This window comes from Bos indicus x Bos taurus, chromosome 26, assembly GCF_003369695.1.
Source record: "Bos indicus x Bos taurus breed Angus x Brahman F1 hybrid chromosome 26, Bos_hybrid_MaternalHap_v2.0, whole genome shotgun sequence".
Taxonomy (NCBI): domain Eukaryota; kingdom Metazoa; phylum Chordata; class Mammalia; order Artiodactyla; family Bovidae; genus Bos; species Bos indicus x Bos taurus.
The window spans coordinates 7,113,782-7,185,870 of NC_040101.1; the positions used below are offsets into that span (position 1 = coordinate 7,113,782).

At 44.2% G+C, this 72,089-nt stretch overlaps 1 long non-coding RNA gene across 1 annotated transcript; it reads left to right on the forward strand.

The window, feature by feature from the left end:
• The first annotated feature begins 2,911 nt into the window (after positions 1-2,911).
• Positions 2,912-24,937, forward strand: LOC113884460. The gene is made up of 3 exons (XR_003508875.1): positions 2,912-3,408; positions 21,635-21,753; positions 22,552-24,937. It is a non-coding gene; the product is annotated as an uncharacterized LOC113884460 (long non-coding RNA).
• Positions 24,938-72,089: the final 47,152 nt, after the last annotated feature.

Below are 72,089 nucleotides of genomic sequence, written 5' to 3' on the forward strand. Positions count from 1 at the left end.
TTATTACTCTAAAATGTTATAAAGCACCATTAACCTGGCATTGGGCAAGAAAATATACCTCCTAAAATTATATAGCAAGATACACTACAGAGATGGAAAAGGGGAGCAAACACCAGAAAAGGGGTGATTTCTATAATAAGCCCTCCAAGGGGAGCTGCCTTTGGGGCGTGGAAATTTGTATTCAATCCATACCTAGCAGGTCTGTTAGATTTAAGACACAGAATTTAATCAGATATGGTCTGTAGCTTCAGTTGTGTCTGACTTTTTGCAACCCCATGGGCTGTAGCCTACCAGGTTCCTCTGTTCATGGGATTCTCCAGGCTAGAATACTGGAGTGGGTTGCCATGCCCTCCTCCAGGGATCTTCCCCACGCAGGGATCGAACCCGTGTCTCTTATATCTCCTGGTTGGCAGGCGGGTTCTTTACCACTAGCGCCACCTGGGAAGCCCCAGTAAGGGCAACAGGTCATCAAATATTTACCATGGAGCCCAGTTTGAGCCCAAAGAGGCAAGCTGACACAGAAAAAAACCCAAGTTTTGGAACCAAAATATGGGCTTCAAGATGGCAGTGTCCTTCCTCCCTGGGAGGCCTCTGTTTTGTCTCCACAATAGGACTATACGGTCACAGGGTCTTATGCAGGTAGAAATGTTTGGGTAAACTATTTCAGCAGTACATCTGAATGCTGATAAAGTTTCAAAACATGATTCAACATCTCTTCCCTTCAGATGGTTGCTTTGAGAGGCTGGGTCCAAACGTTATCTTCTCTCCTGATGCCCAGATTGGCATCTGAGAGGCCCCCAATGGGTCAGAAGATCCAAAGTTATCTCCCCATTGGAACTCTGAGAAGAAAGAGCCTTAAAGAGAATCACAGGTGAATAATGACTACAGACACCATAGGCAGAGGGGACCAGCCTATGCTTCCTCAGGGCATCAGAGGAGACAGCAGGAGGCATCAGAGGGGCATCACTCGTGCCTGAGTGAGGGCAAAAGAAGGCCTGGGCCCAGCCAGGGGCTCCAGGGCGAGGCTGTGGGTGGGCCCCTTCCCATGAGCCCGGGCCGAGCACCTCAGGAGATCTGAGTCGGGGTGAGGCACCTCAGGAGACCACTGCTTCCCCACCCAGCCCAGCCTGAGAGGCTGGTTCCCCGGAGTCAGCCATGGAGGTGGGAGGGGACACATGAAAAGGCCGAGCGCCCTTTTATTGACAAGCTGCAATATTCTGTCCTCAGGTGAACCTAGGATATACAAGGTCATCACCTTTCCACAATCGAATTTGTGAATGAAAATATGCCTGCAATACATGAAAATACATGAAGACTACGGGGCTTTGCATTTGCAAATTGTCCGTGCCTCTTGATGAAGGTGAAAGAGGAGAGTGAAAAAGCTGGCTTAAACCTCAACGTTCAAAAAACTAAGATCATGGCATCCGGTCCCATCACTTCATGGCAAATACGGGGAAACAATGGAAACAGAGACAGACCTTGTTGTCTTGGACTCCAAAGTCACTGCAGACAGTGACTGCAGCCACGAAATTAAAAGACATTTGCTTCTTGAAAGAAAAGCGATGACAAACCTAGACAGTATATTAAAAAGCAGAGACATCATTTTGCCAACAAAGATTCATATAATCAAAGCTATGTTTTTTTTCAGTAGTCCTGTACAGATGTGAGAGTTGGATCATAAAGACTGAGCACCCAAGAACTGATGCTTTTGAACTCTGGTGCTGGAGAAGACCCTTGAGAGTCCCTTGGACAGCAGGGACATCAAATCAATCAATCCTAAAGGAAATCAGTCCTGAATATTCATCGGAAAGACTGATGCTGACACTGAAGCTCCAATACTTTGGCCACATGATAGAGCCGACTCACTGGAAAGGGCGCTGATGCTGGGAAAGATTGAGGGCAGGAGGAGAAGCGGGCAGCAGAGGGTGAGGTGGCTGGATGGTATCACCGACTCAATGGATATGAGTTTGAGCAGGCTCTGGGAGATACTGAGGGACAGGGAAGCCTGGCGTGCTGCAGTCCATGGGTTCACAAAGAGTCAGACACAACTGAGCAAATCAACGACAACAAATACAAATGCTTGATACTAGTTTGTTATTATTATTAATTGCTACAATCAAGCTATATTCATTTATTCAGTAAGTGAATAATTATTGTCTACCATGTGCTAGGCACCAATGAACATATGAAGATGCCAAAAGGAAGAAAGCAAACTCCTCACCCTCAAGGGGCTCCCCGTCTGGTCTGGGGAGACAAACACGAGCAAACCCGTGGAGGGGACGCTGAGCACATCATCTGGTGTAAGCGCAATGGAGGAAATAGGGCAGAGGTGCCAAGGGTGGTCAGGGAGGGCCTCCTGGAGAGGGTGACGCCTGAGCCAAGCCCAGGAGGGGAGGGAGCGTGCAGCTTTGAGAACCAGTAAGTGCTGAGATGAAGGTGAAGGTACAGGTGTCTACAAGGAGGGGCCCTGCAGGTGGGCTTGGGAAGCGCAAGGAGGTGGGTGTGGCTGGAGCCAGAGAGAGGAGGGGGTGGGACGTGGGGCCCAGAGGCCACAGCTGTGAGACAGGGAGAGAGGGCAGGCCCCTGTGAGCCCCAGGCCACTTCCATTTTGACTTTGTGTGAAGCAGGAGCCATTGGAGAGTTGGGGCAGGGGGTGGTGGGGACACCTCCCCAGAGGCTGGCCTTTCAGTAAAGGAAGCAGGTGACCAAAAGAGCACAGAAAGGAGCCCTTCTCTGGAGCACAGTGAATTTTCTTCTTGATTATCGTATTTGGTCTTTCCAACTTCTTATTTTAGGGAAAACAAAAGATCTGGCCATACATGGCTATGGGGAACAAAGGGGCCACCATCATTTGTCTCTTTTGTAGCTCAAGACACACAAAAGAGCCTGAAAGATTTGCCCACGGTCATAAACTGGAATAACGGGGGAGAGAGAGCCAGAGGTCAGGCCCCATCCTTCAAGCCCTGCGGCACTCACCTGACAGGTGCCACCTCCAAAGGTGGGAGGGCCCTTCCGAGGAAAGCCAGGCACCGCCCCCCCCCATCCCCCGCACCCTGCCCAGGAGGGCTTGCGGGGGCAGCAGCCTGAGACAGAGTCCTCTCCTCCCCTCAAGACAGCGAATGAGAACCGCGAACCTCAGGAGGGTGAGAAATAACTAACAAACCGCGGGGAAGTGCTTTTGGACGGCGGAAGGATGCTAAGTAATGGTAATGCAGCCGGGAAGGCGCGGCGTACACGGTGATGGAAAGAAACCTGTCACCATGACTCAGGCTTTACAAGGCCAGCGGGGAGCCCTCGCGGCGACTGCTCGCTCGCCCGCCCGCCGCCAGGTGATGGAGCGCATCGCTCCCCGCCCCACCGGTGCGGTGGGGTCCATCCGGACTCGGCCAGGACACCCCTCAGAACCAGGTATCAGCAACCGCTCAGAGCAGAAAAAAAAAAAAAAAAAAAAACAGGGCCCGGGACACCTCGAAAACGGTGGCTGCTAATGGCTCTCTCCTCCGTTCTAATGAAAACAATTACATGCGGGGAATAGGTGATGGGGTTGGGAGGGTCCTTCCCGCACGGTCTGCCTCCCCGAAGTCTAAGCACCGCTAACGAGCATCGGCTAGTTTATACATCACAGGGAAATGCACACTGCAGACGGAGCGGCTTTTCCTCCCCTTCTTATTTTGTTCCCTTTTGTAGATTGCTGTGTGCCCACGACCCCCACCACCCCCACCCCACCCCGCGCCTTGATTCTTCACCCACCACCCTGTTTTTGCACAGACCCCTCGCCTGACCTTTATTTTCTCTCTCTTCACGTCTCTGCCCTCAGCCAACTAATTTATTGATTGGCTTTTACCTAAGGCCAAATGAAGTTCTCCTTTATTGAGACAATTTCTCAAAGTCTGTAACTTGCAGACGACGACTTCACCTCACGTTCTCTTTAATTAAAGGAGAGCCGCTGATCAAGCTGGTCCACTGGCCACATGCATCTTAATTTCTTTTTACCCTGCCGGCTGCCTGGTGCAAGTGCTTCTAAGACACAAAGCCTCAGTTCACTCAGTTATTCACTCAGAAGGTACTTGCATGAAGAGGTAGCTCACCAGTTGCCCTAAAGAGTCTGTGGAGTTTAGACATGGATGGTCTGTGAGTTGAGTCATACTTCTCTGTTGAGTTGGACAAAATAAAATTTTAAAAATCATGTTACTTTGTTGAGAATTAGCTTTACCTAAAGGCTCCTTCTGTTTGAAAGATCCAGGCAATCTGATAAAATTGGCATGTACTGAATTTTTCACCAAACCCTGCAGCTCACCACTTCTTTGTCTCTGCTGTCGCAGCTACAAATGAGGAATCCAAAAAACCCTTTCTGTAGTTCTGTTTGCTCAGTTCTAGACTTCCAAACTTCTTTTTTAAGATGAGTCTCAAAAGTAGGTTGGACCACACGTTTAAATCCCTTTATTTCACTAAACACCATTGTAGGAAAACATGAGTCCTGGATTAGTATATGACTTCTACCTCATCTTTTATTAATGGAAAGATGCCAACCACAAAAGAACATAAATTCTATTTTCCTTTGCAAGATCACCAGCTTAAGAAAAGGCAAGGCATTCTACCTCAAACCATACCAGTGCAAGCTAACATGTGACACCTGATTTGTTTTAAATTATTTAAATAGCTAACACATTCACGAAGATCGAACACCTTTTAATGTGTAAAGGTAATTAGGGAAACTGCTCCTTGGAAGAAAAGCTATGGCAAACCTAGACAGCATATTAAAAAGCAGAGACATTACTTTGCCAACGAAGGTCCGTATAATCAGTTATGGTTTTTCCAGTAGTCATGTACGGATGTGAGAGTTGGACCATAAAGAAGGCTGAGCACCAAAGAATTGATGCTTTTGAATTGTGGTGCCAGAGAAGACTCTTGAAAATCCCTTGGACTGCAAGGAAATCAAACCAGTCAATCCTAAAGGAAATCAACCCTGAATATTCATTGGAGTGCCAATGCTGAAGCTGAAGCTTATACTTTGGCCACCTGATGCAAAGAACTGACTCATTGGAGAAGACCCTGATTCTGGGAAAGATTGAGGGCAGGAGGAGAAGGGGATGACAGAGGATGAGATGGTTGGATATCATCACCATCAACTTAATGGACATGAATTTGAGCAAACTCTGGGAGACAGTGGAGGTGAGAGGAGCCTGGCATGTTGCAGTCCATAGGGTCAAAAAGAGTCAAGACATGACTTAGGGATTGAACAGCAACAACAACAAAAATAAGTGAAAAATAGCATCTCCATTTTTATTTGCCCTTCTCTTATTTTGAGAGAAGATAAGCATCTTTTCATATGTTTAAGAAAAATTTGTATTTCTTTTTCTATTTGTTCATATCGCTTGCCTATTTTTCAACTGAGATTTTAGTTTGGGTTTTTTTTTCCTTATCAGTAGTTAGGAGCTCTTTGTCTTCTTCCTATGGCATGAATGACAGTTTATCTGTCCAGTTTTTATTTGTCTGTTGGCTTTACTTTATAAGTTTTTTGTTTGCTTTCTTTTTTATATATGGTATGGTTGTGGTTGTTTTGCCGTAGAAGACTTTCACTATTGTGCTGTCAAATTTATCCATGTTTTCTTGCTTTTGTCATGGTTAGAAAAGCCTTGTCCACTCCAAGATTAAAAAGGAATTCTCATTTCTCTTGCAGTAAACTTACAGTTTTCTATTTTGCGTATAAATCTTCAATTCATTTATAATTTATCCTGATGGACAGTGTGAAGTTTAGATTATTATTTATTTTCCCAGATGACTACTCTCCCATCTCATCTGGTGAAAGCATCTTTGCTGTGTCATCCAGAAAAGAAGACAACAGAAAATAAGTCATTACTGTCAGCAGTTTTGTTTTCATCCCTAGATTCACATAGAGACTTGGGGATATGTTCTTGATGGTTCCCTTAACTGCTTCCCTGCATCTCTGCTACACGTTCGAAGATCATAAATTCCTAATCACTGTGTTTGTCAAATCCATCCTTCCAATCACCCAACCAGTTTTGTCTTTTGTCTTTTAAGTTAGTTTTTTAAATTTTTATTTATTTGGTGTGTTGGGTCTTCATTGCTGGAGAGGGCTTTTCTCTACCTGTGGCCAGCAAGGACTGCTCTCTAGTTGCCATGGCTTCTCGTTGCAGAGCTGGCTCAAGAGCACAGCCTCAGAAGTGTGGTGCAAGGGCTTAGTTGCTCCGCAGCATGTAGGATCTTCCCTGATCAAGGATCAAACCCATGTCTCCTGCATTGGCAGGCAGGTTCTTAACCACTGAGCCACCAGGGAAGCCCTGTCTTTTGTCATTTTAATTAAGCTTCTTACTGAAGTGTGACATCATGCAGGAAAGCACACGGGTCATAAATAGCTTTATGAAGTTTGACAAGGTGGGCACACCCAGGTAAGCATCTGGTTCAAGATCTGGACCATCACAGCATCCCAGAGCCCCTTCACATCCCCCAGGTTCTGCCCCCCAAGGCTGACTGCTCATGATTTCTATCACTGCAGGATGGTTTGCTTGATCAAGTCTGTATCACCTGGATATGCTGCACATGCGCTTTCCCGTCTGACTTCTTTCCCTGACATTGTGCTGATGAGATTCAACCACGTTTTTCGTGTCGCAGCTCTTTATTCTCCTTGCTGGATAGTATTCTATTCTGTGACTGTAACAGTGCGTTTATCTATTCTAATACTGACATCTGGATTGTTTCCAGTTTGGGACGATGATGAATACAGATGCCGTCAGCATTCTTGTTGTGTCTTTTGATGCACCTGTGTGACCTTTTCTAGCAGGAAAATACCTAGGAGTGGGACTCCTGGGTCCTAGGTTATACATGTAGTTGGCTCCGGTCTCTACAGCTATACAGTTTTTAAGTGTTTTAAATTCAGTTTAACAAAAAGTGTAAGCAGTTCATTTCTTGGGTCTCTGCTGTGTTTGGATACTTTATGTAAATGATCTCTTGAAACTTCCCAAGACCCTCAGATGCCAGTTCTATTATTGCCCTATTTTGCAGCTGGGGAAACTGAGGATCACACATTGTCTCCATTAAGAAGTTTCACTGATGAATCTGTAAAATGCCAGAGCTATCATATTTAGTAAAACTACTTATCTTTCAACAATTTGAGTTTCATTCTTATTTTTAAGACAGTTTTTAGAACAAGGATGACCTTATGAATACAAAAGAGATTACTGAGCATTTAGGAGAGTGAGTGATGTAATTCAAGACAAAATATGCTTTTAAGTTATTTATATTTGGGGCTTCCCTCATAGCTCAGTTGGTAAATAATCCTCCTGCAATGCAGGAGACCCTGGTTCTATTCCTGGGTCGAGAAGGTCCGCTAGAGAAGGGATAGGCTACCCACTCCAGTATTCTTGGGCTTTCCTAGTGGCTCAGCTGGTGAAGAATCCCCCTGCAATGTGGGAGACCTGGGTTCAACCCCTGGGTTGGGAAGATCTCCTGGAGAAGGGAAAGGCTACCCACTCCAGTATTTATATTTATAGTCGCTCTTATGTCTACAAGTGGTTGAGTAAGAAGTATCAAAAAGATAAGATGTCACAAGTATCCATTGATTAATTCATATTTTTCAACAATGTCACTAAGCCTCTCCAGGTGTTAGAACTGGAACAAACCTATGGTAAAATGGTAAAGTAAAATGTGGTGAAAATTTTTAAATGTCCTGGACATTGGAAGCTAAGTTTCTATGGGTTCCACTGAAACCAAAGCAGTCTGACGTGTACTATCAAAGACCATGCACAAAGAGCTATTAGAATAAAGGAGAGATTGGGGAAAGACTTCCCTGGAATGGGATATTTGGGCTGGGCTTTAAAGGATAAATAGGAGTCTCTAGATGGATAATCAGAGGAAAGAGCTCATTTAAAAAGGTACATGTTGCATAATTAGGAAATATAATTCATGTGTGATTCAAGGGATATGAAGGGGAGAAGAATGAAGTGACAGGGAGTGACGCACAGATGTTGATCACATCAGAGATAACCCTTGAATGCCACACCAAGGATTTAGATTTCCTTCTGTATGTACTTGGGGGTACATCATACAGTGACGATTCTAATAGATTGCACAGAGTTGTGCATTTTATACATTGCTGTCAATTTAAAACATTTAATTGACATTTTTAATAACAAAATACTATCTAAGACATTGAGGAGTCCTCACTGGAATTTCTAGTTTCCAGCTTTATGCCAGGTAGGGAGCAGTGGGAAGTGCTTTATGGAAGCGCTCTCATTCAATCAGATAAGGGCAGGTCAGTTGATCAAAATAGTGCAAGCAGGGAACCAGAAAAAAATTTGTAAGTATCTTAAACTCTACATTTAAGTTAAAACAAATGTATACATATTTGACAATATTATACATACAACACCCCTTTAAGTGTAATGTCAGCTGTACTTTTTTTTAAATTTAAATTTATTTATTTTAATTGGAGGCTAATTACTTTACAATATTGTATTGGTTTTGCCATACATCAACATGAATCTGCCACGGGTGTACACGTGTTCCCCATCCTGAACCCCCCTCCCACCTCCCGATCACACAGTTAATACATTGTCATATGTTTTTATTTTGAAATACTTTATAATGGAGCAAGAACTAAAAGATATTCGCAAATAATCTTTTTGAACAATATTCTATTTTTCGTTTTCAATTATTGATTCTTTGATCCTTATCTTGAAAGTGAAAGTGTTAGTTGCCATGAGGTGTCCGACTCTTTGTCAGACATTACTCCATGGACTGTATGTAGCCCACGAGCTTCCTCAGTCTGTGGAATTCTCCAGGCAAGAACACTGGAGTGGGTAGCCATTCTCTTCTCCAGGGGATGTTCCTGACCCAGGGATCAAGTGCAGCTCTCTTGCACTGCAGGCAGATTCTTTACCATCTGAGCCACCAGGGATAAGACAGCCGTTGTCTTGACCACTCCTAATTCTATAGCAACTTTTCAGTGACTTCTCTATGTTGAATCTTTTCAATGGCATTCAACTCATAGTTTACAGACATGTATTTTTCTCTGCTCCTACATTTCATCAGTTCATTTGACATTCAATTAAATTACGTGGTTACAGTAACAAGTGTGCTGTTTTGTGCTCAGTCATATCAAACTCTTTGTGACCCCAAGGACTGTATGTAACCCATCAGGCTCCTCTGTCCATGGAATTCTCAGGCAAGAATATCGGAGTGGGCAGCCATTCCTCAATTTATTTAACTAGTCATCTACTGATAAGCATTTAGAGTGTTTCAAATTACAGTCTGGTGGAAATCATTTTTAAAAAGTCTCTGTACTCTTACACAAATATATTTATGGAAAATTTTTCAAAAGTAAAATTGCTGGAATTATTATACATTTAAAATCTAATTAGTGCTGCCAGATTTCCCACCAAAAAAGCTATGCCGTAGAACGTATACCCAAATTGATGCTGCGTGTTTCATTATATCCTTCTCATCACTTAGTATTATCAATCTTTAATCTTACAGGTAAAAATTGGTATCATGTGATTGTTTTATTATTACATGATTTTAGGAGCTTGTTTCAGCATGAAAAAAAAATGGAAGTTTGTACAACAGTCCATCCAATGAATGGAATTCATTTTATTTCACTTTTTGTACTTTTGTTTCCAGTCTTGTGCTATTACAAGTAATAGTATAGTGTTGCTATATACTGCTGTTCAGTCGCTAAGTATCCCACTCTGTGACCCCATGGACTGCAGCATGCCAGGCTTCCCTGTCCTCCACCTCACAGAGCTTGCCCAGATTCATGTCCACTGAATCAGTGATACCATAGTATAGTAAAAATTGTTATTTATAATTTTTGACTATATCTCTGCTTCTAGCATGGATTTTTAAATTGGCTTACTTGGTTAAAAATTATGAACATTTTAAAGGCTTTTGATGCATACTAACAAACTGCTTCCCAGAAATATTGAATTATTCCACACACCCAGCTTCAGTAGATGAGAATGACTGTCTTGCTTGTCTGGCCATAATCATCCTTGGACTCTTTGGAAGTGGAAGTGTTATTTCATTATTTTATTTGATTGTTAGTAGCACAAAACATTTTATATTTATTCTCCATTTGTATTTTTCTTTCATCAGGTTCTTGCCCTTCACCTGTTATTCTGCTTTGTTGAGTACTTTTCTTATTGGGTCATAAGGACTATTTCAATATTAATTGTTTTAACATTAGGTCTCTTTTTCTTTTATATCTTTAACAGGAAATCTGCCATAAATATACAAGATCTAAACATGAAAAACATTAAAAAGTCTTTTAATGAGAGACATTAAAGAATAACCAAATGAAGAGAGAGCATATGACCATAGATAAGACTTCTTTTTAAATTATCATTAAAATATGTATTTTTATTACACAAGTAGAAGCTTTTTGCTATGAAAATGTAAAAACATGTTTCTATTGGGTTTATTATCTTTTTTAAAGACATTGTAGGAGTTTTTCATATTTCTTGACACATATCATTATCTTTTTCACAGGTATTTTTCAGTTTGTTGGCTATTTCACTTTTTTAAGTGTTTTTTATTAAGAAAAAAAAAGAAAAAGAAGGCTTTCATTTTCATTTGGCCAAATTTATCCATCTTTTGTGTTGTGATTAGCTTGTTTGGGTTTTGTTTAAGAAGTCTGTTGTAGCTCAAGATCAGAGTGATATTCACCTGTATTTTAGAAGTTTCACTTATGACAGTTAAGACTTTAATTCTTTTGGCATTTATAGAGACCCAGTTGGTGTTTCACGTGGATAAACAGTTTCTTAGCTTCCTTTATTGAGCCGTCTCTTTTCCCCGTGAGTCCTCATGGCACCTCTGCTGTGTTTCAAAGCCCCACGTCTGTTCTTGGTCTCTCCATCCGCTTCCACTCACAGTTTGCCTTTCCCTGCGCCAATGCCACCATCTTAATTACCATGTGTGTAGAAGGAGACTTGAGATCTGTTAGGGTGAGTGTACCTTACTCTCTCTTCTCTTCTGAAAAATCCTATTAATACTCCTGGTGTTCTTGCTATTCCACATAAATAGAATACGTTTCTCAAGTTTCACAGAAAATACGGAAGAGTGTTGTGCTGATTGTGGGGGGGTGGGGATGAAAATTCTATTCCCAAATGTAAAATTTCTCTCAGTTTATTTAGATCTTCTAAATGTGTCTCATTGAAGAATTTCATAATTTTAAGATTTCATCTGGTGTCTTTTATGGGTTTAATCGTAGGTATTGTATAGCATTGTCTTGCTATTACAATGATGAGCTTCTTAATATTACATTTTCTAGTTTTATTGCTAGTATATAGAAATGCCACCGACGTTTGTGTTTTGATTTCATATTCAGTTGCCTTGCTAAAGTCACCTTTAATTCTAAAAACGTGTGGATTATTTTGGATGTTCTATGTACTCAGTAATGTTATCTACAAATAACGAAAGTCATATATTTCTTCCTTTCCAGCCCAAATGTCTTTATTTTTCATGTCTTTATTATTCTTTGACAGGGACCTCCAGGAAAGTATTGAATAGCAGTGGCATTAGCGGGCAGCCTTGTCTTATTCCTACAAATCAATATGACAAAAACAAACTAACTATTTGAAAAATGGAAAAGCCATAAGCCCATAAATTCGCAGAGGAGGGAAAAGATACAACCTAGAAATACACAACGAATTATGCAATTTTGTTAGTACTGAGGAAGTGCAAGCCAAGACAACAATAAAATGCTATTTTATTCCCATTCAATTGGCAAAAATTGAGAAGCCTGACATCCCACATGTTGGACACAATGTGGAACCAGTGGGATCCCTTAGGCCTTGCTGGTAGGACCCAGGAGATATTGGGGATAGGGGCCCAGCACACAGGAAATGTAAGCTTATGTTATTGTTTGACAGTTTGGATTAGATAGTGGGCACAGATGCTGATTGCAATCATCGAATAAGTAAACAAAAGAGCAAATAAGAGGGACTAATTTTGAGTGTGTACCTTAAACTAAGGCTTAAAATTAATCCTATTCTATGCATCAAAAGTCCAAAAAATAAAGAAAATGAAACAAAAAAGAAAGTAAAATTCCCTCATAATCCCATTACTGAGACTTAGTTACTATTACTGTTGACATTTTCCAAACATTCTTTCAGCCTACTTTTTTTAAATGTTTATTTTATTTATTCATCTTGCTGCCTAAGTCTCGGTTGGGCACCTGGGCTTAGTTGCTCCACGGTCTGTGGGATCTTAGTTCCCAGACCAGGAATCAAACCTGCATCACTTGTGTTACAAGGCAGATTCTTAACCACTGGACCAGCAGGGAGGTCCCTCTCAGTTCACTTTTATGCACATTTGTAGATGGGTTAGACTGGCAGAGGGGAGAGCTGTACTGCTAAAACGAAATGGGGGTCATGCTATATACACTGCTTTATGTTTATAGGCTTATTTAGTTATAGGTTTTAAAAATTGTTATTGTCTTTTGTGACTGTGTCTAATGCTTTCCTGCTGAGAAAAGTTTTGAAAGAAGAGCCCATTAAAAAATTGTATAAGTAAATGAAAAATCAATTAAAGAAAAAATATATATTTGACTCTAATATTTCCTTTGCAGATAATTGAGAAATGATGCTACCGACAGAGGGGGTGGGGGAAATAGAAAGTCCTACTAGGGAAGTTGGTTTGGGTGAGAGATAATATATATAACAATAGAGATTTTGAGTAGAAGGTAAACATCCAAGTTGGCTATTTAGTTGAAAATTCAAACTACAGGTCTGGATATGAAAATAACAGATGTCAATTTGGGGGCTTCAGAGTGAGGAAAGTGAAAGGGTCATGGACTGTAGCCCACCAGGCTCCTCTGTCCTCGGGACTCTCCAGGCAGGAACACTGGAGTGGGTTGCCATTTCCTACTCCAGAGGGTCTTCCCGACCCAAGGATCTTCCCGAGTCTCTTATGTCTCCTGCGTTGGCAGACAGGTTCTTTTACCACTAGGGCCACCTGGGAAGCCCCTCTTTGAAGAGATGGTTGATGCTGAAAGAGCACTATTATGAAGGGATACATAAGCAGAGACTTCATGAAAATCCACTATTTGAGAAAGAAAAGAAAGTGCAAGGGCCCCAGAAGAGAAGAGACCAGAGAAATAAGAGACCAGGACAGTGTTGACAGAAGGGAAAGCAAGCTTTTGAGGGTCAGTAGGGTCCAACGCAGCAGCAAAAATGGAGGAAGGTGAGAAAGCGTTGTTGGTAGAGTGTGTCGAGTAGAGGTCCCATTGAAGGGAGTCGGGAGGTAAAAGAAGCGGAAATAAGCCAGGAGTTTCCTCAGTGCTGCAGCTCTGTTCCTTGAGCCAGCTATGGGTAAACCACTTCATCTCCCAGCTCCTTGGGTGTGCGTTCCCATCCCTGCCAAAGAAGGACTTGCAGAGGTTAAGGCCACGCCCTCCGCAGTTAAGTACAGGATTCTGCGCAAGCCCTGTCCTCTCTGCCACGTTACCTTCCATCCTACCAGCCTCAAGAACCTCCAGCACAGACTTCTATTCCCCAGGGCTGAGTGCAGGCCTGGCACTAGTGGGTGCCTTTCACTGTGTACTGGGTTAAAGGAAGAATGAAGACGTTCTAAGAAAAGGTCTCAGAGGCTCCTGGTCGTACCCTGGGGAATGGTGTGTCTTTCTCTGGCACATATTAGTATACCATCGGAACTTAAACACCAGGATACTCTGGCTCTGCTTAGAAAGTAAATGAATGTATCTTGGCATTAAGGGAGCAAACCGCTCGTGGCTAAATATTTTTTAATTTTAAATAAGTACCACGGGACTTTAGGGCTGAAGGATGAAGCCTCTTTAATTTGAGTTAGCATCTTCCTATCTGTTCTTTTTCTCCTATATATGGTACAAAGATATTGGGTGCATATGTATTTACTAATGTTCCTGAAATTATTTGAGAATGGAAAGACTTAAGTAATCACATTTGCTTTTTTCCAAAAGAAATAGAAAAAAAATGTGATATCTATAGCCTAGATTACACAAGAGAGTTGTTTCTTTCTTTTTTTAATCTGTTTACTGACAGGAAGAAAAAAATAGCAATAAAGGTGGGGGAAGGAATTCTGCTTTCTGACTAACACTTGATTTGGCTGACAGCACATAGAATCAGATAATTCCACAGGAAACTGACAAGCTAGATAGTGGTTGGGATGAAGCCTTAGACTTCCCTAAATATCCACCGATATTACTGTCTGATGCTTCACGTTCACAAACCATTAGATTCAACATGTATATTTATGGTTTGATAATCAGCTGTCATTAACAGATGAATAAACAACATAATGTTCACTTTTTGAAGGAATACACAAACGGGAAACACAATTCCAACAACCCACAAGCATTTACCTTGTTCCCCTCTATGAAAAGGAAAAAGAAATTAATCTGTATCATTTTAATAGTTAAATCATATCTGATATTCTGTCTTATTTTAACTGGCAGAGCTTCAGACAGATTTCTTCTTTTCACATGAAATTTACTATGTCAACCTGTCTTATCAGTTAGGAAAAGTTGCATTAAATTTACTAGATTAGAGACAATCAGTCCATGGCTGTGTCTACATCGACAGAGGCTGTGCAGATACAACAACTCAACAAGGTCTTTCAGGCTGACAGAATTTTTCAGTAGTTTTATCTGTATTGCTCACCAGCTTAGGCAAGTCACTTAACCTCTCTGTAGCTCTAACTCTTCAACTATAATGCAGAAATAATGCTATCTGCATTAGCCACCCTGGGAGTTATGATGATGGACCTAGAAAAGATACATCAAGTAAACCTCCAGACACTAGTCTTACATAGATGACAATGTGATGATGGTGACAATTTCATCCAATTGCAGTAGGGGACTGGCACACCACTACATCTAATCTGCAGTTGACTGGCTGTGGACCTCCTGCATAGCAGCCCTTTTACAACTCAGAAGTATGTGTACACCCACGTTCAAAGCAGCATTCTTCGCAACAGCAAAAACGCAGAAGCAACCCAAGTGTTTATTGATGAATACATAAATAAGTAGAATGTGGTATGTACATGAAATGGAATATTATTCAGCCTTTAAAAGGAAGGAAATTCTGGCATGTGTTAAAATGTGTGAATCTTGAGAACATTAAGCCTGTTACAAAGAGACAAATATTGTATATTTCCACTTATATGAGATACCTAGAGTAGTCAAGTATATAGAGACAGGAAATAGAAGTGTGGTTTCCAGGAAGTGGTGAAGGGAATGGGGAGCTGTTCTTTAAGGAGAATGAAATTCCAGTTTTTTAAAGATGAAAACACGAGTTCTGGAGGTGGATGGTAATGATGTTTGCACAGCAATGTAAATGTACTTAACACTACTGAGCTGTACACTCAAATGGTTAAGATAGTAAATTTTATACGACATGTATTTTACAACAATTTAATTAAAAAAAAAAAAAAACAAAGTAGGCAATTAACCTATACCCACACACAAAAAAAAACACCTCCACAGTAGTTTTCCAGGTCAAGATTGAGACCCAAGCATTCTCCTTTCTCCTCAGACCCCAATAAAAGAATACTGAAAAAGTTTTAAAATGTAGGATCACACACCAGTAAAGAGAACTGAAAAGAGCCATCAGAAAATAAATGAATTTCTAGATGATGTAAAGGTAATGTTATTGAAACAGAGCAGAGTGAGGCAGAAGCTGAAGGGCAAGAGAGTTCCGTTGGAGTAGAAGTACCCAGAGTCCCCAAACCTGAAAACTGCGGACCTCCAGGGAGCAGCAGTGAGAAGCTGGGCTGAAAGTATACATTTGTGAACGGTGTTCTGTTTTTCTATTCTGAAGGTGGCTCAGTAGTAAAGAATCTGCCAGCCAATGCATGAGACACAAGAGACTGGTTTGATCCCTGGGTAGGGAAGATCCCCTAGAGAAGGAAATGGCAACCTGCTCCAATATCCTTGCCTGGAAAAGTGCATGGAGAGTCAGAAATGACTGAGCAACTGAGCAGCCACACACACGCACGCACACACACACACTCTGTTCTGAATGGTCAAGTCCCCACACACACTCACAGATATGTTTCTCTGTAGACCCATCAGGGGTTGGCCAGGCATTCCTATCTAAGTGGAAGAAAATGGAGAGATTTTCTCTATGTCAATTTATTTAATAAAAATCTAAAGTGACCTGTATGCTGGTCAAGAAGCAACAACTAGAACTGGACATGAAACAATGGACTGGTTCCAAATTGGGAAAGGAGTACATCAAGGCTGTATATTGTCACCCTGCTTATTTATTTTATATGCAGAGTACATCATGTGAAATGCCAGGATGGATGAAGCACAAGCTGGAATCAAGGTAGCCAAGAGAAATATCAATAACCTCAGATATGCAGATAACACCACTCTATGGCAGAAAGCAAAGAGGAACTAAAGAGCCTCTTGATGAATGTGAAAGAGGAGAGTGAAAATTCTAGCTTAAAACTCAAAATTCAAAAAACAAAGATCACGGCATCTGGTCCCATCACTTCATGGAAAATAGATGAGGATTCAACGGAAACAGTGACAGACTTTTTCCTGGGCTCCAAAATCACTGAAGATGATGACTGCAGTTGTGAAATTAAAAGATGCTTGCTCCTTGGAAGAAAAGCTGTGACCAACCTAGACAGCACATTAAAAACAGAGACACTACTTTGCTGACGAAGGTCTATATAGTCAAAGCTATGGTTTTTCCCAGTAGTCATGTATGGATGTGAGAGTTGGACCATAAAGAAGGTTGAGCACCGAAGAACTGACGCTTTTGAACTGTGGTGTTGGAGAAGACTCCTGAGAGTCCCTTGGACTGCAAGGAGATCCAACCAGTCCATCCTAAAGGAAATGAGTCCTGATTATTCATTGGAAGGACTGATGCTGAAGGTCTAATACTTTGGCCACCTGATGTGAAGAGCTGACTCACTGGAAAAGACCCCGATGCTGGGAAAGATTGAAGGCAGCAGGAGGAGAAGGGGACCACAGAGGATAAGATGGTTAGATGGCATCACCGACTCCATGGACAAGAGGTTGAGCAAGCTCCAGGAGATGGTGAAGGACAGGGAAGCCTGGCATGCCGCGGTCCATGGGGTCGGACACGACTGAGCAACTGAACAATGAAAGAGCGAACAAGGGCAGCTTGTGAGTCTGCTCTTAGCCCAGAACAAAGCGCTCAGTCTGGCAGGTGGGCAGTCCCATCATGGAAGCTGACTCTTAGGTCTCTGTACCCTAGAGAATGCTACACCTTCAGGGCAGCAAGCCCCAAGCACAGCCTCAGGCCCCCAAGCAGGCATTTTTATCCCCTCTGTTTCAAACGCACCAGACATTTGAGGAGTATCTGCAACACAAAAGAGAAAGATAAATAAGCGACCTTAGCAAAAATAACTCTGCAAGAAACAGAAAAGGGATTTTTTTTTAAACTTTCTAATATCCTCGAAGAGATTTAAGATTATACTGCATCACTAAAATAAGAACAAGATGCTGTAAAAAAGGAAAAGAGAACCAAAGCTGAAATATATATACACATGTGCCAAGTCACTTCAGTCGTGTCTGACTCTTTGCAACCTCATGGACTGTAGCCTGCCAGGCTCCTCTATCCATGGAATTCTCCAGGCAAGGTTACCATTTCCTTCTGCAGAGACCTTCCCAACTCAGGGATAGAACCTGAGTCTCCCACATTGCAGGCAGATTCTTTATCATCTGAGCCACCAGGGGACCTAACAGAAGCAGAAGATATTAAGAAGAGGTGGCAAGAATACACAGAAGAACTGTACAAAAAAGAGCTTCATGACCAAGATAAGCATGATGGTGTGATCACTCACCTAGAGCCAGACATCCTGGAATGTGAAGTCAAGTGGGCCTTAAAAAGCATCACTACTAACAAAGCTAGTGGAGGTGATGGAATTCCAGTAGAGCTATTTCAAATTCTGAAAGATGATGCTGTGAAAGTGCTGCACTCAATATGCCAGCAAATTTGGAAAACTCAGCAGTGGCCACAGGACTGGAAAAGGTCAGTTTTCATTCCACTCCCAAAGAAAGGCAATGCCAAAGAATGCTCAAACTACCGCACAATTGCGCTCATCTCACATGCTAGTAAAGTAATGCTCAAAATTCTCCAAGCCAGGCTTCAGCAATACGTGAACCGTGAACTTCCTGATGTTCAAGCTGGTTTTAGAAAAGGCAGAGGAACCAGAGATCAAATTGCCAACATCTGCTGGATCATCGAAAAAGCAAGAGAGTTCCAGAAAAACATCTATTTCTGCTTTATTGACTATGCCAAAGCCTTTGACTGTGTGGATCAGAATAAACTGTGGAAAATTCTGAATGAGATGGAAATACTAGACCACCTGACCTGCCTTTTGAGAAACCTATATGCAGGTCAGGAAGCAACAGTTAGAACTGGACATGGAACAACAGACTGGTTCCAAATAGGAAAAGGAGTATGTCAAGGCTGTATATTGTCACCCTGCTTATTTAACTTCTATGCAGAGTACATCATGAGAAACGCTGGGCTGGAAGAAGCACAAGCGGGAATCAAGATTGCCGGGAGAAATATCAATAACCTCAAATGCTGATGACACCACCCTTCTGGCAGAAAGTGAAGAGGAACTAAAAAGCCTCTTGGTGAAAGTGAAAGAGGAGAGTGAAAAAGTTGGCTTAAAGCTCAATATTCAGAAAACCAAGATCATGGCATCCAGTCCCACCACTTCATGGGAAATAGATGGGGAAACAGTGGAAACAGAGTCAGACTTTATTTTGGGGGGCTCCAAAATCACTGCAGATGGTGACTGCAGCCATGAAATTAAAAGATGCTTACTCCTTGGAAGAAAAGTTATGACCAACCTAGAATAGCATATTGAAAAGCAGAGACATTACTTTGCCAACAAAGGTCCATCTAGTCAAGGCTTTGGTTTTTCCTGTGGTCATGTATGGATGTGAGAGTTGGACTGTGAAGAAAGCTAAGCGCCAAATAATTGATGCTTTTGAACTGTGGTGTTGGAGAAGACTCTTGAGAGTCCCTTGGACTGCAAGGAGATCCAACCAGTCCATTCTGAAGGAGATCAGCCCTGGGATTTCTTTGGAAGGAATGATGCTAAAGCTGAAACTCCAGTACTTTGGCCACCTCATGCGAAGAGTTGACTCCTTGGAAAAGACTCTGATGCTGGGAGGGATTGGAGGCAGGAGGAGAAGGGGATGACAGAGGACGAGATGGCTGGATGGCATCACTGACCCGATGGACATGAGTCTGAGTGAACTCCGGGAGTTGGTGATGGACCAGGAGGCCTGGCATGCTGTGATTCATGGGGTCGCAAAGAGTCGGACACGACTGAGTGACTGATCTGATCTGATCTGATATAATAGTTCTGAAATAAAATAAAATAATAAATTAAAAAGACAAGGGTTAGGGGCTTCCCTGAGGGTCCAGTGGCTGGGACTCTGCCCTTCCAAAGCAGGGGGCAGGGGTTCAATCCCTAGTTGGGGAACTAAGATCCCACATGTCACACTAAGCAGCCCAAGAAAAGAAAAAAATACAAGAGTTGGAAACTGATGTCAAGGAGGTCTGAAAACAAAGCTGAAGAATGGACAGAGAGATAGGGCATTTAGCAGAAAAGTTAATAAATATAATGGATGAATCCAGTAAATTCAATATTCATTTTGAAGCATTCTGAAAAGAAAGAATAGAAAAGACAGGAGAAGACTATTGAAGAAATAATGGGGGAAAATATTCCCAGGGTAAAAGAAAAAGTGAGACTTCAAATTAGAAGTGTGAAAGTAAAAAGGCCACATCTAAACATAGGAAGCAGACATCTTCTATAGCTGACCCCAGAATAATTTCCTTCTTTCTTTCCTGCTGACAGTGCTCCAATTTGGGGCCGAGGCAGCAGGCAGACAACCTATGACATCAGGAAATGTACACCCCTTCCAGCCCCAGGGAATGGATTTTAATTGGTCTTGGCGTGCATGCTCAGTCCCTTCAGTCGAGTCCGACTCTTTGCATCCCCATGGACTGTAGCCTGCCAGGCTCCTCTGTCCATGGGATTGTTCCAGGCAAGAATACTGGAGTGGGCTGCCGTTTTCGCCTCCAGAGGATCTTCCCAACCCAGGGACTGAATCCACATCTACTGTGACTCCTGCCTTGGCAGGCAGATTCTTTACCACTGAGTCAACTAGGAAGCCCATAATTGGTCTTAACCAACTATAATAAATTACATTGTCTTTCACCAATGAGTGTTGTCCTAGTCTGCTCAGGCTATAACAAAGTAACCCTGACTGGGTGTCTTACAAGCAACAAGCACCTGTTTTGCACAGTTCTGGAGGCTGGAAGTCCGCATGGTTGGGCTGCGGTGAAGGCCTTCTTCCAGGTTGCAGACAGCTGATTTGTTGCTGTGTCTTCACATGGTGGATGGGGCTGTAGAGCTCTGTGGAGTCCCTTTTATAAGGGCACTAATCCCATTCATGAGGGCTTTATTCTCATGACTAATCACCTCCCAAAGGCCCATCTGCTGATACTTTCTTGTTGTTCAGTCGCTAAGTCTTGTCCAACTCTTTGTGATCCCATGAACTGCAGCACGCCAGGCTTCCCAGTCCTTTGCTGTCTCCTGGAGTTTGCTCAAATTCTTGTCCATTGAGTCAGTGATGCATCCAACCATCTCATCCTCTGTTGCCCCCTTCTCCTCCTGCCCTCAGTCTTTCCCAACATCACGGTCTTTTCCAATGAGTGCTCTTCACATCAGGTGGCCCAAGTATTGGAGCTTCAGCTTAATCACCTCCTAATCATTTTGGGGGTTAGGGTTCAATATAAGAATCTGTGGGAACACAAACATTCAGATAATAGCAAATGTCCAGGGGTCAGTATCTCACTGTCCAGAGCCTGGCCACCAGATCCACCGTACTCTTTTCTTGACCGCTTCTTATGCTGCCTAGAAATGCATCGGACACATAACATGCAGTTGGGTGTTAACCATTTTTGTTGACTGAATGAACGAATGAATCAGTGAACCAACAAATGGCAAATGAGGAGGTGGGCGGCACCCGTAACTGTCCCTTGCACTTAAAGGTTCTTGCAGGTCCATGAGGATGGGAAGACTGGAAAATGCTGGAAAATTTCTTAGTTTTCTTACCACCAAGAAACGTCAGTGATTTAAGGAAGGCTCAGTTGTGTCTGACTCTCTGCGACCCCGTGGACTATTCAGTCCATGGAATTCTCCAGGCCAGTATACTGGAGTGGGTAGCCTTTCCCTTCTCCAGGGGATCTTCCCAACCCAGGGATGGAATCCAGGTCTCCCACATTGCAGGCAGATTCTTTACCAGCTGAGCCACAAGGGAAGCCCAAGAATACTGGAATGGGTAGCCTATCCTTTCTCCAGTGGATCTTCTCAACCCAGGAATAGAACCAGGGTCTCCTGCATTGCAGGCGGATTCTTTACCAGCTGAGCCACAAGGGAAACCCTTAAGGAAGGGAGGGGCCCTCAGTAATTACTTCCGCCAGCCTGGCAGGAAGGTGGACTAAAGGAGGAGAAGAAAGTAACATTAAGTGCCTGTCTGGATTTGCCATCTCACCTAATACTACAAGATTGTGAAACAGTCTCTAAACTATATTTTAATTAAAATACAGTTAGCTAATTCCCATGTAATTTACAGGAAAGTTGAGGCTTGGAGATATGAAGCAACTTGCCCAAGGTCATAGTGAGTGACTGGCAGAGCTGGGCTTGGAGCTCGTACCCGACTCCAAACTCCACTACGTCTCACCTAGCACCCTGGTAAGTCCAGTTCTGATTCTACTCCACCATTATTTATTAAACAGTTTCCTAGGGGCACCCTGGGGATATCTTACACAGATAACATTGTTCTTTGAGAAAATGAATTTGAAACACTGAGTTTTGAAAGAGTTGTGGCTTCCAGACACAGCAGCCTGTAGAAAGTTCGTGAAGCTTGCTCTGCGGGGTTCCGAGATCTGGCTGGAGGTCCAGATCTTTGGACCTAGGTCTGCTGGAAGTGGGAAGTAGGGACAACAGAGAACCCAGAGAGCAGGATGTTCACACCATGGCACAAAATTCCCAAGCATCATCAAAAAGAAGGACAGGAAAAGAAATACCCTTTCTTTTGCTGATGGTGGTACTTCCCTTGCCAAGATGGCAATTCCTCATCTGCTGGTCCCTGGCACAGGAGTCTAAAGTTCCCGGGCAACAGCTGAAGCTGCTAGTCCAGTAAGACCCTTATTGTGTCCCCCAGAAAGAGTGGGTTCCCTTTGAGAGCAAAAAAAAAGCTTTCTTTTATAAACTTCTTACTTGAGAATAGCTGTCGATTTCCAGAACAATCGTGACGATAACACAGATTTCCCATATACGCACACCCAGGCTCCCCCTTTGCCAGCATCTTTCAGTAGTATGGCTCCCTTGTCACCATTAATAAGTCAACATTCCTCCACTATTGTCAACTAAATAATAACACATTCATTTATTAAAGGATGATCAAATTAAAATATAGTCTACTAAATTATAATAAATAATTATTCAGATTTCCTTAGTTTTTTCCCTAATGTCCTTCTTCTGTTCTAGGATCCTACCCAGGATTCTACATCTTGTCATCCTGTCTCCCTCCGAGTTGTGACAGTCTAAGACTTTCCTTATTTGGGATGACCTTGGCAGTTGTGAGTAGTACTAGGTCAAGGGTTTCATAGGATGCCTGTCTGTTGGACTTAGCCTGATGTTCTTCTCATCTCCGGAAGGTGTGTGTGTTTTGACAGTGGTAAAGCGTCATTCTCATCACGTTGTTTTCAAGGGTGTAGGCTATAAGTATGACATCACTGTGGAGCTTAACCTTGCTTACCCAACTGCGATAGTATTTGTCTGGTTAGAACTTTTTTTTTAAGCAGAGTACAGAGCTGTGGGGATAGGAAACACAGACCCTCCAGTCAGCTGTTGGGCATGACAGTAAGCAGGACCATACCCGCTTCCACTCCTTCGATTCAGGCACCATGCCTTCTCCCTGCTAGAGAGGCAGGGCCAGCCATAGAGAGGCCTCTGATTTAATGCCTACACTGTGTCCCCAAGATTGGCACACCAGCCTTTCAAGAGTGTTGCCTCTGAGCTGGCACAGCCTTTAGAAGGCTGTTGCAGCACTCACTGATGCTGGCTGGTGCAGGGCAGTGCGGTGTATGATGTGAGCTGTGGATCCCATGGTCAGAGGCTCAACCCTGCACCTTCCTCACTGAGAAGTAGGTCCCCTGGTTGAATGTATAGTATGTGTGATTCCATGCCTACAGATCAGGCATTCCATAAACCACCAGTTAATAGTGCTGGCTGAGCCTCTGTGGCAGGAAAGGTAAATCCGTACCTGGAGTAGGTATCTATCCCCTTGCGGATGAACCATTGGCCATTCCAGAATGCAAGGGCCCAACTAGTTTGATTTGCCACGAACCAACTGGTTGATCTCTTCAAGGAATCATGCCATATCAGAGGTTTCTGGTGGGTCTGTGTTGCCGCAGGTTGGGCATTTGGAGGCAGGGACAGTTAGACCGATTCCAGTAGGTGGGTGTCCCTGCTGTTGAGCCCACGCATGGCCCTCACCTCTGCCATCGTGGCCCCTCCAGTCACGTGCCCATATTGTCCCTTGTAGGTGGTCAGTGATGAAGCCTGGTTAATGTCAACTGGCTGAGTCATGTCGTCTGCTTTGCTATTCAGTTCTTCATCTGTAGTAAATGCCCTCAGTGAGCATTAATGTGTGATATAAACGACATCGCACCTTGTATTCCTCACATGCATCCAGCCATGTGTCTCTACCCCAATGCCTTGTCTCTGGCCTTCCAGTCCCAACCAGCTGCCTAGGTCAGCAGTCACTCAGGAATCTGCACATTCTCATTCTCGCCGCAGCGTCTTGCACACGAAGCAGATGACACTATTTACTTCAGAAATGGTCCTTGGTCTGTCGCCCACCGAGAAGTGCAGGGGGCGGACTCAAGTTGAGTGTTGTGGTTTAAGGGTTGGCGGCTGTGGGAACCTACTGGGTTTTGTTTGATTGGTTAGATTTTTGTGATGGCGGCGGTGGTGGTGGGGTCTCCAAAAGGCCCCTTCACAGATCAAAAAAGACATATTTGTACCAAAGCAACTGAGTCTCTATCCATGTACCTGCCCTTAGTTCTACTCTATTCATGACACAAAAGGTGTTCATAGTAAGCACAATATTTAAAGTAACTCACCAGAATGACCTGCAACATACCACGTATTATATATTGATCACTGCTATCATTTACTGAGGCTTTTCTATGGGCTGGGCACTGTGCCAAACACATTACCTGCATTTTCACATTACATACTCATGGCAACCCTATGAGTTTGGCAGTTTATTATTATTTTCATTCAACACATGAGAAGACAGACAGAAGCTCCAAGAAGTTTCCCAATCTAACTTGATACTCTTAACCATTCTGCTATTGGGCTTCAAATATGTTCTCTTGAGAGCAATTATGCTGCTTAGAAATACACACATGTATGCAGCTATGGATATCTGTATACAGATATACAGCCAAGTAGATCTTCTATACTGAAAATTTGAGAAGCTGGAAGAATAAAAATCCTCCTTGCCTGTGCCTCGCATGGGCTGGGTGCAATGGGAGGAAGTCGGAAGCAAGACGGTGCGTTGATACAGCCCACGTGGGCTACCAGGGCACAGGGCATCTCTGGAGTGGGGTGGAGAAGGTGGAGAGTAAGTTTATAGAAGAGAACCATCACACTGGCTTGCCATCTCTCTCCCCAACCAAGATGTTTTTTCTAAAAGCACAGAGTTGTATGGACTTTCGTTGCTGTTATTCACTGATATATCCCAAACACCTAGAATAGTTTCTGACACAGAGTAGATGCATAGGAAACATTTGTTAAATAAATGAATGATTTCTTCCCAGAGTCAACTGACCAGCCAACATCATTTAGGTTAGGAGTCAGCAGACTACAGCAGAGACCCAATCCTGCCCTCTTCCTGTTTTTGTAAATAAAGTTTTATTGAAACAGCCACGCCTATTAATTTACATATTGTCTGTAGCTACTTTTAAGCTACAACAGAAGAATTAAGCAGGTGCTGCCAGACGAGACAGCCTGCAAAACTGAAAGTAGGTTACTGTCTAGTCATTTCCAGGAAAAGTTTTCTGACTTCTCTGGTTGTAGGACTTGGAGAAAATAAAGAGCCAGGGGTCAGGAGTTATTGCATGTCAAGACCTGCACAGGTTGTGATGGGAACTATTTTCTGAGTCTGAATTCTGTCTACTGCATTACCTCTGCACAAATCCCACATGATCCTGAAGAAGCAAGTCTTCTTATGTAGAAGAAAACCCCTTCACAAAGAGTGAAACCAATGGTGCCATCCATGAATAGATGCTTTGTCTGAGGGGCTTCAGTGGGTTCTCATCCTATTAATCCTGGTGACTTATGTAGTGAAGAGATGCCTAAGGTGGTTCTACCCAAAGAGCTTCCGTTTGCCAGACTTCTTGGGTCAAGCCAAGGAGGATGGTGACACTCTTACCCTCCTGCGTGCCCTTGCTTTCCAGAACTCTCTTCTAGGGTCTCCACAGGGTTTAAGCTCAACCATGAATCACATTCTCCCCCTCAGTTTTAGACCTAGAACCACAAACTTCAGCTCAAGTATTTAACTTTGGGGAAGGCAAGGTAAAGGTTATGGAGCACAGGGCAGTTTAAATTTCCAAAGAACCTTCGGCATGGCAGGGTGTGGTGAGGAAGCCTTCTAACTGCTCTAAGCCACCGAAGTCCATCACAGTGACTGCTTCTGCGTGCCTCATTCCCCTGCCGGTCCTTTATCAGTCATCCTCTGAGTCTCCCCCTCAAAAAACGCATCGATAATCATCACTTTCTGTTACGGACTGCATGTCTGTGTCTCTCTTAAAATCAACATCTTGAAGCCCTAACCTCTGATGTGATGAGATTTAGAGGTGGAGCTCTTGGGAAATAATTAGGTTGTGATGGTGGAGCCTTCCTGACTGGGATTAATGCTACAAGATCGTATGGCCCACAAAACAGAAAATACTTACTGTGTGGTCTCTGCCATTGAGGATCCAAGAAGGTGGTCATCAACAAGCTGGGAAGCAGACCTTCCCCAGAATCCAACCGTGCTAGAACTCTGACATTGGACTTCTAGCCTCCAGAACTCTGAGTAAGAAATGTCTGTTGTTTAAGCCCTGACTCCTCAGGCTATGCTTCCCATGCGGCACTGGTGGTAAAGAACCTACCTGCCAATGCAGGAGACATGAGAGAGGCTGGTTCAATCCCGGAGTCGGGAAGATTCCCTGGAGGAGAACATGGCAACCCCGTATTCTTGCCTGGAGACTCCCATGGACAGAGGAACCTGGCAGGCTACAGTCCATGGAGTCACAAAGAGTCGAACACGACTGAAGCAACTTAACACGCACTTCAGTCTATGGTATTTATTATAGCAGCCTGAGCCAACTCATCTTCCCCATCTTTGTGGGGTGCTTCCTGCCTCTAAACCCCAATATTACATGGCAGCCCTCTCTACAAAGCCCACCAGGATAACCACAGTCATCGGTCAGACTGAAATTCTATGCACTCAGAGACACAGTCTTTGCATCCATAAAATGGCATTTTGATACCCATTGACTCCATGGACACCAACAGTAAGTCATTTGCATCCAGGATCATCCAGACAAAATAAACAGCTGAGTCCTAACTCAGGGGAGCAAGGTTTTGCTGATGCAGTGCTTCTCCTGGTGAGGCTTCATTGGGGTGAATGAATTATCCTCAAGGGTTTCAGTAACTCCCTGATCAATTTATGAACCTGGGGAATACACACCTATTATACCACATAAATTGTGGTTCCGCTAACCTGCAATGAATACAAACAACTTATTACTGGAAGCTTCTTTACATTGCCAAATGTAGCAGTAGTAATATTATTAATATTTCATTTGGAGGAGCCAAAACTGAGAACATAGAAGACACCCTCCACCCACCACTTCTCAGCACACACTTTCAGAATATACGTAATAGTTCAGAGAGACATGTGGCTGATTTGGGGTGACTTTATGGTAACCTGTGCTAGTCTTGCTTTATTTCACAAGATTCTATTTTTGAGAGCCTTTGGAGAATGAGGACCATGAAAAGGTATTTCTGGCACTGTGGGGAATGTTTGCTGTAGTAACTGTTTAAAGACAGTTGGAATGAAAGCTTAAATACTTATGTAATAGAGAGACGTACTCACATCTGTGTGTAAAATAAGCAGATAAAATGGTGCTCAAATTAGATCTGATTCTCCCCCTAGAATTGGCAACGTGTAAGTGAGGCTGGCAAGTGATGGCAGGCATCAGATGACAGCCGAACGAGAATGGCAAAACTGCAACGCCAGCCTCATCCAGGCGGCCGGTGTCAGGTGACTTGCCCATCCATAAAGAAGCAAATGGAAAAGATCGCAAGAGCTGGGATGCTGAGATGGCAGAACAATGCTTTGAGGAGTGCCAGCAAATCAGTGTTCAATCATGAATGTTTGTCTGAAGTCCGATAGAACTGCAAGACCAACATTTAATTCACTTAAGGCAAGTCCACCCACCATCCCAGACAGGCTTAATAGCAATAAGATTGCCCTGGTCTAACGTGTATGTCACAAAAGAAAATGATCATTCTTATGGGTTCCCCCAGTGATTGGGGAAACTGGTGAGATATTTCTGGTGCTATTTTGAAAAGCTGAATCCAATGGAATGAAAACAAAGATGCCTACCTGAAACTACCACTTGAGGGAAAAAATAAATAAATAAATAAATAAAAGATGTAAGTAAAACAACGCAGATAGCCCGCAGTTATCAGCTAATGCGTGTGGTCGGCCTTACCTAGATTTGGACTTATGGTTTCTTATTTTTCTTTAACCCTGACATCTCAGCGCTGAAGACAAATGTTCGTTCACTTGTTTAGAATAAGAAATGGGTTATGCTGGTTTGTAGGGGCTTCCCAGGTGGCATTAGTGGTAAAGAACCTACCTACCAATGCAGGAGACCCAAGAGACGCAGGTTCAACCCCTGGAGGAAGAAATGGAAACCCACTCCAGTATTCTTGCCTGGAGAATTCCATGGACAGAGGAGCCTGGCGGGCTACAGTTCATGGGGTCTCACAGAGTCAGACACAACTGAAGTGACTTAGCATGCGCAAACACACAATGAAGTGGGATTTTCTTTTAATTCAGAATATATTACCCACCAGTGGGATTTGAGGGGCTTCCCTGGTACCTCAGCTGGTAAAGAATCACCTGCAATGCAGGAGACTCCGGTTCAATTCCTGGGTCAGGAAGATCCTCTGGAGAAGGGATAGGCTACCCACTCCAGTATTCTTGGGCTTCCCTGGTGGCTCAGCTGGTAAAATATCCGCCTGCAATGCAGGAGACCTGGGTTCGATCCCTGGGTTGAGAAGATCCCCTGGAGAAGGGAATGGCTACCCACTCCAATATTCTGGCCTAGAAAATTCCATGGACCGAATAAGTCCTTAGGGGCCCAAAGAGTTGGACACGACTGAGCCACTTTCACAGTGGGATTTGAAGGGAGAGGGTCTGGTTGAAAGTAAAAACAAGCTTCTCGCAAGGGTATTTTTGACTATGAAAGAATTGAAAAGAAGTCGGTTCCTTAGGTTTCTCACTGTTTGGAAAACAAAGCACAGTTTCCTCTTCAGTTTTCCATTTTGTAAACAATTTGGCACAATAACATCGCCTCCCGTTTTCATTTGACCAGCTCACAGTATGAGGTCAAGTTGAAGAACTAAAAGGAAGTCTAAGAGTAACAGCACTGAAAAGAAGTTCAGAATTCAGGGCTCTCCCGGGAGGGGGTTGGGGAGCCGTGGGGAGGGGGCATCAGGAAGGGGCCGCTGGCCATGGCCCCAGAGCCCCAGGCCCGCAGGCCCCGCGCGGGAAGAGCGGGCAGCCATCTGTACTCAGGCTTCTCTCTGGCAGAGGGACGGCGTGGTTTGCCCTTGGTGGGGGCTGAGGACAGACCCAGCCCGTGGAGGAGGCCTCTGGAAGGCTCTTTCCAGGCAGTCTGCCTGCCTGCCGGAGAAGCCGGACAGCACTGGGTTTTGAAGCAAGTCTGATGGGGAACCAAGAGCCGGAAGCCAGGGTCCCTCTCTTCTGCCAAAGCCACTTCTGTGGCGGCATCATGGCTCCGGGATACCTGTGTCCAGATGGACACTTTGACCTTGGCTGCGGCCACGCGGGATCTCTTTTGTCCATGCCGGGCCTGTGCTTGGCCGGACTGCACGAAGGGCGGGAGGGGGTGGCCATCTGGCGTGGGAGGTGCTGGCTGACAGGTGGCTTAGCGGCGGGAGAACTTTTCAGGCTGAAACAAAGCTGAGGATGGCCATAGAGCTCACAGAACCCTCAGGGTCAAGGTGGATGGTGGAGGGGAAAGGTCAGCCCCCAGGAACGGGGTCGCCCCCACGGCTGCTGCCCTCGCGTGGCCCTGAGCAAAATCCCTGGACCACGAGCCTGCCACCACCCAAGGGGAGGGGAGAAGACAGGGGCCATGAGAGGAGGAGGGGTTTTGGGGGTCTCTACATGGACCACTGCCCACAGTCTCGTGTGTCCCAAACCGTGTTCAAGGTGGCCTTTAATGACTGTTCTGGTAGCTTCTTTTGGAAGGTGATAGACTTGGCCTGATCCTACGTGACTCGGGCTTGAGGGGGCAGTGGCACAAGGGTTTCTGTCCCTGGTGCTCGGGGACCTGCTTCCACCAGCCTGGCTGCTTTGCCAAAGGACATGGAAAACACTTGGGGCAGGAGCAGCCGTGGTCATTTACGCACTCTCTCTTGAACTTGCAAAGCCCTTGAGCTCACATTTGTTCACTTATGAAGTAAGGGAGACGAATCTGGTAGATTGTCTCTAGATTCCTCGGGAGGAATGAGGTCTTTGCAGCCAGACAATTCTGAGCTTGAGTCCTGGCTCTATCACTTACGCATTACTTGATCTTGGAGGAATTACCTGTCTCACCTGAGCCTTCAGTCTCTCATTGGTGAAGTGGTATAACAAAGCCTCATCTAACCTGAGGATGAGTTGTCTCCTCTTCTGGTTGATCTCTTTCTGAAGGTCTCTTCAGTTTAAAAATCCTGTGATTCTATACCTGCTGGAAAACCCCATCTTAATCTGCAGCATCTTTGGGATCCTGTTCTGTCAGAACTGACTTTCTTGCACAGATAGGAGATGGCACCTTTGCACACGCATCGTCTCTATAGAAGGTACGGCTGCCATGCAGTCACCTGGACTGGGGAAATCACCGGTCCCACCAGCGGTAAGCCCCATTAGCGATCTCCCTTCCAGCTGCGGAACCACTCAGGGCATTCCCCACAGGCTCAGTGTCCTTCTCGGCCCTGGGCTGCTTCTTCAGGGAAGTCTTGGCCACCTGATGTGAAGAACTAACTCATTGGAAAAAAACCCTGATGCTGAGATAGATTGAGGTGAGAGGAGAAGGGGATGACAGAGGATGAGATGGTTGCATGGCATCACCAACTCAATGGACATGAGTTTGAGTAAGCTCCGGGAGTTGGTGATGGACAGAGAGGCCTGGCGTGCTGCAGTCCATGGGGTCACAAAGAGTCGGACACGACTGAGCAACTGAATTGGACTGAGTTCTCAGATATTCACACCCACCTCATGTGGAAGTGGTCTGGTCCTTCCACCAGTGGCCCTGAACCACAGGAGTATAACAAGACTACACTAGAAATCTTTGCCAAGGGGCAGGTGGCCAGCCCACCTGGAACTCCTGTACCAGAGATTTGCAGAGGGGTCTGGGGGTCTGCTTTTCTGAAAGCTGAGGTTGCATGGAAAAAAGAAACTGATAGCTAGCAGGCAAACAGCATCAAAGGAAGCATTTAGAAAGCAATGGAGGATTTGTGAAGAAAAGAAACTTGTTCAGAGGTTATTTTTGCAAAAAGGCATGATAAATAATTCATTCTTTTTACTAAGTCAACATCAGTTTATTGACTACCAAGTACAGTATATCATTCTGGGGACTCAAAATCCTGAAGCTGAACCACTCTTTAGAGATGGAATCTTCCAGACTCATGATTCTCCAGGTGAGGAGAATGAGGCCCAAGAAGAGATGTGACTCAGCTGATGTTACATAGCCAGTGGCTTGAGAGAGCTAGCGGCCAGATGTCCACCCGCCACCCCTGTCCAGCGGGGATCACAGACAAGTTTTGTTTCATCTACCAAGGTTCTTTTGCCAATTTCAAGGTGGCGTGTGGAATTAATCTTCTTATTAAGATCTGACCGCATGGGACACCAGGGCTGTGCCTCCCACAGGCAGGATCTGCGGAGGCCTGCCTCCCTTCAAAGGAAGCGGGGGCCTCGCTTGGCCATGAGCCTGCCCTCCGCTTGGCCTTCATTTATGTCACCTGCCTGGCCCCTGGGATGAGAGTTTGCATCCCTGCCTCCTGAGGGAGAAGAGACTGGAAGAAAGAGAAGCACCAATAACATCTTCCCGGCCCAGATCCGCAAACAGGGAGGGGTGGCCAGCCAGGTGGCCAAGGAGCCCTCGGGGGCCAGACCTCAATTAGACATTCCAGCAAGAAAAGGATGGTTATATCGAGGTTAAAATGAAGATGTATGACTGACTTATTTACACTCACGTTACAAGCAAGCTGTATAAGCCATGGGGATTTTTCACTGGGCCTGACGCCATGAGTCCCAGAATTTGGGGGCTTCTTATCCAGACTGACAGAAATAAAAGCTTAATCCTGAAAAAAAAAAAGAAAGAATTGGGGACTTCTTTCCCAGAGGACCTTGATATCCCCAGTGTCCACAAAGATTTAAAAGGGTTTTTCTCGATCTTTCTCCCTGCCACAGAGAGGCAGCCTGCCCTTTCCCACTTCCTTTGCCAGCTGGAAATGGCTTCCACCTCCCCCATATACTGAGCCAATGTCTCCCCACGCTTTCCCGCTCCCCCCAAGAGAGTCCATTGCCGAGGAGGGTCTGGAGTCTTCGGTTGCATTCGTTGGAAGTTCAGACAGGAATTTACCTTGACTCTTTTCATTCTGCAAATTAACCATGCTAGCAGAGCAGACGGTAAATGTTTAACTCTGGAGGAGAGCCCTCTGAAGACACTTTAGCAGTGCTTTTCTGCAGCCAGCCCACGTGCTGAGTATAAAGAATTACATTAAATCATGCCCAGCCCTGACCGTCCCCACAGCCCCTCCTTTCTCAGACGTGAGGTGGTGCCTTGAACCCAGACAGTCCTCCCCACATTTACTCTGAATGAGTCAGGTTTTACAGAACATCTGCAAATAGAAGCACCAGGCTCAAGACTCTTTTATTAAAGGATGATGTACCTGGACTGGAGGCAATAGAGACTTCACGCCAGCCATTGACTGGAAACTGTCACCATCCTGCCCAGAAAGGCAGCAACCCTAGAGCCAATCTTAAGGACCATGGAGGTGAGACCTCCATAAATTCCATTTTTACATGATCCTTCCAGAGGGGGTGAAGGAAGAGGCTGAAAGAACAGAACAAAAGGACGAAGGTCAGTGTCCTCTTGCCCTTTGAGCGTCCTAAAAATGGACAGGGTCACTGCTGGGCACAAGATGTTCACACTGTCCCATCCCCTCATTGCTGATCAGAGCCCTGTTCATCCTCCAGGCTCCTACAGCCCCGCTCCGGCCCCCCAACAGCCCTGCTCCCCCCACAGCCTTCCCCTAGCCTCACAGCTCAAACCTTACAGCCCCTGGGCCCTTCTGCAGCCCTCACCTCCCTGGCACTAGCTCCCACCCGTCCCATGCTCAGAATCTGCTCGGCGACCTCAGTGTCCACACAGGGCTTCCCTGCTCTGTGCTCAGCTCCTGGAAGGCAGAAACGGCTGGATCATCTGTCTCCTCCACTCTCCCCACACTTCCTGAGCATCTCCGATGGTGTCTAGCCCAAAGCAGACACTCAAAACTGTTGGCTCAAGTGAAGAAAATGACAGAGTTTAGTACGGCAAGGAAATATACAAGAATGATGTGTCAAAGAAAGTTTGATTACAGAATATTCCAGGGCCAGGGATTCCTATGGAAATGACCTTATTTGGAAGTTGGGATTTGTACCTTAATTGATTCAGTTACTCTGCATCCCTGAGCACCTGCTCTGTGCCAGGTACCACAAGTGTTTCAACTCTTTGTCATGCCATGATAAGTCACTTCAGTCATGTCCGACTCTGCAACCTGATGGACTGTAGCCCACCAGGTTCCTCTGTCCATGGGATTTTCTAGGTAAGAATTCTGGAGTGGGTTGCCATACCCTCCTCCAAGTTCAGCTGTCTTTGTTGTTCAGTTGCTAAGTCCTCTTTGCGACCCCATGGACTCCAGCACACCTCCAGACTCAGGCTTCCCTGTCCTTCACTATCTCCCAGTGTTTACTAAAACTCTTGTCCATTGAGTCAGTGATGCCATCCAACCATCTCATTCTCTGTTGCCCCCTTCTCCTCTTGCCCTCAATCTTTCTTAGCATCAGGATCTTTTCCAATGAGTTGGCTCTTTGCATCAGGTGGCCAAAGTGTTGGAGCTTCAGCATCAGTCCTTCCAATGAATATTCAGAGTTGATTTCCTTTAGGATTGACTGGTTGGAGTCTCCAAGGGACTCTCAAGAGTCTTCTTCAGCACCACAGTTCGAGAGCATCAATTCTTTGGCAGTAAAAACCACCAAAACAAATGGCTGAAAACAAGAGCCCAGGACTAAGTGAGGCCCCTAGGGCCCCAGGTGTAAGGAGATCTTCATTCTCAAGGCCTAACAAGTTACAGGGTGGGCACTTCCTTATACCTCTGCCCCAGGTGCCTTCTGGCCTCAATGCAGTCCCTGCCATGAGACAACCACCATTTCATCTCATGGAGCTGTGGGGCTACAGGCTCAGCAGGGAGGAATCTGCTCTCACCTGAGATGGCGTGGAATCTGGGGCTGGAATCATCCGGGGGTTCCACTGAAATGCAGGGACAGTTGGGCCACTCTCCCTCCCCACATGGTTTGGCCACGTGGTCTCTCCAGAAAGATGGTCAGGCTCACGTGGCAGTTCAGGCACCCCAAGAGTGTTCCAAGAGTGGAGAATGCAGAGTCCCGGACACTGGAGAGGCCAAGCCCAGAAGTGGTGCAGCTTCCTTTCTGTAGCATCCTTATCGTCAATTCAGAACCAGCCAAGATCAGAGGAGTGGGGCATGCATACACTTCTCAGTGTGGTGAAGAATTCATAGCCATTTTAACTCCCCATAAAGAATTAGAGAATAAGCTGTTCCCTGACTCCAGGAGGGATCATGGAAATAGGACGTTTGGGTGACCTGTGCTGGAACCCAGGCTTCACCACTTTCTCCAAGTTTTATTTTTGTCATTTATAAAATGGAGACACTATTAGCTACCCGACAAGGTAGATGCCTGCTGTGCACCAAGTACTGTGACTGATCCCAGATATAAGGTGGTGAACAAGACAGATGGCGGTGCTTCTAGTGAAATGATGTTCTAATCAGAGAGATTATTTTTAAATGAAACATATCAATAAATTGATTACAAACTGGACACAGTTTTATGAAGGAAAAGCAGAGGGTGCTGAAATAATAAACGGATTAGGGAGAAGGATGGGGGACCATCCAATACAAGGGCACAAAGCTGAGACCTGGACGCTCAGAGGAGCTTAGGACTGAAGGCAACTGAGCCCCAGGGGAGACGGGACAGGGGAGAAGGTGGGAGGCAGCGATACTTCAAACTGAGGGGGAGGGGAGAAGGCTTTGTGGTGAGAACACGCTTGTTCATTGGCTTACCACTAACCCTGATAAGTTAAGTAAGACGAAACAGGGAGCAGTCAATTTGCAAAAAAACATTATGAGCACCAGATGCCAAGCAGCAGTAGCTCTGGGGCTGAAAAGTATTTGGTATTGACTATTCTATTGAAGGTTTGAATGATGGTGCAGAAATGATCCCCCTAACGCTTTTAAGACTAAGAAAGCCCAAGCCTTGCCCTCCTCAAAGCTCCGATCTCTTGGGAATGTTCACCAACACCACAGGGACAAGAGTTGCTGCTAAGTTGCTTCAGTCGTGTCCGACTCTGTGCAACCCCATAGACGGCAGCCCACCAGGCCCCGCCGTCCCTGGGATTCTCCAGGCAAGAACACTGCAGTGGGTTGCCATTTCCTTCTCCAATGCATGAAAGTGAAAAGTGAAAGTGAAGTCACTCAGTCGTGTCGGACTCTTAGCGACTCCCTGGACTGCAGCCCACCAGGCTCCTCCGTCCACGGGATTTTCCAGGCAAGAGTACTGGAGTGGGTTGCCATCGCCTTCTCCGTGGGACGAGAGTGGTGGGCGTAAAACTTCAAAACTACCACCCCTTTCCCGACGTGTAAGTCCCCTTCTCGCGGGACTCTCACCATCCAGCAGTGCCAGCCTCCACCACACCTCCTCACTGGCATCTTCTCATCTCCTGCTTCCTTCCCCTCTTTCATCCAGCGCTGACCACTGGATCCAGCGAGCCAGTCTGTCTCCTCTTGAGACCTTTCCAACCCGCGGATGATTTCGTCATCAGCATGCGCACTCCATCCATCTCAGGCCTTATGACTTCTCAGCTACCTCAGCTCCACTGACTTCCATCCGCCCCCATCCACTCCGTGGCTACACTCCGGCCCTCTTCACCGCACTGAACTACTCCGGGGTGGACATCATGAGGTCAGGCCCCACTCTCTGACCACTCGCTCTTTGCCTCCTGGCCTTCTCACTCCGTCATCCTGCCTCATAGCTTCTTTCTCGTTTTGAGAACCTTGGGGGCAGCTGAACTTTCATTATGTCTCTTTCTGGCTTCCCTTTACCCTAACAATTAGGCAACAGGTTCTCCTGAGCACCACGCTGATAACACCCTCATCCTTATGCTTACCTCACACCTCCTGACAAGCCCCTTCTAAATAAACCCGTTGATAAGCCCAGGCCTACCCCCGATTCCCTCTTAAATCCAATGTAGTTGGATGTCCCCCTCCAGCACTTCATCAGAAAGGCTCGCTGATGTCCACTGAGTCAGTGATGCCATCCAACCAGCTCATCCTCTTTCACCCCCGTCTCCTCCTGCCCTCCATCTACAACATAACATTCACGACCTGTACAATCCAAAATCACTCAACACACAAGGAGACAGGAAAATGCAACGCATTTCTCACGAGAAAGGATGCTTTTTAAAAGACTACTTTTTCTGTATTTAAAAAATGTTTGTAATAACATAGGAAAATATCCAAAGCATACATTTCTAGAATCTAATCATATCTTACCACCTCCATTGTTAAAATGGATACAGTCAAATGGAAATGTTAAAATAACCCTGTGAAAATGGCAGGTGGGAACACCGCACTAATTTCCAAATGGATCTCTTGTTTTCATCTTTGCCTTCCTAGAGCTTACACCCAACACAGCACCAGAGAAACCCTCTCAAAATAGAAGTTAATCATAACAGTCTTCTGCTACACAAATAGGATCAAAGAATGTATATACCATGGAATACTACTCAACCATTCTACAAAACAAAATTTGCTATTTGCAGCATCATGGATGGACTTAAAAGAGAATTATGCTGAGTGAATAAGCCAGACAGAGAAAGACAAATACTGTGTGGTATCACTTATATGTGAAATCTAAGACATACAACAAATTAGTCAATGTAACAAAAAAGCAGACTCATGGCTATGGAGAACAAACTAGTGGTTACCAATGGGGAAGGGGACAGTATAGGGGTGGAGGAGGAGTAAGCACAAAATTCTGGGTATAACATAGGCTCAAGGATATATTGTACAACACAGGGAATATAGTTAATATTTTGGAATACCTGTAAATGGCAAGTAATCTTGAAATTTTTCAGAAAAAAATTTTTTAATTTTTTAATCAAATGCTTGAATGCTCAGGAAAAGCAAAAGTTAAAAGTCTCAAAAAAAAAAAAAAAAGGAACAAAGAACAAGGGCAATAAATGGAAACTGTTAGAAATCATTAATGTCTAATGGTAGATATTAATCCAGCTAAATGTATCAAATTCAATAACAGATTAAAAGGATAATCCATCATTATTAAGTAGAGTTTATTCTAAGACTGCAAAGTTGTTTAACATGCTAAATTTAATCAACATAATGCACCACATTTTCAAATGATATAATCGTCTCAATAGATGCAGAACAAGTATTTAATAGAATTCAATATCCATTCATAACAAGAATAAGAGTAGTAGGAAACTTCTTTAAATTGAGAAATAGTACCCCCTAGAAAAGCTAAAAGAAGCATCATAATTAATGGTGAAATATTGAAATCCTCCCCTTACCTTTGATATTAGAAATGAGACAAGATTGCTCACTGTCATTAACTTTTTTTAGCATTGTACTAGAGATCGTCACCGGTGCAACAAAGCAAGGAAAAATGCTTAAGTACAGAGAAAGAAAAACTAAACTGCCATTATTCACAGACAAGTTTGAATCTTAGAAACGTAACAGATGATACAAATAAGTAAATTTAACATCAGTGGATATAAGGTCAAGATACAGGAATCAGTTGCAACAGCAACACATAGTAAATTATATTCAAAAGTGATACCATTTAAAACAGCATCAGAAAACAGAATATCCAGGAATAAGTTTAACAAAAGGTGTTACAAAGTTGATACACATAACAAAAGGCAAGCCATATCCATGGAAATGAAAGAAGACAAAGGAAGAAAAAGAGAAGGAAGCCCACACTCATGAATTTAAAGGGTCAGTACAATAATGACCCTCATGCTGGGAAAGATCTGAACCACAGTCAGCTCCTGGTCTTGTTTTTGCTGACTGTATAGAGCTTCTCCATCTTTGGCTGCGAAGAATATAATCTATCTGATTTCAGTGTTGGCCATCTGGTGATGTCCATGTGTAGAGTCTTCTCTTGTGTTGTTGGAAGAGGGTGTTTGCTATGACCAGTGCATTCTCTTGGCAAAATTCTATTAGCCTTTGCCCTGCTTCATTCTGTACTCCAAGGCCAAATGTGCCTGTTACTCCAGGTATCTCTTGACTTCCTACTTTTACATTCCAGTTCCCTATAATGAAAAGGACATCTTTTTCGGTGTTAGTTCTAGAAGGTCTTGTAGGTCTTCATAGAACCATTCCCCAGCTTCTTTGGTATTATAATGGTTGGGGCATAGACTTGGATTGCTGTGACATTGAATGGTTTGCCTTGGAAACAAACAGAGATCATTCTGTCATTTTTGAGACTGCACCCAAGTACTGCATTCAGACTCTTTTGTTGACTATGAGGGCTATTCCATTTTTCTAAGGGATTCTTGCCCACAGTAGTAGATACAATGGTCATCTGAGTTAAATTCACCCATTCCAGTCCATTTTAGTTCATTGATTCCTAAAATGTCAATGTTCACTCTTGCCATCTCCTGTTTGACCACTTCCAATTTGCCTTGATTCATGGACCTAACATTCCAGGTTCCTATGCAATATTGTTCTTTGCAGCATCAGACTTTACTTCCATCACCAGTCACATCCACAACTGGGCATTGCTTTTGCTTTGGCTCCATCTCTTCATTCTTTCTGGAGTTAGTTCTCCACTGATTTCCAGTAGCATATTGGGCACCTACCACCCTGAGGAGTTCATCTTTCAGAGTCATATCTTTTTGCCCTTTTATACTGTTCATGGGATTCTCAAGGCAAGAATACCAAAGTGGTTTGTTACTCCCTTCTCCAGTGGACCACATTTTGTCAGTATGTGAACCGTGAACTTCCAGATGTTCAAGCTGGATTTAGAAAAGGCAAAGGAATCAGAAATCAAATTGCCAACATCCATTGGATCATTGAAAAAGCAAGAGTTCCAGAAAAACATCTACTTCTGCTTTATTGACTATGCCAAAGCCTTTGATTGTGTGGATCACAGCAAACTGTGGAAAATTCTGAAAGAGATGGGAATACCAGACCACCTTGGCTGCCTCCTGAGAAAACTATATGCAGGTCAAGAAGGAACAGTGAGAACTGGACATGGAACAGCAGACTGGTTCAAAATCAGGAAAGGAATACATCAAGGCTCTATATTGTCACCCTGTTTATTTAACTTATATGCACAGTACATCATGCAAAATGCTGGGCTAGATGAAGCACAAGCTGGAATCAAGATTACTGGGAGAAATACCAATAACCTCAGATACACAGATGATACCACCCTTATGGCAGAAAGTGAAGAGGAACTAAAGAGCCTTTTGATGAAGGTGAAAGAGGAGCATGAAAAAGTTGGCTTAAAACTCAACATCTAGAAAACTAAGATCACAGCATCCAGCCCATCACTTCATGACAGATAGATGGGGAGAAAATGGAAACAGTGAGAGACTTTATTTTTCTGAGCTCCAAAATCACTGCAGATGGTGACTGCAGCCATGAAATTAAAAGACACTTGCTCCTTGGCAGAAATACTATGACCAACCTAGACGTCATATTAAAAAGCAGAGATGTTACATTGCCAACAAAGGTCTGTCTAGTCAAGGCTATGGTTTTTCCAGTGGTCATGTATGGATGTGAGAGTTGGACTATAAAGAAAGCTGAGTGCAGAAGAATTGATGCTTTTGAACTGTGGTGTTGGAGAAGACTCTTGAAAGTCCCTTGGACTGCAAGGAGATCCAACCAGTCCATCCTAAAGAAAATCAGTCCTAAATGTTCATTGGAAGGACTGATGCTGAAGCTGAAACTCCAATACTTTGGCCACCTGATGCAAATAACTGACTCATTTGAAAAGACCCTGATGCTGGGAAAGATTGAAGGCAGGAGGAGAAGGGGACGACAGAGGATGAGGTGGTCAGATGGCATCACCGATTCAATGGACAGAAGTTTGAGCAAGCTCCAGGAGTTGGCAATGGACAAGGAAGCCTGGTGTGCTGCAATCCATGGGGTGGCAAAGAATCTGGACACGACTGAGTGACTGAATGATTGATGTGAGGTGGTGGTGATGATTCGTTTTTCCTACGTGGCTATCCAGCTGACTCAGCCTTATCTATTGAAAGGCTCACCTTCTTCTCTTGCACAGATGTGTCTCCTCTGCCCTAAGTGCAGAGCTTGCATATGTGTGGGTCTCCTCCTGGATCCTGTGCTCCATTCCACTGCTCTAGTTGCCAATACCACACTGGCTGCTTTGCTCCAGTGTTGCAATAAATCTTCATATCTAACCAGTTAGAAATCAAAGGAGTGGTTACCTTTTGGTGGACAATCTGTGAGAGTACAAAGGGGGCTTTTGTTTGTTGTTCAGTCAATAAGTTGTGTCCAACTCTTTGCGACCCCATGGACTGCAGCACGCCAGGCTTCCCTGTCCATCACCAACTCCTGGAGCTCGCTCAAACTCATATCCTTTGTGTCGATGCCACCCAACCATCTCTTCTTCTGTTGCCCTCTTCTCCTCCTGCTTTCAATCATTCCCAGCATCAGGATCTTTTCCAACAATTAGGCTCTTTGCATCAAGTGACTAAAGTATTTGAGCTTCAGCTTTAGCATCAGTTCTTCCAATGAATATTCAGGGTTCATTTCCTTTAGGATTGAAGGGGGTTAGGGGTGCTCCTAATTTTATTTATCTTTCAGTTGGTTAAATTGATGTGTTGACTTTGTGAAAATGTATTGAGTTTTACACTTTGTGCTCTATTTTGTACTTGTGTGAAAAGCTTACTTAAAACAAATATGAATATTAAGCCCATAATGAAATCGTTGATCCATCTGATAAAAGAATACCAGAGAGATAAAGTTCTTAGAAATTAAAAATACTATTATCAAAAAATTCAGTCAAACAGCAGAATGAGCATGGCTAAAGCCCAAGCTGGTATTCTCAATCGGGAATCAGCAAACTTTCTCTGTAAGAGCCAAATAGTCAGCATTTTAGGCACTGAGAGCCCTGCAGCCCCTGTCACACCCACATCACTCTGCCGTTGAACCCCAGAGGAGCCAAGGACAATGCATAAATGAATGATCAAGGCAGCGTGACAATAAAACTTTATTCATAAGCACCAAAACTTGAATTTTATTTAATTTCCCTCCCCCTGCTTTGAAATATTCTTATTCTTTTTATTTGTTTTTCTACCATTTAAAAATATAAAATCCATTCTTAGCCCAGAGCCATGCAGAAATAGGCAGTGGACCAAATTTTCCCCGTAAGTTGCTCTTTGCTGACTTCTGGCCTAGAAGATGAGCCAAGGAAATCTCAGATAATTTACAGCAGACACTGCAGCTAAAAAGTCAGAAAAGGGGAATGATAAAAGGTAAAATATTTGTTTCATTAGTCTTCCAGAAGTAGACAGAATAAGAGTAAAATACAGGTGGGTGTCAAGGCCACTATTTAGACTCCAAGGACCCACCAAGTGCCCAGGGAAATGACCAAAGGAAGGTCCACACGGTTTCAGACCTGTAAAGGTAAAGAGGAAATTCAGAATTGTTCCGGAGAGAAGAAAATGTTTTCTCTGGTTTGGCATGAGAGTCTCACTGACTCAGACTTTTCTTCAGCCACAAAAGTGATGGAAAATGGTGGCACAGGATCTCAAAGTTCTACTGCAAAATGCTTTTGATTTGAAAGTCTATATACCATCAACCCATCAGTGGAACACAGGGGCAAAGCAAGAGTCCTTTGGATACACTCGGAGTCAGCAATGTATGATGTGTACAATAAAATGAAGATCTCAGGAAAGTTCCTCGGAATCAGGAGAGTCATGTTTCTTCCTTTCTTTCTTTTAGTTGTTAATTGTGTCTTTTTAATTTTCTAAAAAATTTAACTAGTTGATTTACAGTATTGTGTTAGTTTCAGGTGTACAGCCTCAGATTCTTTTTCATTATAGGTCATTATAGGATGTTGAGTATAGTTCCCTGTGCTATACAGTAAATCCTTTTTGTTTATATATATTTTTACATAGTGGTGGGTATCTGTTAATCCCATACTCCTAATTTATCCCTCCCCTCCATTTCCTCCTTTTCCTTTGTCTGTGAGACTGCTTCTGTTCTGTAAATAAGTCGACTTGTACTTTCTTATATCCCGTGGAAGTGATGCAGTGTTTGCCTTTCTGACTGACTTCACTTAGTAGGATAATCTCTAGGTCCATTCATGTTGCTGCAAATGACAATATTTGATTCTTTTTTGTGGCTGAGGAATATTCCATTGTATGTATATACCACATCTTCTTTATCCATTCATGTTGATGGACACTCGGGTTGCTCCATGCTTTGGTTATTGTAAATAGTGCTGCTATAAACACTAGGGCTTTCCCTGTGGCTCAGACGGTAAAGAATCTGCCTGCAATACTGGCAGACCAGGTGGGTTGGGAAGATCTCCTGGAAAAGGGAATGGCAACCCACGCCAGTATTTTTACCAGGAGAATTCCATGCGTAGAGGAGCATAAACATTGGGGTTCATATATATTTTTTAATTAGTCCTCATCTTTTCCAGATATGTGCCCAGGGAGTGGGATTGCTGGATCACATGCCAATTCTATTTTTAGTTTTTTTTAAGGAACCTCCGTATTGTTTTCCATAATGGCTGCTTCAATTTACATGCCCACCAAGAATGTAGGAGGGGTCCCTTTTCTTCAGACCCTCTCCAGCACTTATGATTTGTAGACTTTTTATGATGGTCATTCTGACCAGTGTGCGGTGATACCTCAGTGTAGTTTTGATTTGCATTTCTCTAACAATCAGTGGTGCGGAGCACCTTTCCATGTGGAGGATACACATGTTTCTCGAGTGCACTGCTGTGATCAGGCATGTGAGGCTGTAGACATGATTAGTTGTTTACCCTACAACCATGTCTCCAGACTCATTTTGCTAACTAACCCCAATTTTCTTTGCCATGAGATGGCAATGTGCTTCAGGCAGGCAGCTTAGAAGAATAAATATGAGTCTAAATCATTCATGGTCAATGCATTCTCTTTGCCAACGATCAGTTAGGGTTAGACGTAAGATGAAATTCCAGCTTGTGAGATATTCAGGGAAACTTCTAGAAAGCTCCAAAAGAGGTCTTCCCCACTGATAAAAAGAAGCCCACAAAGGAGAAAGGCTCTTTCTCTGCTGCTCAAGTCATGTGTTTGCCCAAGGAGCTGGGCGCTGGGTCACCTATTTGTAACATTAGGGGACAAGCCTGAGAAAAACAGGTAACAGGAGGGTTATGGCAGGGTGGAAAATAGAACCTGGGTCTCTGGTAATACCTGAGCTGCTTGATTACTCCTGCCTGAACCAGACTATCTCCAGACTCCTCAGTATATGAGATAATAAATATTCTTTTGTTTAAGTCACTCCTAGTTGGGTTTTCTGTTATTTTGAACCAAGAGCATTCAATGTATATAAGCAATGAAATAAGAGTGTGCAGCATTCACCCGTCTACACATTTGTAAACCCCTGATCTCAACTACGGAGAAGGCAATGGCACCCCACTCCAGTACTCTTGCCTGGAAAATCCCATGGACGGAGGAGCCTGGTAGGCTGCAGTCCATGGGGTCACTAGAGTCGGACATGACTGAGCAACTTCACTTTCACTTTTCACTTTCATGCATTGGAGAAGGAAATGGTGACCCACTCCAGTGTTCTTGCCTGGAGAATCCCAGGGACAGAAGGGCCTGGTGGGCTGCCGTCTATGAGGTCGCACAGAGTCGGACACGACTAAAGCGACTTAGCAGCAGCAGCAGCAGATCTCAACTAGGCTGCCTGTGGAAGGGCCACAAAGATGGTGCTGAAGCTGCTGAGATCAGGCTGCAAGCTGTAGGCCTCTTTGGTCTAGAAGAGCAAAACCTTAGTAAACATGATCAAAATCCATTAAGGAAAAAGCAGCATTGGTAAGATCAGGTGGGTTTGGATCCCCAAAATGCTGGAGAAGCTACAGCTCTTATCTACCACCAATACCAATGATCTCAAATGAAGACTTTCTTTATTATATTTGCTCATAAAATCATATGCAGATGGAAATAAGCCCATGTATAGACACATTTACATATATACATATACACATGTAGAGAGGTTGACAGTTTCTTTTACACGCATCATATTATTTCAATTTTAAATATTCTGATGGGCTTAAATAATATCATACTGTTGTTTTAGTCTGTAGTTCCCTTACCACTAGTTCTCATGTGTGCTGGCCTGTTTGATTTTCGCTTTCTGAACTCCCCATTCACATTACTCATCCATTTTTCTCTTGGGTTGCCTCTTTCAGCTTTTTATTTTCAGTTTGTACGAGCTCTTAGTGTGTGATATATAGAAATAACCTTTGTCATCACTATTAAATACTTTTTCACATCTATTGTTTGACTTTGTTTGTAATACCATTCATCATGCAAAGGTTTTTAATTTTTATATACTCAAATATATCTATCTTTTCTTTTAAAGTTTTTGCATTTTAGCCTGGTAAATAAAGTCTCCTTTATACTTGGAGTCTGCTAAGTTTTGCTTCTTGTATTTAATTCTATAATTCATCTTTAATTTCTTATTAAATAAGACATAAGAATTCACTTTTATTTTCTTCTAGATGTATGATAAATCGTGCCAGCAAAACTTATTAAATAATCCCCTTTCCCACTGAAGTGAGCAATCACTTCTCATTTATTAAATTCTCTCCCAGTTCTATTAATATATAATTCCACTGGTCAATCTGTCTGTTCTGATATAAATACCGTATCGATTTTACTGCAGTGCCTTTATTGTATGGTACCTGATAAGACAAATGTCCCCTCATTAAGCTTCTCTCTCATAATTTCCTCATTATGCTCTAACATTTATTCTTTTATAGACGTTTTAGGATTTTCACTATAAAAATTCCAATGACATGCTTTTACAGGGATAGAAAAAGACAACCCTAACATTACATGAAGTTGCCAAAGACCCCAAAGAGCCAAAACATTTCTGAGAAAGAACAAAGATGGAGGCATCACACACCCTGATTTAAACTATACTACAAAGCTGTAGCAATAGTAACCAAATCAGTATGATATGAGCATAAACACAGGCACACAAACGCAAGAGCAATGAAAGCCCAGGCATAAACCTGTTCATAAATCATCAACTAAGATCTAACAAGGAAACTGAGAACATCCAATGAAGGAAAGACCGCCTCTTCAGTAAACACTGCTGGGGAACTTCCCTGCTGCTCTAGCAGCTAAGACTGTGCTTCCATTGCAGGGAGCGTGGGTCCAGTGCCTGGTCAGAAAGATCCTGCTTGCCTCGCTGTACAGCCAAAAAAATAAAAAATAAATAAAATTGCTGTCTTTAAAAGTTGAAAAAAGTAAATAAATGGTGCTGGGAAAACTAAATATTTACATACAGAAGAATGATACTGGATGCTTATCTTACGTTACTCACAAAAATTAACTCAAAATGGATTAACGACTTAAATGTAGGACCATAAAACTCCTGAAATAAAACATAGGAAAAGAGCTCCTTGTCATTGGTCTTGGCAATGATTTTATGGATATGAGGCCAAAATCACAAGCAATAAAAGCCAAAATAACTGAGTGGAGCCTCATCAAACTAAAAAGGCATCTGCACAGCAAAGAAAATCGCCAACAAAATTGAAGAGGCACCTAAGAGTGGGAGGAAATATTTGTAAACCATACATCTAATAAGGAGTTAATATCCAAAGTTTATAAGGAATTCATGCAACTCAAGAGCAAAAAACAAAATAATCTGATGGAAAATGGAAAAAGGACATGAATAAACATTTATCCAAAGATATTCAAATGGCCAATCAGTACATGGAAAGACACTCCACACCAGGAAAATGCAAATCAAATCCACAATGAGCTATCCCCTCACACCTGTTAGAATGGCTGTTATCAAGAAGACAAGAGCTAACAAGTACCAGCAAGGAGATGGAGAAAAGGGAACCCTGTGTGCTCTTGGTGGGAAAGTAAATTGGTGCAGCCACTATGGAAAATAATATGGAGTTTCCTCAAAAAAATAGAACTACCATTTGTCTTCAGTCACTAAGTCGTGTTCGACTCTGCAGCTCCAGGGACTGCAGCACACCAGGCTCCCCTGTCCTTCACTATCTCCCAGAGTTGCTCAAACTCATGTCCATTGAGTTTTGGATGCCATCCAACCATCTCATCCTCTGCCATCCCCTTCTCCTCCTGCCCTCAATCTTCCCCAGCATCAGGGTCTTTTCCAGTGAGTCGGCTTTTCATATCAGATGGCCAAAGTATTGGAGCTTCATCTTCAGCATCAGTACTTCCAATGAATATTCAGGGTTGATTTCCTTTAGGACAGACTGGTTGAATCTCCTTGCAGTCCAAGGAACTCTCAAGAATCTTTTCCAGCACCACAGTTCGAAAGCATCAGTTCTTGGGCTCTCAGCCTTCTTTATGGTCCAACTCTCACATCCATACAGAACTACAATATGATCCAGCAATCACACTTCTGGGTACATATCTGAAGGAAATAAAATCACTATATCAAAGAGGTATCTACACCCCCATGTTCCCTGTAGCAATAGCGAAGACATGGAGACAAATAAGTGTCCATTGACAAATGAATGGATAACATGTGTCCATCAACTCACATGTACACAGAGAATGTTACTCAGCCATGAAAAGGAAGGAAATGCTGCCATTTGTGATGCCACAGATTTAAATTCTACTTCACCTGGTTTTGATACTCTAGTCTTTCTTTTTACTGTATTTGCTCAGTATCACTTTATCAATTCATTGTTTTCAACCTTATCTGATCACTTACATTTTAATATATGCATATTTTATTGAGTTCAGTTCAGTTCAGTCGCTCAGTCATGTCCGACTCTTTGCGACCTGATGAATCGCAGCATGCCAGGCCTCCCTGTCCATCACCAACTCCCGGAGTTCACTCAGACTCACGTCCATTGAGTCAGTGATGCCATCCAGCCATCTCATCCTCTGTTGTCCCCTTCTCCTCCTGCCCCCAATCCCTCCCAGCATCAGAGTCTTTTCCAATGAGTCAACTCTTCACATGAGGTGGCCAAAGTACTGGAGTTTCAGCTTTAGCATCATTCCTTCCAAAGAAATCCCAGGGCTGATCTCCTTTAGAATGGACTGGTTGGATCTCCTTGCAGTCCAAGGGACTCTCAAGACTCTTCTCCAACACCACAGTTCAAAAGCATCAATTATTTGGCGCTCAGCTTTCTTCACAGTCCAACTCTCACATCCATACATGACCACTGGAAAAACCATAGCCTTGACTAGATGGGCCTTTGTTGGCAAAGTAACGTCTCTGCTTTTGAATATGCTATCTAGGTTGGTCATAACTTTCCTTCCAAGGAGTAAGCGTCTTTTAATTTCATGGCTGCAATCACCATCTGCAGTGATTTTGGAGCCCCCAAAAATAGTCTGACAGTGTTTCCACTGTTTCCCCATCTATTTGCCATGAAGTGATGGGACCAGATGCCATGATCTTCGTTTTCTGAATGTTGAGCTTTAAGCCAACTTTTTCACTCTCCTCTTTCACTTTCATCAAGAGGCTTTTGAGTTCCTCTTCACTTTCTGCCATAAGGGTGGTGTCATCTGCATATCTGAGGTTATTGATATTTCTCCCCTGGCAATCTTGATTCCAGCTTATGCTTCTTCCAGCCCAGCGTTCCTTATGATGTACTCTGCAAATAAGTTAAATAAGCAGGGTGACAATATACAGCCTTGATGTGCTCCTTTTCCTATTTGGAACCAGTCTGTTGTTCCATGTCCAGTTCTAACTGTTGCTTCCTGTCCTGCATACAGGTTTCTCAAGAGGCAGGTCAGGTGGTCTGGTATGTCATCAATTTGGGATTTTGCTATATAATGTCTCCCTCTGTTTTGCCCTGGCTTCCCAGGTCGTGCTAGTAAAGAATCCACCTGCCAATGCAGGAGACATAATAGACATGGCTTCAGTCCCTGGGATGGAGAAGAAATGGCAACCCACTCCACTATTCTTGCCTGGAGAATCCCATGGACAGAGAAGCCTGGTGGGCTACAGTCGATGGGGCTGTAAAGAGTCAGACACGACTGAGCAACTTAGCATACAGCACACAGTGTTACCCAGTTTTGTTGTAAATGTCCGTGGATTTGGAATTTTGCAATGTACTTTCTCTATTTTCACATAGATTTAAGGAGATGTAAAAACAATGCTGTATTCATGAGTCCATACTAATAAAAATGAATGATTAGATAAACAAATAGGAGAGAATAGGCAAAGTTTATGTGCAGAAGAATTGCAAGCAACTTACATAAACGTTCTGCTTTTCATGAGGTAGAGCCTGACTCTCACTAGTGAAGCATGGGCTGTCCATGGTGACTTCCTCCCGAGAGGACAGCAAGGGAGGTGGGAAGGTCACTTTACAGCAGAGAAACTGATGATACAACCACAGCCAGGTGATCAAGGTCAACATCAACAGTGATAAGTCATACTGATGGTCTGTACCCTCGATAAGATACAATCAGCATGGCCCTTTACCCCTCTGACATTCCTCCTCAAAGCCCATAACCTCCATCTAAAAGTGAGAAAAACATCAGACAAATTCCAGTCGAAGGGCACCCTACAAAATACCTAATCAGTCCTCCTGGAAACTGTCAAGGTCATCAAAACAAGGGAAGTCAGAGAAACCGTCACAGCCAAGAGGATCCTGAGGAGGCATGATGACTCAATGTACTGCGGTTTCCAGAATGGTATCAGAAAAGGACATTACATTAAAACTAAGGCAATCTGAATAAAGAGTTGCTGCGGCAGCCCACCAGGCTCCCCCTTCCCTGGGATTCTCCAGGCAAGAACACTGGAATGGGTTGCCATTTCCTTCTCCAATGCATGCAAGTGAAAAGTGAAAGTGAAGTCACTCAGTCATGTCCGACTCTTAGCGACCCCATGGACTGCAGCTCACCAGGCTCCTCCATCCATGGGATTTTCCAGGCAAGAGTACTGGAGTGGGGTGCTGTTGGGGGCCAGAGTGAGGTACTCCGCCCGTGACAAAGGTCATGAGGAAGGAGGCTCGACATACGCAAAGGCGGGATCGAGCCTCAGGAGTCCCCCTGGAACTCCTCGAGCATCTGCCCCCATAACCAGAGCCTGCCTACTTTACTACTTTGTGCTCTTACCTACACCTCTGACTTTACGGGGGGCTGTCCCCCACCACCTCTTTCGGAGAAGGAGTTAACCTAGAGCTCCAGTTAATAATAATTCCTGGGCGTGATAAGAGTGTTTTAACCTACAAACTCCTCTGAAGGTTCTCTAGCCTGCCTGACAGGCTCGTCCAGCCACATGTGATCGCTCACAGCCTCCCAACCGTGAGAGGCACAAGATGCTTTAAACCCTCTAAAAACAGGTTCTTTAGAGAAGTTAGAAAACTATTAGTATAAGTATAATGGGCTAATTAGAAATTGTGTTGGTGAAGGGTTTTTCATTTGTTGAGCCAATGTTTGTTGCTAAGTCTCCATATCCCCTGCCTTTACACACATTAATGAATATATAGAATTAACCTTTGATATTAATCACGTTAGACCTTAGGCTAAGTAAATTCTTTCCTTAACTAAAACCCACTACACCCTCACCCTGTAGGAATGTAACTTTACTTGGGTGGCATCTGTTTTGAGAATAATCAGCCCTGGAGAAATAAGTGTCCTGATTGACTGACCGCTGTCACAAGGAGAGGGTCGTAAATTGTCAGCAGGCCCCCCTGGCCAGAAGATGATGTAACACCCCTAAGACCTCTGTATACATTTGTATGAAGCACCTGACTTTGGTAAAAGTCAGGACTGCTGACCCCGCGTGACTTTTGCATAACATCTCAGTGTATAAAAGTAGACCATGGAAAATAAAGAATTGGGATCAGTTTCTCAAAATACTGGTCTCCCCATGTCGCTCTCTCTCACTCTGGCTGAGTCTCCATCTGGAGCGCGGAACCCGCCATGCTTACTAATTATGCCTGGGCTTCTAAGATCCGACCGGGGAGGCCTCAGTGTCTCCTCTCCTTCGGGAGAACGGAAGGACGCCTGCGGCCTACGTAAGTGGTGCAAACTTCTTGTCTTGAAGTTTTATTGGTCTCCCGCGTAAACCAAGCTACTCAGCCTCTTTTCTCCACTGAATTTTCCTACTGAGCTATCCTCATCCTATTACTCTTTATATCTTTGATAAAATATTTAAATAAATAGGTCGCCGACGCCGTCCCCGCTTCGAATACCCTGGATCAGCCGGGGCAGGACCCCGGCAGGGTGCCATTGCCTTCTCCTGAATAAAGGGTGGACTTCAGTTAATAATGACATAGCAATGTCAGTTCATTAATAGAGACAGATGTACTATCTAATATACATGGTTGATGACAGCAGAAACTGGGTGTAGGGTATATAGAACTCTCTTGTATTACCTTCACGTTTGAAGGACCTCCCTGTAGCTCAAACAGTAAAGAATCCGCCTGCAATGTAGGAGACCAGGGTTCGATCCCTGGGTTGGGAAGTTCCTCTGGAGAAGGGAATGGCTACCCACTCCAGTATTCTTGCCTGGAGAATTCCATGGACAGAGAAGCCTGGTGGGCTACAGTCCACGGGCTCACAAAGAGTCAGACACAACTGAGCAATTAACATACATACATATTGTTCTATAAATCTAAAACTATTCTGAAATAGTTTTTTTTTTTTTTTAATCCAGGGGCAGGGGAAGGGTTCAAATGTATAAGAGAAGCATTGCTCAAATATAGCAAAAGAGTAAGTAAGATGTGACATTATTTTAATGAATTGATGAAAAGCAAAAATGCAGAATCCATTTAGACATTCCCCTTTGAGTGGTCCAGGAAAAATGACCTTGGAACCGTTGAGAAAGGAAATGCAATCACAATATAAGTTCTTTTCTGAAAAAGTATTTGCATAATCATGTTAACGTAAGTGCTGGTTATTAGCTTTAATTCTATAGAGTTTATTTGAAGAGAATCAAAATAAAATGATGGCCTTCTCTGCAAAACCAAAGTAAATAAACAACTAGGAGAAGTTGGGAAGTGGAAAGGGAGGGGCGAGGGGGTGGGAGACTGAGCGGCAACAGTCTCAGCTTACAAAAGAGAAAGTGCAGCACGCTGCTTCTACTTGATGGAACAAGAAATAATGATGTCACTTTTTATATTTCACCAGCTTTCTTGAGGTGTAATTTACATGCCATAAAATTCACTCTTTTAACATACAACACAATGCTTATTAGTAAATTCACAGAGCCGGCAGAGTTTCTGCGGCTGCAGGAAGAGCCTCTGTGCCCATTTGCAATTATTCCCTCTTCCTACCCCCAGCTCCTGGCAACCAAGAACATTCCTGTCTGTATAGATTTGCCTTTTCCAGACATTTTACACACATGGAGTCATACAATATGTGGTCTTCTGTTTCTGGCTTCTTTCACACAGCTTAATGTTTTTAAGGCCCATCCATGTTGCCGCATGCACCAGTACTTCATTCCTTTCTACTGGTGAATAAACATTTTTGTGTGAATTTAGTACAAGTGGTATAGAATCCGCCTGCAATACCGGAAACGCAGGTTCGATCCCTGGATCGGGAAGATCCTCTGGAGAAGGAAATGGCAACCCACTCCAGTACTCTTGTCTGGGAAATCCCATGGATAGAGGAGCCTAGTGGGCTACAGTCCATGGTGTTGCAACAGAGTTGGAGACAACTTAGCAACTAGACAACAACAAGAAAAACATGGGTCTACACTGGACTGTTTCCACCATTTGGCTGTAATGAATAACGCTGCTGTGGACGTTCTCATGCAAATGTTCGTGTGAACATATGTGTTTGTTTCTTTTGGGTAAATACCTAAGAGTGAATTATTACTGGGGCATTCAGTAAATTTATGTTTAACTTTTTAAGAAGCTGCCAAACTGTAGATAATTAACTATAGGTACAAACAATTTTTTTAATAAAATAATGATTATAATTAAATGGGAAGGGGAAAACGCAAATACAAAATTAGTAAATGATTTAATGGTTTGAATGATTATCTTTAAGGAGTGGATAGGGAGAGGAACAGTGGGGTAAGAGAACCATTGTGAGGCCCTCGGCACAACCTATTTTTCTAACCATGCACATGTGTTACTGTGATTTGAATTTTTTTAATTTTTATTTATTTATTATTTATTCACTTTTGGCTATGCTGGGTCTTCTTCATTGTGCACAGGCTTTCTCTGGTTGTTGTGTGAGCACTTCTCATTGCTCTTGAGGGAAGCCATAAGAACTATACAAAAGCAAGATGATAGGTTGGATGCTTGTGGAAGAAATTTAAGGAGGGCAAATTCTAGTGACACTGAACTTAAATCTCCAGTACTTTGGCCACCTGATGCGAAGAGCCAGCTCATTGGAAAAGATCCTGATGCTGGGAAAGATTGAGGGCAGGAGGAGAAGGGGATGACAGAGGATGAGATGGTGGGATGACATCACCAATTCAATAGACATGAGTTTGAACAAACTCTGGGAGGTAGTGAAGGACCAGGGAGCCTGGCATGCTGCAGTCCATGGGGTCCAAAGAGTTGGATGCAACTTAGCGACTGCACAACAACAAATTCTAGCGATATTTAGGGAGGATATTTGGGGGGAAAAAAACAACTGAGAACTGCAGAGTGTCGATCCATGCCAATTATGTTGGAAACACACACAGCCATTATAATTGCTCACAGTCAGTAGGTAATGCCAACACTGGGAAACTCTAGGCTGAAGATTCAACTTTATAATGGCCTAGGTTATGACACCACCCTTATGGCAGAAAGTGAAGAGGAACTCTAAAGCCTCTTGATGAAAGTGAAAGAGGAGAGTGAAAAAGTTGGCCTAAAGCTCAACATTCAGAAAACGAAGATCATGGCATCTGGTCCCATCACTTCATGGGAAATAGATGGGGAAACAGTGGAAACACTGTCAGACTTTATTTTTGGGGGCTCCAAAATCACTGCAGATGGTGATTGCAGCCATGCAATTAAAAGACGCTTACTCCTTGGAAGGAAAGTTATGACCAACCTAGATAGCATATTCAAAAGCAGAGACATTACTTTGTCAACAAAGGTTCGTCTAGTCAAGGCTATGGTTTTTCCTGTGGTTATGTACGGATGTGAGAGTTGGACTGTGAAGAAAGCTGAGCACCGAAGAACTGATGCTTTTGAACTGTGGTGTTGGAGAAGACCTTGAGAGTCCCTTGGACTGCAAGGAGATCTAACCAGTCCATTCTAAAGGAGATCAGCCCTGGGATTTCTTTGGAAGGAATGATGCTAAAGCTGAAACTCCAGTACTTTGGCCACCTCATGTGAAGAGTTGACTCATTGGAAAAGACTCTGATGCTGGGAGGGATTGGGGGCAGGAGGAGAAGGGGACAACAGAGGATGAGATGGCTGGATGGCATCACTGACTCGATGGACATGAGTCTGAGTGAACTCCGGGAGTTGGTGATGGACAGGGAGGCCTGGCGTGCTGCGATTCATGGGGTCGCAAAGAGTCGGACGTGACTGAGCGACTGAACTGACTGAGCTGACTGAGGTAATTACAGTTCTCCAGAAGGGACAGCACCTCTTGTATGGCACCGTTAGGAATGAGACTTTCGACAGACTTCCTTTGTTGTTGTTGTTTTCTCTCTTCTGTTTTGTTTTGCTTTTTGGCCATGCCAAGAAGCAAGTGGAACTTCCCCAGTCAGGCATCAACTTGTGTCCCCTGCAGTGGAAGCACGAATTCTAAACCACTGGAGCGCCAGGGAAGCCCTGTTGTTTTTCATCACAGTGTCATTTAGCATATTTCACCCCAAGTTCGTGTGTTCAAGTGAAGTGGTTTAGATATGGGGCTTATTTTTCTCAGCTCTCAGAGAGTGTAAGGATGAGCAGTTTCCCGGGTTGGACCATGGCTCCATGGCATCAGGGCTCTGGGGCCATGCCCTGGAGTTTCTGTTGGCCTGCCCTGAATGGTCTGAAGGTGTAGCAGCGGCTCCAGGCATCCTCATACAATAACATTCAAGAGCAGGAAGAGACAGGTGAAGGGTTCTCCTCACCTGTCTCTCTGTCTCTCTCTCTCTCTTAAAGAGGAAGTCACCTCCAGAAGCTCCCAGGAGACTTCTCTTTATCCCTCAGCAGCTAGGATGGGCCACATAGCCGTGCCTGAGCTGCAAGGGAGACCAGGCTTGCTGATGGGTGGAGGTATTCATCTGTTAGGGCTGCTATAACAGAGTATCACAACTGGGTGGCTTAAGCAGCAGAAATACATTTTCTCACGGTTCTGGGAGCTGGAAAGGCCAGGTAAGGTGCCAGCGGACTGATTTCAATGAGGAATCTCCCAGGCTCAGATGGTCACCTCTTCTGTGTTTTCATGCAGCCTTTGCTCTGTGTGTGCAGTCCTGGTGTCTTGTCCTCTTCTCACAAGGTCACGAATCATACTGGGTGAAAGCCCACCCTTTTGACTTCATTTAACCTAAATGACTTCCTTAAAGGCCCATCTCCAAATGTAATAATATTGAGGGTTAGAACTTCAACATGTGAATTTCTGGGCAAACAATGCAGTCCATAATATAGACAAGTAGGAACACCTTCCCACACTCAACAGACTGATTCTGGCTTCTCTTCCTCTCTGAAATATCCAGAACTTGTGCTGTGCCTTATTTTAACTTTACTGTAAATTTTATAACAATAAAGCTCTTAGTACAACAGATTTCCTGGAAAGCCAAGGGCAGCCAGTGCTTCTGGTTTTCACCCAGAACTGTGAACTCATTCCACCGTCTGCTCTATCCCAGAAAACACATTCTGCCTATCACTTAACACTGCTTACAGGGGTCTTGACTTTTAAGCAAGATGACATTCAGAGTGTATTTAAATGCCGTCCATTACCATCAAATGGTGACATTTACTTCATTTGTAATTCAGAAAAAGAAAACACATCTCCAAATATAGCAAAGAGATACTCAAATCAAAGATAATGGGCCAAAACAATGGTCGGCCCTTGTATTTCAAGTTTGGAGAACAGAGCTAATAAAAGATTAAAGAGAAGGCCCAGGAGCCGTAGGAACAAGTTTGAGCAATCATTTGTCACTTGAGGTTAGCACAGAAGTTATTTTAACAAGATATTACTTGCAGAATTTCCACCATAAATCTTTTATTAAGTCCAAGAATCTCAGTCAAGACATTTCCCATGCAGGATTGTCAGAAATAATGTTCCTTCATCACTCCCTTTAAAATCTGAGGATAAGAGACGCTAAGTGCTGACCGACTGACCTTCACATAAACCTAGTATTATTATTGATTTTCTCCTACTCAAAGAGGCAAAATACATTTTTTTGGAAGCGACCATTAACAAGCCTATTTAGATAAGCCAGGAAAAAGCCAATGAGTGTTTATTCTCTTCTCCTGTTTGCTTGAAGCGGAAGCCCTGGTTGGGTGTAATAAGCCTCCACACATTTTGATCGCTCTTTGTCACCCCTGGGCACGATAAAGAGGCAGCCTAGTCAGTGGGTGAAAAATGCAGAATCCCAGCAACCTTCGCAGGCGGCGTTGACCTTCCTAATTAGGCAGGATTTCTTCCTATTAGAGTTTTCAGGAAAGAAGTCCTCACTCCCCTTGGTAGCCCTGCTCTGGCACATCATCCAACATTTCTGACTCCCAGCAACTAATAAGCTTGTTGCATCCACTGCAAATGTCTGTAAATTCTTTTTTTTTTTCATATGGATGTTCAGTTGCCCGTTTGTTGAAAAGGCTCTTTTCTCCATTGTTTTGTTGTCTTTGCCCTTTGTCAAAGACCAGTTGGCTCTATTTTCATGGGTCTACTTCTCTATCTCTTCCTCTCCTCCGTTGGTCTACGTGTCTGTTCCCTCACCAGTACCACACTGTCTGTGGCTTTATAAGAAGTCTTGAAGTCAGGTGGTGTCTTCCAACGTTCTACATCGTCAGTGTTGCATCGGCTGCTCTGGATTTCTTGTCTCCATGTAAAATCTACCATCAGTTTGCTGCCAGTCACAAATAACTTGCTGCGATTTTGACATCCACGGCAAGTGTTTTTTGGGTTTTTTTTTTTTCTTTTTACTTGCCTCCTTTTTTAAAAAAAGCCACTTTTGAAGAAAGTGCCAGGCTCTTCCCATTTCTTGCCAAAGCAAGAACTTTTTTTTATTGGCCTCGATCTGGTACACATCGGAGACTGAGGCTAGGTCCCCAGAGACCATTGTGTGGCTGTCAGCTTCACACTGACAGAACTGGGCTCATGGTTTATCATTGGTCAACTGCCAACATCTTAAAACATTAAGATCACTCTCCTGGAATTTAAAACTAATTAAAATAAAAATCCATCAGCTTAGACAATGAGGATGTTTGAAATGAAGCAGAAACAAACACTTAAAGAAATCATATGTGTAATATACACTTGATAAATTTGTCCTCTAGGCCTTTGGTTTTAAAAAATACTGCTAAATAGGTTGTTAATGTTCTGATGCATGACAATTTTTTAGGTCTTCCCAAACCCTCTAAGTTGGATAATTAAAATATACGGTATATTAAGCAAGGCAATTATAAGAAGGAGAAGGATTTTTTAAATAAACTAACAGAGACTGAGTGTGTTATAAGATGCTTATGTTAAGACATATATAAAGTGAATTTTAAAAACTTTAACATTTTAACCATGCAGGTGCTTTTTGCAAATAAGCCCAACAAGAACAAATTTTCATTATCATGCATTATAGTTACCTAAAATATTCCCTGTCTTCTGCCTTTAACACTCACCAATTCTAAAAGCAGATGCACATGATTCTTACAGGTATCTGCAATTCCTGAGTCTCAAAAAATACATAAAAAAAGTCCACTGAGAGAAAACTTAAGATTTGCATCCTCTCTTACTATATATATATGTAACGTTACAATAAAGATGGAAAAGAAATGGGATCTAGTGGTGTGCTGGCAAATACTTAACAACCAACCCTCTGTGGAGAAAAATTTCCACCCTGATTTCTAGTCTAGTGTTTTATGTATTTCTGCACCCAAGTAATCATCAACCCTGATCAAGAAATAGAATGGTTATGACACCGCGGAATACTCCCACATTCTTCTTTACCAGTCACACTGTACAAACAACACACACTCACAGAATCTCTATTTTGACCTCTTCTCTTGCACATTTATTTTGCCTGTTCTTAAACATCTTATAAGGGGCTTCCCTGATAGCTCAGTTGGTAAAGAATCTGCCTGCAATGCGGGAGACCTGGGTTTGATCCCTGGGTTGGGAAGATCCCCTGGTGGGATAGGCTACCCACTCCAGTATTCTGGCCTGGAGAATTCCATGGACTGTACAGTCCATGGGGTCACAAAGAGTCGGAAACACAAACGGTTACATTGTGTATACTCTTTTGGGTCTGGCCTTTTTTCATTACATCTGTGAGCGTCCATCATGCTGTTGCCTATAGCAGTAGTTTGTTCTTTTTCATTTCTGCGTAGTAGTCTGTTGTATGTCTACTCTTGATGAACATTGAGTTGTTTTCAGTTTTAAAATAAAGCTGGAATGAACACTTCTGTACATTCCTTGGGGGGATATATGCACTTCACATCTCCTGTGTATGTATCTAAGACTCCGATTTCTAAGTTATAGGATATATGCTTGCACAACTGTACTAGATTCTGTCAAACGGGTTTCCAAAGAGATCATAGAAATTAACTCTCCCACTAGCAATGGATGAGAGCTCTAATAGCTCCACAAATCGTCACCAACACTTAGTATTCACAATCTTCTCAGCTTTAGCCATTCTGGAGATTGCACAGTGATGTCTTATTATGATGTAAATTTGCATTTCCTGGGGCTTCCCTGGTGGCTCAGTAGTAAATAATCTACCAGTGTAGCAGACACAGGTTTGATCCTTGCTCCAGGAAGATCCCACATGCCACACCAGAGCAGCTAAGCCCATGTGCAACAAATATTGGGCCCATGCTCTAGAGCATGGGAGCCTATGTACTGCAATTACTGAGGCCCAAGGGCCGAGAGCATGGGCTCTGCAACAAAAGAAAACACTGCAGTGGGAAACCCGCACCCTTCAACCAGAGAGCAGCCCCGCTCTCTGCAACAAGAGAATGCCCACATGCAGCAAGGAAGACCTAATGCAGCCAAGAATAAAATAAATAAGTACATTTGCATTTCCTGATAAATAATATCTAATGCTTTTTATATTCATATTTGCCATTCGAATACCCTTTTTTTGTGAAACACCTGTTCGAGTCTTTTCCCATTTTTATTGGGTCATTTTTTTTTATTGACTTGTAGGAGCTCTTTATATAATTTGGATACAAGTCCTTTGTTAGACATATGTGTAGCAGATATCTTCTTGGGTCTTTGATATGCCTTTTCACTCCTTAACAGTGTATTTTGATGAGCAAGTTTTAATTGCACAAGTTCTAAAACCACCATAAGACAGCATTATCACAGCACAAAGGTAACTGTCCACATGACAGATTGTGTATTATGGGAACATGTGCCAAGAAGATGCATTTGATTTTACCTGGCCTTTAACTGGGCATAACATATGGGTTCTATGATTAAGTGTGAAGTTAAAGTCACTAATTCATGTCTGACTCTTTGCAACCCCATGGACTATACAGTCCATGGAATTCTCCAGGCCAGAATACTGGAGGGGGCAGCCTTTCCCTTCTCCAGGGGATCTTCCCAACCCAGGGATCGAACTCAGGTCTCTTGCATTGCAGGTGGATTCTTTACCAGCTGAGCCACAAGGGAAGCTGGAGGAATACTGGAGTAGGTAGCCTATCCCTTCTCCAGGGGATCTTCCCAATCCAGGAATCAAACCAGGGTCTCCTGCATTGCAGGTGGATTCTTTACCAGCTAAGTTATCAGGGAAGCCCTATGATTAAGTGTATACACGCTTAAGTCAGAAAAAGGCCAGGGTAGAGCCACAATCTCCTTCACAGCCACGCCAGGGTCAGTCCATGTGACTAGACTGGTAGTCCCACCTGGTTAAAATTGGACTCTAACACATTTGAAAAGACATGATTTTTTAAAATTATAGTCCTCAAAGACTTGTCACTAAAGTATTCCAAAAGTAATATTTAAGTCAAGTATTTCATGTACCACTGGTGATTCTGTTTGAAAACTATAGTCCTAATATTTAAATAATTTTATAAAATTCAGAAGAAATCTGATGCAATCACCTTTAGAAGCCCCTTGACTTGCCTGGAAACCCCTAATGATGACAAAGCAGACTATAGATTCCACTCTCCATGACCAATAAAAACCGAGCCTGCCTTCAGTCATGGGGAGACCTGTCCTTCTTCATTGTGGTGATGTACGGAAATTCATAACGTTCTATAAAACATGCAGCAGCAATCAATACAGATTTACAGCTGCATCCTCAATGAGACTTTAAATATTTATGCCGTTGCTTTACTTAAGTTACTCACTGAATTATATTGTACAGGATCCTTGCGCATTCAACAAAACGTTGATTAAATATCCACTACTCTGTTTAGTGTTGTGTGTTAGGAAATTACATTCTTGGAGACAGCAAACAGCCAGCGAGCAAACCCATCCCAGTGAAGGCAGGATAATCTGACTTACTTTTCCGTGTCCACGTGCAAGCTGAGGACAGAGCTGTAGACAGGGAAGGAGATAAAGTAAGATATATTGACCTACTGTGTGCTATTTGTCATCAGGAAATCAGTCCTGAATATTCATTGGAAGGACTGGTGCTGAAGCTGAAGCTCCAATACTTTGGCCACCTGATAGGAAGATCTGTCTCATTGGAAAAGACCCTGATACTGGGAAGACTGAAGTCAGGAGGAGAAAGGGGACGACAGAGGATGAGATGGTTGGATGGCATCACTGACTCGATAGACATGAGTTTGAGGAAGCTCTGGGAGTTAATGATGGACAGGGAGGCCTGGCGTGCTGCAGTCCATGGGGTTGCAAAGAGTCAGACACAACTGAGCGACCGAACTGGACTGATCTACCTGATCTTATGAGGAGGACATTTTATGAGGAAACTGAGGCTTTGGTGAGTTGAAATAACTTCTTCAAAATCAAACACAGCTCCTGTGTGCAGTGAGGTGGGGACTGGGAACCGTATCCAAGTCTCTCTCATCATAAATCTTCCCTTTGTACACAGCGGCCAACAGCTGGGAGAAGGGAGTGAAGCTGGGCTGCCTGGGACAGCTTGCTTTTTGTTGGCTGTTTTGAGGTGGGGTTAGGTCTGAATATGGGTTTCTCCATTGTCTCAGATAGTAAAGAATCTGCCTGCCAAGCAGGAGACCCCAGTTTCCTCTGTGGGTTGGAAGGATCCCCTGGAGAAGGAAATGGCAACCCACTCCAGTGCTGTTGCCTGGGAAATCCCATGGATGACAGAGGCGACTGGTGGTCTACAGTCCATGGGGTTGCAAAAGAGTTGGACACAACTTAGCAACTAAACAGCAACAATAATTCTGAATATATGTAAGGAGGCTTTGTTTGTATGTCTGGATCCATAGATTTCTCTCTTGCTGAGTTTTATGGTTGAGCCTAGTGTTTCTGCTGATAAATGTGTGCAGATAGGCTCTTCAAAACCCTTTTCATTCCTAGAGATATTATTTAGTACATTTCTTTGATGGCTGGTGATGCACAAATCGGTTTTAATATCAATAATGTACCATTTGGAATACATTCAATGTCTAGGCCCGCCAAACAAATACCCCTCTGTGTCAGAATTTATTGAATCCAGTCCTAGGAGGCTGCAGGAGAACGGAGTTCCTTAAGCAGAAGAGTAAACAGATGGTCTTTGGAAAGTGCTTGCGTTCTGAAGAACCAAATTAGTTTTGGACAGAACGGAGTCGCATATGCCAATACTCCTTGGCCAGCAGAATGGTGGCCGAGAGGCATCAGCGCTATCATGACATTCTTCAAGCCTTTGGGCTTGATTTGGGCCCCAGGGATCTGATAGAAATGGTTAGGAGTTGTGAGGTGCCCCTTGAGTTGGATAGCATAGGGAGAGAACTGTAGGATTGGCAGACAGTAACTGAGAAGGAGCCCCACGCAGTTGAGAGTGTCTGATGTTCAACACATCCTTCAGGGCCACCTCCTCCGTAGTCAGAAATCAGTGAAGCTGCGATTGCCAGCTACTGACCTCATCCAAAATATTAATTGCAACCCTCAAGGGGAGTCCATCGGCTCCATGTGAGTGGGGTTCCGAATGCCCTGGTTGCTTCTCATTCGCGCCTCTTCCCCCAGCTCTGAATCAACCCTTCCCGCTCTAGCTCCCTCACTCTCTTTTCTTTTTGACATCTTTTCTCCTCCATCTCCAATAATTCTGTCCATCCACCATCTTAACATGGACATTGACCCAGAGGCTCATCCAAACCCACCTTCCGTCTCCGGTTCCCTCTGCACCTGGCGCTCTCATCCCGAACTGAAGTACTGAAACCTGGCTTCCCTCCCCAGCACTCCGCTAAGCTACTTCCTCTAACAGAACTGAAATCTCCTAACCTGCACAAAGCCAGCACATCTCAGGAACGCAGTAAAGACGCTGGATAATTAAGCCGAGTGAACTTTCGGGCAGCATCTGCTTCTTCAGCAGCTCTGCCCCCCTGAGCGCGGCTGGCCTCGCGCTCCATGCTCCCACCTCCCTCCCCAGCTCCTGGGGCCGTGGACCTCTGGCTCCTCTTCTACTCCTCTGGACATTCTGCTTCTCCGGGCACCTCTAGATCCTCCCCAGTCACTTCTCCTCTTGATGCTGCCTTGACAGGAGCCATCGTCCCGGGGCCAGGATTCCCAAACTCCAGCCTCTTTTTAATTTTTTAAGCGCTTCCAGAGGGCTGATCAGTATTGGTGCAGAACATGAATGTGGAGGCCAAGTCTCATGGGGGAACCTACCTAGTAGGTGAGCATCCCCATTGTGGGCTGCTTATGATCGCCATAGTGTTATGTGGAAAAGGTGCTGAATTTTTTTGAAGTTGAAACAACTTGATAAAATGTTAACACTGAATGTAGAGGGTGTCAGGCACCAGGGTACTTCCCTGGCAGTCCCATGGTTAAGACTCTGTGTTTCCATAAATTGCAAGGGGCACAGGTTCTATACAAGGTCAGGGAACTAAGATCCCACATGGAGCACAGTGGCCAAAAAAAAAAAAAAAAAAGCACCAGGGTACTTACTCTAGTCTCTCAACTTTCCATATGCTCAAAATCACAGTCATAATTTTTAAAGAAACAAAACTATAACCCTAAAAAGGATGGTTAAGTAAGTTTGAGACAGACTGGAGTGAACACAGTTAAACTGACTTATTTATAGCAACCCTTCTCAGGGCCTCTGGGAGTCCAATGTGGGCTACGAAAGTGATGGTCCAGCTGACTCAACCTTCTTCCAGATCCTAACATTGATGAGCCTGGGCCAGTGGTCTGCCTTCTCAAGGTTCCTCCAGTATCTGAGGATGCCGATACTTCAGGCACAGCCTTATCCTCAAGATTTAGAGACCATGATGGGGGAGGAACACTTCATGTATATTTATGGCTGATTCATGTTGATGTTTGACAGAAAACAACAAAATTCTGTAAAGCAATTATCTTCCAACTAAAAAATAAGTAAATTTAAAAAATAATAAATGAAATCTAATTTTGAAACTCAAAAAAAAAAAAAAAAAGAAAGAAAGAAAGAATGCAAATCCAGAATCTATCAGGATCCAATAAGGATGTGGCTTACCTGGGAGCAGGCTGATTATTCAGGCCCTCCTTGAAGGCAGCACATTTAAAAATATTTGTGTAACGATTGGAGGGGTAGAAGAAGTTCTTTTTATATCAATAAGAATAGCTTAGATGTCTATGGTTGAAATAAGCAGTTTATTGTATATACTGAACATAATGTTACAACTCATCTGGCACGGCCTCTCCTTCAGCTAGTCTCTGAGCCCTCCAGGCTGGAAAGCATCAGGCACTCCGGGTAGAGGTGTCCTGCACGGAGTTGGAAGCCAATTTGAGAGTTCTCATCTAGGCTGTGCTGGGCAGGCGCAGGGGACATTTCTTATGTTGCTGTGGGGTATGTTTTGTGCGTTCTGAGATTTACCAAACCAAGCGAGTATTGTTGGGAGGATGGGGTTATATTTAAACTAGAGAGTGTGGCTTGAGGTTGCTCTGTGCCTTGCTGGGCCAGCTGCATGATCACTCACTGGGTTTCTTTCTCCTTTAGTGGGAATGGGACCAAGCTACATTTCACGTGTCGTGTAGAGTCATATGTGGAAACATGCGTTACTAGGCACCCATCTGTGATGGAGGCAGTAATGTCCTGCGGAAAGGTCACGTTGCCCTGTGCCTAATCCTGCCTGCCTTCACTGTAATCAAACTTTAAGCTAGACTCAGAGCCACCGAGAATATAAAGACTACCTTTCCCAGACTCCTTTGCAGCTGGCTAAGGTTATTTAATTCAGTTTTAACCAAAAGCCATGAAATTAAAAGATGCCTGCTCCTTGGAAGGAAAGCTATGACCTACCTAGACAGCATGTTAAATAGCAGAGACATCACTTTGCCAACAAAGGTCCACATAGTCAAAGCTATGGTTTTCCCAGTAGTTATGTACGGATGTGAGAGCTCGACCATCAAGAAGGCTGAGTGTCAAAGAATTGATGCTTTTGAACTGTGGTGTTGGAGAAGACTCTTGAGAGTCCCTTGGACTGCAAGGAGATCAAACCAGTCGATCTTAAAGGAAATCAACCCTGAATTTTCATTGGATGGACTGATGCTGAAATTGAAGCTCCAATACTGTGGCCACCTGATTCGAGAAAGCAACTCATTGGAAAAGACCCTGATGCTGGGAAAGACTGAGGGCAGGAAAAGAAGGGGACAGCAGAGATGAGATGGTTAGACAGCACCACTGACTCAGTGGATATGAATATGAGCAAACTCTGGGAGAAGGACCGGGGGGCCTAGCATGCTATATAGTCCATGGGGTTGCAGAGTAGGACACGACTTAGTAACTAAACAGCAACAGCAAACCAGTAGGATGTGACCCAGAGAAATGGCGCGTCTTAAAAGGAAGGGACAAGCTCTCCTCTTGCCCTCTGGCCACTCCTGCTGGTCACAGTGAGGACATGATGGTCAACCCTCTTGGATGAAGCAGACAAGGACAATACATGAGGGATTGTGGAACCACAAGGGAGGAGGAGCTGGTACTCTGATGACTTCATGGAGCAGAACCACATTCCTGCTCAGACTTTCACATAAGTGAGAAATAGACGCTTGTCTCCATTAAGCCACTGGTATTAGATCCTTGTAATACCAGTACAAGCTCGAACCATTCCTAACAATGCTGATCCCTTAGAAGCTGCCTAACTGGTCCCCGCCTAACCACTGCACCATGCAGGCATCTTCCTGGGAGTCAGGAAGATGACGCTGGAACTGGATCTTGGAGGACGTGGAGCTCAGAATACCCAAATGTAGGCAAGGAAGAAATCGGGAGACCCAGGAAGGAGGAGGGACGATTCGTTCAACAGTTTTTTCCATCAGTTCTGGACACACACCCAAGTCCCCGAAGAATGCAAGAAAGAATGGTGGGGGAATTCATGAGAAGCAGGAAAGCGTCTACTCAAGTCAACCCCGAGGAAAGCAGTAGGGACGCATCTGTTCAGAGGCTTTGGGTTGCAAGAAACAAAACTCCTGCACACACTGGAAGTCACAGGCTCACAGGACACCAAACTCAGTGTAGATGGGACACCAGGAAGTGTTGACTGGGCAGCCCTACTGCATCACCCAAGTTGGGAGTCTGCCATCTTCATCATCCTCCCCCAGGCTTCGCTCCCGGTTCTAGGACAGCCGAAACTGTGACATTCCAAGCACTCTTTGCTCACCTTCAGAGACAAAAAGAAACCCTGGCTCTCTCACAAGCAGGGAAGAACTTTCACAGAAGCTGCTGGAAAAAAAAAAAAAAAACGAAAAAAAACCTCGAGTCTTGTTGGCCAGAACTGAGTCCCCAGTCACCAACAAGAGGCACAGCCCACCCAGGTCCATCTCGCCTCAGACTAAGCCAGTTCCCAACACTATTTGCTGCTGTGCCCTGTGAGAGGGCGCAGCGGGCATGGGGGAGTCAACCCAGGGCACGCCTAGCATCTGACTAAAGGATACGGGCCAGATCACTCAGGTCCTCTGAAACAAGAGAGAAAGTCTTCAGCTCAGAATCAAGATATATAGAGGCTTACCACCTATCCTTTTCTCCCTTCTTCCATTTCAGCTGAAAATGTCAACCCAGGGAGATGGGGTGCTGGGCAGGGGAGGGTGTTGCACTGAGAATTAAATGAGTAAACAAGAAAGCCCTCTCCTATAGCCCAGGGAAGAGCAGGTATTTGCCCCGAGGTAATGTCGAAGGTTAAATACAGAGAAAATAACACAGTACACAATTATAGCTGTTCATTCTTCTGCTTAAAATGAGGAGTAAAGGTCACACATCAAATCACTGTGTTAAGTCCAGCAGTCACCTGCCTCCAATCACCTCAGCCCCTCTGTGAGGGAGCCACAAAGGCATCTATGTCCCCATTAATTAGAAGGCCAGGGCCCTCCGGAGGGCGGCCACACGGCCAACAGGTGAGCGTTGCCGGGCCTCGGGTTAATTGCCGCCTTGAAGCCACAGGCTCTGGGCAGCTGCCGCTCCACGGAGTTTGCGTTGGTTTGAAGCAAAATGAGAAAAGTAAAGAAGACATGTGTTCTTACTAAAAGTAAAGCACTGGCCTTGCCTCTGGGCGCTGTTCCTTCCTCCCTCATAATGGTGGGAAGTCCTCGGTTTCCGAAAGTGATGCTAAGTGGAGAAGGTGGTTTTTAGATGTCTTCCTGACTCAAAGAAAGGAAGAGCTGATGACTCAAGTTCAGTGCCCAGGATTTTGCGTTCCTGATCAAGCTAGACTGTGAAATCCACATGCCTGGACCTGCTAACAGAGCCTACCGTCCATGCAGGAAAAATGTCATCTGGGTCCCTCTGTCCCCCGATGGCAGGGACTCTGAAATGACCACCTGTGTTATCCGCATCTAAACAGGCTCAGCTCACGCACTGACCTATCTGACCAAACCTACGCTCACCTCTTCTCCAGACTAATGTCACGCCCGGGACCGTGAACTCAGGTTATTTTCCAGCCCTCGCTCCAGGGCCATCCCTTGCTCCTAGGGGAGCTGGGATGCCCACTGAACTCAGCCAGTGCAGGTGCCCTGGGGTAGTGCTGCCCCAGGCACCAGGCTGGCCAGTAAAATGCCCCTCCATTGCCCACACCATCACCTCTAGCTCCTCCTGTGCCTCATGCCAACCCTGCCTCGTAAAACACTTCCTCCTCGGCACTGCCTGAACAGCCAGGCCCCCAACCCATGCCCCATCCATCTGCTCCTCTCTCCCTTCGATATCCCCAGCCTTCTTAGCTTCTAAGGAGAAGGCCTCTGAAATGTGACTCTGCTCTCCAACCATGTCCTTGAAAGCGCTCAAGGTGCAGGCACAGTCTCTCGGTTCTAGAAAGAAACAGCCCTGCTAACCCAAGCACGAGGATGAGATGGCTGGATGGCATCACCGATGCAATGGACATGAACTTGGGCAAACTTCGGGAGATGGTGAGGGACAGGGAGGCCTGGCAGGCTGCAGTCCATGGTGTTGCAAAGAGTCGGACAGGACTGGGTGACTGAACAGCAATGGCCCAAGCAAAGGTTGCCCTGAATGTGCCATGTGTTCCCAGTAAGGATCCGATTCACATCAAGGTGAGAGGCACATGAATTCCGGGCTTACTGATCTCCATCTTACACCTGTCACCTGTCAGCGGCCCGCCGCCCTGGGGCCCCTGTCAGTCACACTTCTTTCACAAATCTTAATTCCTTTTCGCGTCTGGCAAGCAAAAGCCTCTCTATGGATCATATCTGCAGAACTCAGGATAAAAGGGAGAGAGATTATTCAGCTGACTTGCTCAACATGGACCTCTCCCGAGAGCAACTGAAAACAGAGTCAGTACGTGACTCAGATCTTCCCGTTGGGGCAGGGTCTCTTCTGGAATGACCACCTGAGCTGATCAGATGCCCTGGAAAATGGCCAAGGGTCTGCTTCTCTTTAAACAATCGCCTTGTGTTTGAGTTTGGTTTTGGGATAAACCAATGCTGGGTTGATAGAGTATGAGATAAGATGAAAGAAGTATTAGAAACATTGAAACCCGCCTTCCCTCTGAAGTTCGTGGAAGTTCATACAGAGACATTGCTACGAACCTGCTTTCCTGTTACAGACAATGTGTTCCGGCAGGTGCTAGAGCCCAGCCCCAACCCTGGACCTCCCCCCGAAGCCGCTTGATTCCTTTCTTTCCTTTTAATTTTTATTGGTGTATAGTTGCTTTACAATGTCATGCCAGTTTCTACTGTAAAGCAAAGTGAATCAGCTACCCATATACATATATCCTGTCTTTTTCGGATTTCCTTTGCCTTTAGGTTCGATCCCTGGGTTGGGAAGATCCCCTGGTGAAGGGAAAGGCTACCCACTCCAGTATTCTGGCCTGGAGAATTCCATGGCCTGTATAGTCCATGGGGGTCACAAAGAGTCAGACACGACTGAGCGACTTTCAGTTTCACTTAGGTCACCAGGGTGCATTGAACAGAGCTCCCTGTGCTGTACGGCAGGTTTTCACTAGTTACTTATTTTATGCATAGAATCAATAGTGTGTACAGGTCAATCTCAATCTCCCAATTCATCCCACTCACCCACTTTCCCCCTCGGTATCCACACATTGGTTCTCTACATCTGTGTCTCTATTTCCGCTTTGTAAATAAGATCATCTGTACCAATTTTTTCAGATCCCCCGTACATGTGTTCGTGTATAATATTTGTTTTTCTCTTTCTGACTTACTTCACTCTGTATGACAGACTAGGTCCAAAGATACTCGATTTCAGTACAGCTTGAGAGGGGGTTGATGTCCTCGCCCAGCAAAAGAAATAATCTTTTATTTTGGAAAATGCCAAAGCTGTTTTCTTAAAACGGTTACTGTAGTGCAGCGCTAAGTGCTCATATATGTTTCAACTACTCTACTGTGTTGATCCGTTATTAATATTTAGCCACATTTGTCTGTTCTCGTTTCCTCCTTCCTCCCTTTTCCCCCTCCCCAATCCCTTTTCCCCCTCCCCCCTCATATGTAATGAATCTTTTTTTTTGCTGAACTAGTTTAGAAATTACAGAACCATGACCTATTGCCTTTACATAAGTCAGCATAGATTCGTAAGAACAAAACAATCTCTCGTGTAACCACAAACTTACTATCAAATTTGAGAAATTTAACCTTGACACAAAGTTACTATCATAGAGCCCAGACCCAAATTCTCAATTGCTCCAAGACTGTCTTTTGAAGCAGCGTTTTTCTGACTCAGGATTCAACCGCACAGGTGCATGTTGCGTGAACTGCGTGGCTCTGGTTTCCATTAACTAACACGGACCAAATCTGTTGCCAGTCTGCCTCCTGTGACTCGACAGCTTTGGAGAGAACAGGCCACTTGTTTTGCAGCGTGTTTAGTCATTAAATTTGGGCCTTGCATACTGGGCAGAAGCGCCACACATGAGACAATGGGTCCTAAGCACCTGCATCAGTCCAGCCCTCTGTTGGTGATGTTGACACTGACCCCACTTGGGTGGAGCACGCCTGGGTGTGTGCTCAGTCGCTCAGTCATGTCCGACTCTTTTGCAACGCTATGGACTGTAGCCCGCCAGGCTCCTCTGTCTTTGGGATTTCCCAAGCAAGGATACTGGAGTGGGTTGCCCTTTCCTCCTCCAGGGAATCTTCCCTACCGAGGGATCGAACCAGTGTCTCCTATGTCTCCTGCACTGGCAGGCGGATTCTTTACCACTGAGACACCCGGGAACCCCCACTTAGGTAGGGCACTATCTGCCATATTTCTCCACTGTAACGGTACTCTTTTTTTAAAAAAAAATTATGATTGATGGGCTTCCCCAGTGGTCTAGTGGCTAAGACTCCACGGTCCCAATGCAGGGCGCCCAGGTTCAATTCCTGGTCAGGGAAATAGACCCCACGTGCTACAACTAAGACCTGGTGGAGCCAAGTAAATAAATAAATATTCCCTTCCCCTTTTAAAGGGAAGGGAAAAATGAAATTACACTTTTTTTATTATAATTTATAAACAATGTGTGGGGAAAAGCTCTGAGACCTCAATTCAGAGTTTTCTGCTAAATAGTGGAAGGGATAACCACAAAGTTAAATAGGTCTCAATCTCTGCCATCGAGGAGTTCAGTCTGGCATAAAACACAGACAGACAAACACTTTCTATGATACAGACTCCAGTCATTTGAGATAGGAAGCAGGAAGTAAACAGATTCATGAACTTTCCACACACAAAATCAAACAAGCTGGATGTTATAGTGAAGGCCCAAGCTAACTGCAGGTACCAAAGGGTACCTCTAATTCCAGACGTGATAACTGAGAACGATCTCTCAGGGACTTACCATAAATGCAAAGAGTATCTGGGCAAATCACCTGCAATTATAACCAGCTAGTCACATAAGATGGAGAAGGCATTGGCACCCCACTCCAGTACCCTTGCCTGGAAAATCCCATGGACGGAGGAGCCTGGTGGGCTGCAGTCCATGGGGCTGCGAAGAGTCGGACACAACTGAGCGACTTCACTTTCACTTTTCACTTTCATGCATTGGAGAAGGAAATGACAACCCACTCCAGTGTTCTTGCCTGGAGAATCCCAGGGACGGGGGAGCCTGGTGGGTTGCCGTCTATGGGGTCACACAGAGTCAGACACGACTGAAATGACTTAGCAGCAGCAGCAGCAGTCACAGAAGAAAAGGTGCAAATAATCAATAAACATGAAAAAATGTCCAGTCTCATCAGTGGTCAGAGAAATTCATGTCAGAATAATATTCTTCACCCATCAGAGTGTCAAAACTTGAAACTGTTGGTCACATCCAGGGCCGACAAGGGTACAGGGAAGCTGGTGAAAGTGTGAACTGTTACCTCTTTGGAGAAGAATCTCACAGATCTGCTAAAATTTCAAACATCAAAGGATTTTGACCCAGGTTTCTCTATGAATCACTCCTTGAGATCAAGAAGGATGCCTGAAAACCAGGCATAAGTGGTAGAATTTCAGTCCATAGCAACAAAAACCCAATAAGCGTCATCACCTTTACTCTTCTGAGTTAAATTGAACCTTGTCAGAAACCCATGGACTAAGTTAGCTGGTAATTCAATTTCAGTCATTTTGGAGGGTTCTGACCCCCTTTGTAGCATCAGCAAGGTCCTAGAGATTTAGCAACATCAGAACATTTCTGGAAGAACAATCTGGTCTCCAGATCAGGTTGCTCTCCACAGTGCAGCTGGTGGGCCCAGAAAAACAGAGCTTAGATGCAAAGGGCTCAGTGTGGCCTCCCCAGCACCCCACACTCCCACCCACCCTGAGGACCAGCCACCGCCCAGCAAGTCTAAAGGAATGGAGTCCAGGTCCCAGGACAAAGCCCTTTTCCCTGTCCTAATGTCAGAGGAAACTCCCAAATGCTTCCACCCCCAGGAAGTTTGCTTCCCCTGCCCCCACACATCCTCTCAGCCAAGTCTGGGTGTGGACCCCAAGGTCACCAGCTGGTCACTAGGCCACAGCAAGGCTGCCAACAATCCTTTGTGTGAATGATGGAGACAGCCTCCACTGTGAACTCCCTGTGGGTAGGGCCCGTGTCCTTTACGTTGGCACCAACCAAACACAGGGTCTGGCAAGTTGTAGATGCCCAGTCAGTGTTTTTAAAGTGAATGAAGCCACAAGAAGGACAGCTGGATGGATGCATGGGTGGGTGAATAGATGGCTAGGTGGGTAGATGGCTGGATGGGTGGATAACTGTTCGTGTGGATGGATAGATGGGTGAGTGAGTGGATGAGTGAATGGGTGTTTGGGTGGATGAGTAGACAGATGGTGAGATAGATGGATGGATGGATGGCTAGATGACTGGATGGTGGGTAAGTGGATAAATGAGTGGTTGGATTTATGGGCGGATAGATAGATGGAGAGACGGGTAAGGTAAATGGATGGGTGGTTGGATGGGTGGGTTGATGGATGGATAGATGGGTGGGGGTGATTTGAAAGACTCCTCAGGATGCACAGTTTTCAAGGAGGCCAGAACAAGGGCTTTTTTCTTTTCCACAACCCCTGTAAAGTAAGCAGTGGGCCACCTCAAAGACCCCTTGGCACTGACCCATCTACTGTGTTGCTTTCCCAGGACTTACGCTGGTCTCCTTGATTCTGAAGGATTCTCAGCATGGCTGGGGCCCTGTGCACTGAGCACAGCAGTGACCTCGCCCGACAAGCACAACAGCCAGCCCAACAGACCTCACTCGGCAAGTGCCTCGCCCAGGACACACCCTGCTGACAAAAGCTACCGCGTGGAGGAGGACGGGTTAAGATGTACCTGTTGGATGAACCATGAAACCTATCCAGCAAAATGTAAATAATCACCTCATTTCTGCCATCCAGAAACAGAGCCACAGTTGCTCATTTTGTGTATACTTTCCCCATTACTTTTAATTAGCACATGTGTATTTCAGTACAAAATGGACCACTCGGTGATATACCGCTTTATAATCAGCTTATTTCATATATTTTGAATAATTTCTACTTTATTCAATAGCCTTCAAAAACATAAGATGCCATTACATGAATGTAGCATAATTTATTTAGCCGGCCTCCTTTTGTTGTTTCCAATTGTTCATTATTATAAGCTCTGCTGTGATGGACAACCTTACAACTCTATTTTTATAAACAGCCAGGATTATTTCCTTAGAAGAAATCCTTACTTGTAGAATTGCTCCATCAAAGACTATGCAGAATCACAAGGGTTTTCTTGAGTGTTGCCAGATTGTCCTCTAGAAAGGTTGTGCTAATTCACATGCCTCCTTGCAGAGTAACAGAATCCACATGTCCGGCACACTCACCTGCCCTGGTTTTAAAAACAAACATAGAAACAAGTTGCGATGGTCTCAAATATGTCTGCATAACTGGTGTGTGAAGGCAAACCAAAGCCCAGGGAGTGGAGGCAGCTCCTGGGAGAATGTGGGATAGTCAGCCTACTCCCATCTCTTGTTTGTGATAAATGATCATCATCATAAAAGTAGTCATTTTCACATTAAGGAAAATGTGGACATGGAAAGAATTGAAGTGTGGGTATTTACCTAGAGTTTCCCTTCCAGGGACAACCAGGGAACATTTCAGAGCATTTCCTTCCAGGATTTTTTTTT